This window comes from Xiphophorus hellerii, chromosome 13, assembly GCF_003331165.1.
Source record: "Xiphophorus hellerii strain 12219 chromosome 13, Xiphophorus_hellerii-4.1, whole genome shotgun sequence".
Classification (NCBI taxonomy): Eukaryota; Metazoa; Chordata; class Actinopteri; order Cyprinodontiformes; family Poeciliidae; genus Xiphophorus; species Xiphophorus hellerii.
Window position 1 is genome coordinate 29,619,317 of NC_045684.1, and position 72,089 is coordinate 29,691,405.

Sequence of the window (72,089 nt, forward strand, 5' to 3'; positions counted from 1 at the left end):
CAGGACACCTGAAGGTTCAGTTTGCTAATGGAAAAATAGAAGAAATGCCATATGGGACCTGGAAAGGAGTAGTGTGGGTGAAAGGTCCCTACAATCTCCTCACAGTTAAAGACTTAGACGAACTCAGTAAAAAGAAAGGCACACATCGCCGACTGGAGCGAAGGCTGACAAGCTTGAAAGCAAGATTGGTGAAAGTCGGCCCGACCCAAACAGGATCAGAGAAGCAAGACTGGTACAAACCGGTCGACATACCAACGGTGACAGAACAGAAACTTGAAGAGAGTGACTTCTCCCCGGCTGGGAAAGAGAAGCTGCGTGAGATCATCGTTACGGCGCAGGTGGCACGGTTCAAGAACGATTGCGGAGATTTGGGCCCAAAGTTTGTTCATCACATCGAAGGTGGGGTTCATCCACCTGTTCGGCAGTACCCGTTGAACCCAGGAGCAGTCGAGGAGATGGACAAGATCGTGAAGGAACTGGGTGCCCTAGAGATCATCAGAGAGGAACTCAACCCGATCACCAACAGCCCCATCCAGGCGGTGAAGAAACCGGAATCGGCTGGAGGGGGTTGGAGGCCAGTTATCAACTTCAAGGCCCTAAATCGGAGAACAATAGCAAACCGAGCCAGTCTAATCAATCCACAAGGAGCGCTGAAAACTCTTCGAGTCAAGAAGTTCAAGTCTTGCATCGACCTAGCCAATGGATTTTTCTCCCTACGCCTCGCCAGACAATCGCAAGGTAAAACTGCATTCACCCACAAAGGCAAAAGCTATGTGTGGCAAAGGTTACCCCAGGGCTACAAGAACTCCCCAAATGTGTTCCAGTCAGCAGTGATGGAAGTACTGGGGGACGTAGGTGCTACTGTGTACATTGATGATGTTTTCATTGCTGATGACACAGAAGAAGAACACTTAGAAAGGCTACAAAAAGTAGTTGAAAACCTCACTAAGGCAGGTTTGAAACTAAACCTCAAGAAATGTCAATTTGGACAGTTCCAGGTGAACTATCTGGGTTTCCAAGTCACGTCAGACTTGGGACTCTCGGATGGGTACAGAGAAAAACTGACGAACATTCAACCACCTCAGTCAGAAAATGACTTACAGAAAATATTGGGACTGTGCAACTATGTCAGAGACCATGTGCCCAACTATCAGAAATATGCCAAACCCTTGTACCACTGCCTGAGGAAAAGTGAGGACGACGAGAAAGACGGAAAAAGACCCTGGGTATGGACAGCAGACAATCAACAGAACCTAGAGGAACTAAGAAGGGCCATTCAAGCAGCTGTGAGACTGGAGCCAAGAAGTTTATCAGAAAGACTAGTGGCAGAGATCAGCTGCGAGAATGACGATGCCATGATCAAAGTGAGTAACGAAAATGGAGGCTTGGTTACCCTGTGGAGTTACACCCTAACTTCTGTTGAGAAGAAATACCCGCAGGAAGAGAAAGAGCTAGCGGTGTTAGCCCGCTATTGGGGTGTGCTGAAAGATTTAGCACAAGGACAACCAGTTAAAGTCATCACACAAAGCCAAGTTCACAAGTACCTAAGAAAAGGGACTGTGGAAAGTACTAAAGCAACCAATACTCGGTGGGGAAGATGGGAGGACATCTTGCTGGACCCGGAGCTTGAAATTGGGCCAGCACAACCCACCAGTAAGAAAAAACCACAAGAAATACCTGAGAAGCCAGGACAACCGGAATGGACAATCTACACCGATGGATCCAGAAAGGGGTCCGACCAGTCGGCATACTGGGGATTTATTCTGAAGCAGGACGGCAAAGAGAAATGCCGTCAGAAAGGAAAGGCCCCTGGTAGTGCTCAAGCCGGAGAAGTGACGGCAGTACTGGAAGGATTGCTGGAGCTGGTGAAAAGGAAGATTAAAAGTGCCAGGTTGGTAACCGACAGTTACTACTGCGCTCAAGCCCTTAGAGAAGACTTGGCCATTTGGGAAGAAAATGGTTTCGAGACAGCAAAGGGCAAGCCAGTGGCACACAAAGACTTGTGGAAAAAGATTGCTGAGCTAAAACTGCAGTTGGAAATAGATGTTGAGCATCAAAGAGCACACACGCATGAGGGAGCTCATTGGCGTGGGAATGATGAAGTGGACTGTTATGTCCAACAAAGAAAGATCGTCTTTGTCGGTACCGAGAAGTGGGACAGTACTCCCAGAGGACGGGAGGTCCCAGAAGAATACGTGGTCGAGGTCGTGCGGAGCGTGCATGAGGCCCTTGGACATGCAGGCGTGCGACCTACACGTAAGGAACTGGAGGAGCAAGACCTTTGGATCCCAGTAAAACAAGTCCAACGCGTGCTAAGGGACTGTGAAGTGTGTGGTCAATACAACGCAGGTCGCCGAGGGCAGCGGATGGATGGGTTGTCCATCAAAAGCACGGTCCCCTGGGGCTCAGTCTGCATGGATGTTGCAGGTCCCATGGGGATAACAGGAAGGAGAGGTGAGAAGTACCTCTTAGTGCTGGTGGATTCTATGTCGGGGTTTGTAACTACAAAAGCAGCCAGGAAAGCAAACGGCAATAGCGTTGTCGGCATGCTGGAACAAGTATGCAGTGCCCTGGGAATCCCGAAAGAGCTGCGCACGGACAATGGGACTCATTTCCGTAATTCACAGGTTGACCAGTGGTGTCAGAAGTATGGAGTGATGCGAGTTTACTCGCCACCCTATACCCCACAAGCTAACGGAGTGGTGGAACGAGCCATTGGGTTAATAAAAAGCTGGATAGCTAAAAATGCTAACACCAACAGTTGGAGCACCCAAGCGGTGGAAATAGGGCAGGCCCTGAACGACAGAAGCAGAGCCGAAAGACCCGCCCCTGCGATGGAACTCAACCAACGGCCGTTCACCACGAAGGAAGTGGGGCGGGGCTCCAGCGACAAAAAGGAGAAGCTGACGCCCAGAGTGCCATTCCGAGAGGGACAGCGCGTGTGGGTCAAAGCAAGAGAGCAACCTGTACATGCAGCAGTAAAACCCAAGTTTGAGACAACTGACATCATCAAGCAAGTACTGGACAGGAACACAGTATTGCTGGAAAGAAAAGGGATCCAAGGAGTTGAGCAGCTCAAGCCAGTTCCTGACTAAAGCGAAACAGAAGCCGGTGAAATGGCCAGTGAATCATGTACCATTCCACCCTATCTCGGACTGGCCACCGTGAAAGGGGTGGTTGTAATTAGAAGAACACCTTCAGGGATTTGGGCAGGACGAGCCCTGAAGAAATTGGATTGGGCTAAAAATGGAGTCCTGTCGGAGGAGGGAGAGATGCTGGTTTGGGGGAAAGCTAAAGGCGGCTGTCCGGTTTGTTTAACGGACCACCATCTCCCCATTATCTGGGAAGGACCAGGCCGTGAGAAGCCAAGGCACCAGGGGGCTACCGCAGAGATGCTACAACATCTTCGCGTCTCCCCGGTCACGGTATTGAACAATACAATCTGTGGGAACTGCCGAGTGGGTTACCTGCCCCGGCTTAAGCTGGAAACCCAATGGGGATGGCCAAAGGAAGAACCAAGAACTTGTCATTGCACGTGGGATGGAAATGAGCTACACCACTGTCCTGTGTGCGAGGAACAGCTGAGGAGCGGAGAGGTAACACTGACAGGCGAAGCCGAAGGGTGGCAAGTGACAAGGTTCTACAGCTCGCTGCGATATTACAGAACCTACGGGCGAGTGCAATCGAACTATGGGAGCCCCATACCGATAATATTACCAGGACCTTCCGCTCCTCCGAATACTCCAGAAGAACTGGACCCATGGGTGTGGAGGAGGGAAGAAGGACCGCATGATGTCCTGTGGGATTCTGTTCAAGCCGCCTGGCCGTATGACGCTGCTAGAGCTTCCCTGTCATTTCCACCATTGAATGCCAACCACTCTCCTGTGGTCTTCCGGGTACATCGGCCTCATGCATACCAACCATCAGCTGAGGAGCTAAGTGCACTCCCAGATGACGCCCGAGAGCAAGCCGTTAATGGTGGGTGGACAGGCCCCTGGGAACTGACTACTTGGGCACATCTGATTTTGGAGGTCATCAATGACTGCACAATACCTATAGTAGATCTGCCGGATGCACCGCGGGAAGATGGGGTGCGCAGCTCAGATATGTATTACTACACCACTGAAGTGGACGGGTGGGGCAGCAACGCGATGAGACCAAAAGAGAAGTCTTGCCTGTACTGGGTGACAGCGGAATCCCAGTTTCGGGATGGAGTTTTGCAACACCCGGGAGGCGTGGCTCACAGGGCGGGTACGCCCTCTGATCCTAGCACCTCCTGTCACGTCCAGCTGTCAGTGCGCATGATCACCGTCCCCTATAAAGGGATCTACTCAGTCGGAGCAGCCATCAAAGTGGTACCAGACGAGCAGACCTACGCTACCGTGTCCAGTACGGAGCCGGAGCCTCCCAAGAAGAAACCCAAAACTCACGCCTGGCAGAAGCTCGCCTCAGCATTTCCATGGAGGAAGACAAACCAAGACTAACGGACAAACCGGACGGAGGAAAACGAGTCGTCAAGACTAGAGGTCAGCAAAAGCCCAAAAAACGCAGCGGAAAACTGTTTTTCATGACTAAATTGTTCAAGGTGGGAACAGGAGTCTTATCGGGACTGTCCGACAAAGGCCCTTTTCTGAAACTACCTACTACTTCCATCCTACTAGATAAGCCAAGAGAAGATTTCACGGTCCCCTATCCGCTTACCGAGGCCTACTTTCTCCAATACTTCATATACCTCCGACCCACTGATTTTCAAAACACAAAGGAGGTGAGGGAAAGTGAAGAGTCCACATCACCCCCTGTACATAAGCCATTCTTGTTCGTTCCCACATTGCCGGCCACGTGGCAAGGACGAGGGTCCCCTAACACGGTTAATTATGCGTCGATTTCACCAATGTGTCCGAGACCCCTGCCATGGACTTTTAACACAGTGTACCTGAGAATATGGGGAATCGAAGTGCGGATCAGATGGGGTCCCCATTACCTTGAACCATTGCAAGGACTGTATTGTGAAATTTCGATTAACGGTATGATCATCTGGACTACCTCACCAGGTATGGCGAAAGCTATAGTAAAGACAGAAATGCACCCAGAAGGTTATGTATTTAACAATACCAGACTTCCATTGTTGTTGCAACTAGATAGGGTTTACCCCAATCCACCACACCAGAGGATTTTTACTCCGTCAACCTGGGGGTACCGCACCAGACTGACTTTGCATGGGCAATCATTGTACACCTACATCACAGTACCCGCCCCGATTGGGTACAACCACGAACTCTGGAACGATCCAGCACTGAAAAACGGCACCGCCCAAGGCCCGTTTCCTCGGCCAGACTATTGGAGAGTCTTCCTCTGGAAGTGGGTGTGGAGGGGGCTGGAGCCTGATTTACCCTACCCCTCTCCAATATATAAGACATTGCTGCAGGGACGAGCCACCAGACGGGTTGCGAAGAACCCTACCACACAAAGCCGCCTCAAGGTTTTGAAAAGAATTTGTGCAACACCTGATGCAGCTGATCCCAGAGAATCACTGATCTGGCCCTTGTACTAACCAGGATGGAAGAAATCTACCTGCGGCGCAAGCCTACAGACCCGAGTTTGCTGGATGTCACCTCGGATTCGGACAGCTCTACTGACACTGACGACGACTCGGAAACCTCTAACGAACCCTTGCTACGGAAAACGACTACGATAACCGGAAAATCCCTATGCCTGAAAGGGCTGCTAACGCTTCTTGCCTTGCTGTTTGCTGCTGCTGTTCTTGCTACTATCTTCTACTTCATCGGAGTTGGACCATGGTATCTTACGCATACAAGAGTCACCTATGGACATTCCAAATACGCTAACTTCAATTGTTGGAATACAAGCACCACGGCTATTTTTGTTCCATGGGACAACGAAACTTCTGTCCAGAATCGAACCAACCTATTCAGCAAGGACAACGGGAAAAAGTACGTGGAACGCCGAGCTTTCGGATTGAACGACTCCACACTGGACCACCTTCTGAATCGAACCTGGGAGATCTACAACTATGACTTCCTCGACACCGGAGTGCTCTGCTGGATACGGGTTCTGCAAAACAAAGAGCGACGGACCGTCAGATGCAACTGGATTCACCCGGACCGAGGTATGCCAGAATGGCATTGCAACATGGCTTGTCGATCGCTGCTACTGTTGCCAAATCAAGGGTACTGGGATACAGAAGTAGTATACCCAGCCCCACACAGGTCCTCAGGCTGTCGAGCCTGGCTTCCCCGAGAGGAGTTTTGGGGAGATTATCACCTGAACTGCAGGGTGGATGACACCATCCCAACAGCACCGCCGGGGAACTGGACCTTTCGAAATGCCACCCGAGGTACTGTTCCAGTTAACACAATGACGCCGCCTACACCTGATACTTTGACTAACATGACGGCTTTCCTGATCAGACAAGGACCTAGACGGTTTATATATCAAGCCGACCAACAGCACTGTTATAGACACCACTTTAGTTGGTTAAATCCTTGCCTCTGGAACAAGTTTGTGAAATGTGCGGGACAGAACTATATGGTTTCAGCCATAGAAGAATACTGGGCTGATTTGTGGCACTCTACACGCCCACTCCGTACAGAAATTGAAACCTGGCTGAACAACACATTCCCATGGGCATACATAGCCAAAGACCAAACGTTCTTTATGGGAGATTTCCCAGAGGGGACAGTGCGCTCTCTTACTGGGTTAGATGAGCTACACATTGCCAATTTGCGTACACAACTCCTTCCAACTCCTGATGACCTTCTGAGCGCTCCTAAAACGGACTTTGCAAAAATTGACAAGTGTGTTGCGCACAGAATTTTTGAGAGCCTAAATGACACCTGCTGGAAGAAAACCCTCTCATCGCCACGGTGCGACCTCTGGCAGGTCGGCAACGCTTTGCACTCTACCTGGAGGTATAACTGCCCTGATCCTGATAAAGCTCCTACGGCTAAATGGGCCCTACGAGCCTGGTACGAGGATTACTACCGGAAGTGGGACTATGAATGGTGGGGACTCCAACAACACGAGTTTGAAGCCTGGGTAACACCATGCCTTACAGAATCAACAAACTATTGGGTCAAGTACCAGTACATTGCTACGGTCTACTCTAAGGACCGCATGATTTGGCCTGGGATTTTTTGGAGACCAGACAGTTACGTCAGCCCAAGACCTTGGCGCATGACTTGTAAAAACAACACAAGAAATATCCTTGAATGTGTAATAGGTTTAGCCAGAAGACCCTGCCAACAGCTTCGCGGCTGGGAAAGCTACTGCAAAGACCACTACGCAGATGAGTATGACACTCACTCTTCTGAAGTCACTTGGCGAAAATTCAATGGAACATGGAGAAGGGCAATAGTGAGCGGAGGAACGTGCACCGATGCGATCCTAGGATATCATCTCCAAAAGCGCAAGAACATCCTTGGCCTTCCCGTTCCGTTCATCCCAAATCCCCTTATAGCCATCGCCGAAGGACATGCTTTCCGACAAAGTCTGTGTGATGGCAACATCGACTCAGGGTTCGAATGGGTCGGACCTAACCTGTTGTATTCCAATCTCCCCTGCTCAACCACTACAGAGAATTGGCAAAAATGTGGAGAAGGCTCTGATCAACATGACTGTTACTGGTACGAGACTATGGGGGCAACATTGGTGGCCGCTATTTCTGAGGTTGCGGAAGAAGTTGCTCATGTGGTGGAAGAAGGCCTCAACATTGTTGAACAATGGTTGATGAGTGCTTTGAGTCTGCTGTGGCCATACCTCTTGGGCCTCCTGGGCGTCGCTGTGGCGTTGATCATCGGTAAAATCGTCCTGGAGGCGTGGCTAAAAGCACTGTGTCGTTGTAAAAAGAGGAACTACCAGCCCCTCCCCCCGAAGGAGGAGCCTACTTCTGCATAAGAGAGAGCTGCCGTGTGCCTGCGAGCCATTCAACCTTCACCGCAGCTGCCGAGAAGACCTGATCCAGAGCAACCATCATCGGACATCATGGAAACCAACTCTTCGACTAACTCTTCAACCAACTCGTCGGATCCTAACTCACTTTTTGCACCAATTCAAGTGAGTACCCTTGAGCATTTAGGGATTACCCTGGCCTGGGTAGTCTTCTGCCACACCGGTCCTTGGCCTACGGGACACCCTATGCGGATCTTCGTCGCGCTACAAGGATATGCCAAGCTGATCCTCCGTCCCATCGTACTCCACAAATGGGGGTTGGCTTCATCCCTCTTCGCTTGTTACCTGATGGGCCGTACCCGTGTCAATTGGCGCAGGGGTGTTGTGGTCTGCCTGTGGCTCATCACCGATACCGCAGCCCTGACATTGGAATTGGTCCTTGGGGGCGCACAAGCCACACGAACCGCCCCATTTAAGATCCTCACAGCTATTCTAGAAGGGCTTTTCGCAGTATCCGTCCTCATCTACTTAGCGCGCCAGGCCTTGTCTATCAAGGGTCGGGGACGGCGAATCTGGATGCAAAAGTGGATAATTCTGGCTCTTTGGGCAACGGTTTGGGGGATCCTGGTGGTCCTCTACTGGCTCCATGAGACCTCGGACCTGGCCATTGTTGTATGGCTGATGACCTACGCGGCAATATTCCATGATTCAGCTCACGTCTATGATCGAGGTGAACCAGCTCCAGATCATGACATTCCGGCTCCTGTGATTAACTCACCTTGGCTCGCAAAACAAGCCGGCACACGGGCTTAAACCAGCCTATTCTCTCAGCTTTCGCTTTTGCATTTTCGTCGTTGTAAGTAAATGTAGTTAATCAATAACCACTGATCATGAAGTTACCTGGGTTACTGTTTCTCCTCAGGCATCAACCTGCTGTGTGGGGTGTGGAATAGCTGCAGAATCTTATGGATTCATTTGGGTTGCATCGTCTTCCCGTTGGTGTCACAACTGCGTGAGCAGTCATTTCACCGATGTAACGGCAATTCTCTGCGCCACTGGGCGAGAGGATTTGCCCTACATTGCGGCTTCCACATCTAGATCCCTGGAACGGGTGCACAAAATCGTGTGGACCTCTGCGTTTGGCCAAGAAGACGAAGAGCTTACAACATCTCCGCTGTACAGGGGACTACAGCTGCCCATAATTCAGAAGTTATGGGAACACCAGCTTACTCGGCAATGCCTCCCAACTTTACATCTTCTGGATGGACGAGTTGTGGCAGTGGGCAACTACCTGCCGCCTACATGTCCCATGTCTCCGGATTTGTTTATTGACGTCGGATGCCAAACCTGCAGTGCAACTAACGTGGAAAGTACCCAAACTGAGACTCTCAGTTCATCTCACCAAGCATGCCAGACTGAGGACACCCTTTCCCCATCACCTCCATCACCTAGTGATATGGATTTCCAGGATCTGCTGGCAGAGTTGGACAGCTACTGCAACAACCCATCAACGTTGCCAGACTTCGGGATGGACCTGCCCTCGCCTCTGCAGCCTCCGCCGGAACGAACCACCCTTTCCGTCTCAGGTGGATCTACACTTGACAACGATTTGGGCGCAGAAATCTGGCTATCTCCGCCGTCCAATCTGACAGGGTATGAGGTTGTGGATTCCTGGACACCTTCATCATCTCCGGTTACCTGCTACGAGCGGGACATCCTGACTGCCGACTGTGGTGATGGGCTTGACCTCTTTTGACTTTGGACTGTGTGGTTTCTGCGAAGCACCGTCCGATCTCCAGGAGGGGGTGTCAAGAAAACTGGCATAGGGTGTGAGATCCTTCCGGGTGCATGCAGAAAAGGTGCATAGAGGCCTGAGAGAGAATAAGTAATCTTGTAGTTTGATTAAAAGTTAATTAAGTTAAATATGAATGAATATAATTAGTAAAATGACTACCAATAATCACATAATAATCCTCTGAAATGTATTTTTTTTTCTGAAATATGATCTGTAATGATTTCTGTAATGATTTAACTTGATTTCTGTAATGATTTAACTATGAAACGATTATGGTTGATGAATTATAATAAGTGAGAGATGTGATTAATTATTAACTAAGGATCAAACTTGTGATAATTTGAAGTCAATGTTCAAATGGGTTTAATATAGGTTAAATGTGTTTAATGATTGTAACAGATGGAAAAGTGAGTTAGAGAAAGAAGAGGAATGTATGGGTGAGGTCCTGATAACAGGAAATGTCGCAAGCAGTTCTGAACAGATGGCCAGAGCGCACAGGATGGGTAGTGCGGTGAGTTTGGCTGAGGCAACGGAAAAAGAGGAAGTACGGGAACTTCCACTATGGTCAGCAAAAACAGGTTGGGAAATGTAGGGGCTTTTTCATGAGAGACAGCAGATGTGAGGAAAGTCACGTAGCACAAATCCTCCCATACACACACAGGGTGGAGAAATGTATAAAAAGGGACCGAAAAGAGGAACCAGCTGTTCCCAGTCCGTCGGCGCAGAAGAGGAGACAACTTGCAAGAGCAGATTGAGCTACGGACCACACTTCAGAACCACGGAGGTGCTCAGACTTCACACCGCCAAGAAAGGACTGGGTCCCATCGCCCCATCTCTGGTTCTTCATTCGACCGTTGGTCTCGTCTCAACCCAGCAGCTTTAAACTCTGCAACAAGACTTGGAGGAAGGACAAAGGCCCCTAGGGGATAAAGAACAGGGTTTTGCAAAAAGAGTCGGACCCGTTCTGCTTTGTTTCCTTTCTGAGGAGGATTCTTCCACACAAGGCAAAGACCTCAACCAAGGATGCTAGAAATTCCTGTTGCCAAAAGATCCACCATCGTCTGGGTATGAGTAGAATCTGCTCATTGAAATTCCATCTCAGAACTTGCGACTTAACTCTTAGGGAAAAGAGACAGGGTAGTATGATTGTACATGTAAATTTTATTACACTGTTTTTGATCCATATATGATTGATTATTGATTTGTATGTCGCATATCCCTGCTTAAGCTTGCTTAATAAATTTATACTATAAAATTCTAATGAGGTTGGTGGACATTGGAATTAATAGAGTCATTTAATCTTTGTCCAGTTCTTCTTAAATAAGGTAAAACTAATGTACATGATTCCAGTGAATAGGAGGCTTCATAATTTCCTTTGGTGAGAGTAAATAATGACCCTGGGACTTACCTCTAAGTCACTAAACATAATCTAGCCGGTTCCAAGTGCAAGTTATGATTTAGAAAGTGGGCTACCGTTAACAGAAGTGGTTATTGGAATTATGCAGCTGCGAGGGCTACTCAGCTGATTGTTTCTTAACTGTAAAGGGTCATAACTTCTGGATTGGAGGTAGTTAGAGCTAGACGAATCACTTTCGCCACCAGTTTAAATAGATTATCTCTTATAGAGTACTTTTAGGGTAATACCCAGGTCTCAGAGATTTTCCGGACCTGTTAGACGGAGAACTGGTCAGTAGGCAGCCCTGTGAAGTTGTGAGGAGTGGGCGGGGCTGACTATTGCAGGATAACCTTCAGGTGACAATATCAGATGAACTGAAGTGTTACTGTTACCTAAATCTCCTTTCTGTTGTTTGCCATTGAAATAGGGTTAGTATTGAGAATGACACAAATATTATATTTTCACATGATCTGCTGCCCTCTGGTTTTCATGTGTGTATGTCAGATGTTGTCATCACATACAGAAATACAATTGCAATCATATTATGAGCAACATAAGCTTTTAATGACAGTTAGAATGAGTTAATGCAGCTAGTCAATATTTGCAGTGTTGACCCCTCTTCTTCAGGACCTCTGCATTTCTCCCTGGCATGCTCTCAATCAATTTCTGGACCAAATCCTGACTGATAGCAGTCCATTCTTGCACAATCAATGTTTGCATTTTATCAGAATTCCTAGGTTTTCGTTTGTCCACCCGTCTCTTGATGATTGACCACAAGTTTTCAATGGGATTAAGATCAGGGGAGTTTCCAGGCCATGGACCCAAAATCTCTATGTTTTGTTCCCTGAGCCAGTTAGATATCACCTTTGCTTTATGGCAAGATGCTCCATCATGCTGGAAAAGGCATTGTTCATTACCAAACTGCTCTTGGACGGTTGGGAGAAGTTGCTCTCGGAGGACATTCTGGTACCATTCTTTATTCATGGCTGTGTTTTTAGGTAAGACTGTGAGAGAGCCGACTCCCTTGGCTGAGAAGCAACCCCACACATGAATGGTTTCAGGATGCTTTACAGTTGGCATGAGACAAGACTGGTGGTAGCGCTCACCTCGTCTTCTCCGAACAAGCTGTTTTCCAGATGTCCCAAACAATCGGAAAGGGGATTCATCAGAGAAAATGACTTTACCCCAGTCCTCAGCAGTCCACTCCCTGTACCTTTTGCAGAATATCAGTCTGTCCCTGATGTTTTTCCAGGAGAGAAGTGGCTTCTTTGCTGCCCTCCTTGAGACCAGGCCTTGCTCCAAGAGTCTCCGCCTCACAGTGCGTGCAGATGCACTCACACCTGCCTGCTGCCATTCCTGAGCAAGCTCTGCACTGCTGGTAGCCCGATCCCGCAGCTGAAACACTTTTAAGAGACGGTCCTGGCACTTGCTGGTCTTTCTTGGGCGCCCTGGAGCCTTTTTGGCAACAATGGAACCTCTCTCCTTGAAGTTCTTGATGATGTGATAGATTGTTGACTGAGGTGCAATCTTTCTAGCTGCGATTCTCTTTCCTGTTAGGCCATTTTTGTGCAGTGCAATGATGACTGCACGTGTTTCTTTCAAGATAACCATGGTTCACAGAAGAGAAACAATGATGCCAAGCACCAGCCTCTTTTTAAAGTGTCCAGTGGTGTCATTCTGACAGATTGATCTCCAGCCCTGTCCTCATCACCACCCACACCTGTGTTAATGGAGCAATCACTGAAACGATGTTAGCTGGTCCTTTTAAGGCAGGGCTGCAATGAAGTTGAAATGTGTTTTGGGGGATAAAGTTCATTTTCTAGGCAAATATTGACTTTGCAATTAATTGCTGTTACGCTGATCACTCTTTATAACATTCTGGAGTATATGCAAATTGCCGTTATAAAAACTGAAGCAGTAGACTTTGTAAATATTAACATTTGAATCATTCTCAAAACATTTGGCCATGACTGTACTTGGAAGAAGAATTCACAAAAAACAAATAATGCACTCAATTTGCTCCATAACTGACCCACAGACAGGAATAGTAGAAAACAGTTTGGATGGTATTGACAAAGCTTTTCAAACATATTATAAAGAATTGTACGCACAAGAACAAAGCAAAATAGAAGATGTTAAAACATTTCTCAATTCATTGGACTTGCCAACAATTGGAGAATGTCAGAACAAAAGTTTTACTGAGAAAATCATGGAAAAGGAACTGATAATGGCGATAAAAAAATTAAAAAATAATAAATCACCCGGTACTGACGGTCTTCCAGGTGAATGGTATAAGATATTTGAAGAAGAACTATCCCCTGTTTTATTAAAATCATTAAATTGGACATTAGGGAAAATGACAACACCGCCATCATGGTCTGAAGCAATTATAACGGTAATACCAAAAGAAGGAAAAAAGAAAATATTATGCAGTTCATACAGACCGATCTCGATCCTTAACCAAGATTATAAACTATATGCATCTATCTTGTCCAATAGGTTGAACGCGTTTGTCCCAGATCTGATTGACGGGGACCAAACCGGGTTTGTCTCTGGCCGACAAACTCAGGATAATATAAGACGCTCACTTCACATAATTCAGAATATTCAGACAAACAATCACACAGCAGTATTGGCGAGCTTAGATGGGGAAAATGCTTTTGATCGTGTCAGTTGGGAGTACTTATTCCTAGTTTTGGAACGGTTTGGTTTTTCACAAACCACAATCAACATTATTAAAACATTATACGCATCACCCACAGCTAGGATCAAGATAAATGGCCGATTGACAGACACAATAAAGCTGGAGAGATCCACACGACAAGGCTGCCCGCTCTCCCCAACTCTTTTTGCACTTTATATAGAGCCTCTTGCCCAGGCAATTAGGGAGAACAATGATATTCATGGTATAGTAACGAATTCAGGAGAACATAAAATAGCACTATATGCTGATGACATCCTTCTATATCTCTCGAGCCCGGAGCAATCCATCCTGGCCGTCCTAAAGTTACTAGGCACATTTGGCACCTACTCAGGATACAGACTTAATATGGATAAAACACAGATTATGTGTTTTAACTATTACCCATCGGTTGAGCTTAAAGATTAAATCCCTATTGACTGGTCTAAGAAAACAATCAAATATTTGGGTATATGGTTGACTTACCTTCCGATTGATCTGTACAAAAAAAATTTTGAATCTGTAAATAGGAGAATTAAACAAGACCTCACACAGTGGTCGGGATCTATAATTGACTTTAATTCAAGAATTGAGGTAATTAAGATGTCAGTATTACCTAGGTTATTATACCTATTTATTTCTTTGCCTATTAAAATCCCTCATTCTCAGTTTTGTGAGTGGGACAAATTGATATCTCGTTTTATTTGGAAGGGACAGAAACCCAGAATTAGATACAGTACTCTTACAATTAGGAAAGAAAAAGGGGGGCTGTCACTCCCAAATCTTCATGGCTATTACCTTGCAGCTCAACTCAAAACAGTAGTACAGTGGTGTGATCATACTTATGAGGCTGGATGGAAAGAATTAGAAACCAAGTGTGGAAACATTTCAATACAAGCTCTGATTGGAGATCAGAAACTTGCAGCAGCATGCCAAAAAAAATTAGATCCCCTAGTGTCATTTACCCTTTTGACCTGGTTTGAAGTGGTTAAGGAATTAAACTTGGAAAACCAAATACGAATTCTCAGATGGGTCGCCTTTGACTCAGATTTCACCCCTAACCAATTAGATTCCAGTTTTAAAAACTGGTCACAGAAAGGAATAACTGCTTATTGCAGGATACTGGACAAAAATACACTACCAAGTTTTCACACACTACAACAAAAATATGATCTAGAAAAAGGGGACTTCTTTAGATATTTGCAATTTAGACAATTTTATTTTTCAAACATATTAAAAGCCTGCATCTCAGAGTCTAACGAGATAATTCAATTGGTGTCACAAGCTTACTCCACGCCTGGCAAGATCACCATCTCCAAACTTTATCGGGGATTGTTGAGATCCAAAGGAATGTCAACAGATTATGTTAGGAAAAGATGGGAGGAAGAGATGAATACTGAAATATCACAAGAACAATGGGACAATATGTGTGAATCCGCTGCTTCAACCTCCTCCTCAAACTATTGGCGTGAGTTCAGTTGGAAAAACTTGTTACGTTTTTTAGAACACCAAAGCAGCAGTATTATAGAAACCCGAATGCTTCTAAATGCTGGAGAGGATGTGGGGACGCGGAGCCAAATCACTCCCATATTTTCTGGTCCTGCATAAAGATCAAGTCTTGTTGGAAAGAAGTTTTGGAGAAAATTGAAATAATTTTGGATCTCAAACTCCAACAACCTACCATGTTATTGTTGCTCGGAGCCGTTCCTGAGAGTTGGAACATGAGTGACAAATATTTATTAAAAATCTTCAGTTCTACAGCCAAAAAATCGATCACTCGGAAATGGCTTCAACCCGACCCACCAACGCTAAAGAACTGGCTGGAACTGGTGGACAAAACCCACAAACTGGAAAAGTTAACGTTCATGTTGAGACTACAATTGGACCTTTACAAAAAGAGATGGAGCAAATGGACTAGATTTCTAGAAAACAATAACTGAATCAGGTCACTTATACTGTCACTTTAATTGCTGCTCAAAAAACCCAAAGATTGGGATGTAAATTTGTATGCTGTTTTTCATCCTGTATCTGTTTCATTTTTGACAGAATGTAAGTAATTCTTCTTGTCGACAGTTGCTTCCGTTCTGTGTTCTGTATGTGATTGATAAATGAAACACAACCAATAAACATAAAGTAAAAAAAAAAAAATGCATTATATATCATAACAGTCTTAGTTGTGCTTCTTTTTAAAAGCAAAAAGTTGTGTCTTTTAGGTAAAATAAATTAAAAAGTTTTTGTTGTTTAGGAGTTGTGGCCCAGTTTGAACCCTATAAGTGAATTCCAACATGTAAGGCTCCATGTTTTAATTGGATAGTCCACAGCAGGATTCCAGCAGTGTTTGCCTTACATAAATAACATGAACTAGTAAAGAAAAACAACAAATACATTGCCCCTGCAAAGGTGTAGGTACAAAAAATAACCTGATAACATTTCCATCTCATCAGCGTGTTTACCTATCAGTTTTTGCCCCTATGAGAACACAGACGGACATTTATGCCATCGAAGCAATGCTTAGCATTGATAATGCTATGCTGCTCGGCAAATGCACTTTGACTCGGCTCACCGTGAGGTGGAGGTTAAAACACACCTACAGCCCCGAATCTGTCAGCGGCCGTGACCCGAGTCCCGACTCGACCTGCAGATGAAGTTAAGCTGAACCCGCGAGTGAACTGTGAGAGGAGCAGCTTCAGAGGCACACTTTGCATTTAGACAATTAGCGGAGCGCTGCTCAGCGGGGATGGGACCGCTGTGCGGTGTTTGCAGAGCTCTGTCTCCTTCGCAGCAGCTCCCGCTGGATTGCAGGGGTGAAGTGGAGGGCAGCGCTAATGCAGGCAGGCTCCAGCTAAAACACCTGACAGATACCCTGTTTGCAGATGCGACGAGCCCTGCGACGGCTCCTTTGATTTCACTGCTAATGCAGGGTGCATGTTCTCGGTCATTATGGCAGCATGAGAGAGCTGGGGAGAAAAGGGTTTCACTCATTTGCCACTCTTATACAGAAGATCTACTTTTTACTTTTACTTTTCCGCTTGTTACAAACAAGCGGAAACGTTCGATTAGAGATTATGCTGGGGGGATTTTAGAAATGGTCCTAGACAGAAACTTTAACATATATGGCCATGAAAATTGATTCTGTGATTATTGAAGAGGGGACAGATTTTTACAAGATTTTTTTCTTCTTCCTTCTCCCTTTTCACACATGCATTAGTAAGAGTTGCAAGAGAATGTGTTTGTGAATTGATGTAATTTGTTAAATTGACTGAATCAGTCAAGTTTATTTGTACAGCACATTACAGCAGCAAGGCACTTCTGAGTGCTTCACATCATAAAAACGCAAAAATACAAAGTTATGAAAGAAACCAGTCAACAACTGAGGCCTCATAACATGGACCAGGTTCAGCGACGGTGCATTTGGTGCGCCCAGTTAAGTGCCTTAACTATAAACCTAGCTTCATCCGTCTTTACTGTCACTATTACTGCTGTATAAAAAACTCAATTGATAATAAATAAACAACACTTAGCCTGGTTGGGGGACAAGTAAAGCCTGGTGGCCCGCCAGGCTTATTATGCACTGAGGAAAACCCTGTAAACCTAAAAATAAACATTTTGTTTGGTCATAGGCATAAATCCATGTAATATTTGTAAACTAATCAGTATTGCCCCAAATGAAACACATTTAGCCAATAGATGGATAAAACATTACTGTTTTATAATAGTCTGGTCTTCTGAGCTCAAAGTTAAGGCCCCAGTAGCCAAGGGTTCTGGAAATAATCTGTTCATGTGATGGAGGACTGGACAGGTCATGTAGGGGGTGTGGCTGTAATATTACTGCAGTAAGCAGTGGGTTCTGTTCATGTTATTTAGGCATTGTAAATATATATTTTTGTTAATTCATATAAATTCCAGGAAATCGATGGGATAACTTTGAGATTGAGGATTCCCAGAATTTTGCAACCTTACCTGTAGCTAAACTAACATACGGGTTATCAACAAGGTGCTTTAATCTGACGATATCTGACTGTGAACAAACCTTGAATTCTAAGTTCACCCAGATAATAACTGTTGAAATCCAAAAATGTAATGATCTGACAGATCTTCTTTTACACAGCTCTTCCTTTTTCTCTTACATCCTTAAATAATCTTTCTAGATTATTTTTTCTTCTCTTATGAATTCCATCTGACAGTTATTTCATTCCTACCATTTCACCCTCACACATCTGTCATTTCAGGTTTTTACTGAAATTGATATCAGAAGTCAGTCTGACAGATAAACGTATTAAATCAGTGTGGTACCTCATAGGTTTTTAAATGTGCTACATTTTAAAAAAATAACTTTCTTTGGAAACTAATCCTCACAAAACTGTGAGTGAAGCAGCAAATGCAGCTTGTTAAGTCAGCAGAAGTCAACAGAAAACCATGAATGTTATAGTTCTCATTTCCTGAGACTCAAAATCCAATCAGAAAACTTTGAGAGGCCTTATGCGTGTCATAGAGCTGCTTTATAACTAGTTCCTATGTAATTTTGATCTTTTTTGAGAAAGCAACTTAGAAAGATGACTTTGACATTTATATGTGGTAATTTACCCAACAAAGAACAGAGAAGGATACATCTTTGTTACACAGTGTCTTGGCAAAGTATTTATACTGCTTGAACTTCATACATTTTGCTACGTTATGTCTAATAGACTAACCCAAAGAGGTGCGTAGTTTGGAACATGAATAGATTTTCTTTGTGTAACGAAACATTGTGACAAAAAGTGAATACTTTTGCAAGCCAAACAGGTTCATAGCCTATCAAAGATTGCTGTTCCACTATGGTATTGAGCTCGACACCGCTGAGTGACTGTATTTTATTTCCATAAATAAACATTCTTCAAAGAAAATTTGTTATCTCCATTGACTGTTGTTGGCGTGTGTGAATCTGATGCAAAATGGCACTCTGCATGTCTCTGAGACGCCGCAGGCTCTGAGAGATTGGCAGTTTCTTATGCCCCGGGAAGAAAAACTGGTAGCTCATCTTGTTTGATCCCCTTTCCCCAGTGTAGAGTCCAGTTATTATTTATTTTTTTCTGATTACCATCAAAGTACGCATAGCTGGAGTTTTTTGGCTCAGTAGTTCACTTTTAAAGTGCCTGATTGGGTGGAAACAATACAGGGAAAAAGTAAATTATGTGTTTAAATTTATTTCAAGTGGAAAAACAGAAATGCTAATTTTGCCTCACTTCTGAATTTTTAGATTTGATATTGTAGTGTGTATACTTGAGAACAAATATTTCAGATAGCAGTTCTGCCTGCATGCTTGTGTTGCGAAAACTGAATCATAGTAAAAGTTAGCATTAAAGACCAAGTTATTCTTTAGTTCCACATCATGAAAACACAGCTACTTCACACAACACTAAAGCACCAGGTCAAGCAAGAAGGACTGACCCAGTTTGGGCATAGTTTAGTACACTAACAAACCAGTGATGGGTATGTAAATAATTCACTTCGTAAAGACATAGCATGTTTAGAACCTGGAGAAAATAAATATAGCAATGCATTACAGGCACTCCACCAAAGTGTCTGAGTTGTGTATACTGGATTTACTCTTGTGGAAATTGTTGCACAGCGGGTGGTTACCCTCTTACACCAAGAGGTTCCAACACTGAGCCACTGGGACATCTGTAGACCAAACGTGGTGAGCTGTTGCTCTACACTAAGACTTTGCCATGTTTCTATGAAGCGATGTACCTGGTGACTTTCTGTCACTGTCTTGACTGATTAAATTGATCATGACTAAAGCCATGAGCAAAATTTCACTCAATAGACGTAGAAACGACACTCATATCAGGTTAAAATATAAACATAAAACAAAAGAACAAAAATCCATACATTAGGTTGTGGTTGATCAAATAGGTCCATGGAGTTTGACTTTCAGTATCTTGGTTAAGGCTGAGTAATAGGCTATGAAATGAAGTTGTTCTATCAGGCTCCATTTCATTGGAGTGGTTAATCTCCTAGCTTTCTGGCATAGCATTTAGCTTTTCTGTAAATCAGATAATGTCAGAATCCAAGAACCTGCTGTGTGGGGTACCTCAGGGCTCAGTATTATGGCCTATACTCTTTATTTTATATCTTTTCCTCCTTGGCTAAATAGTAAGTCAGTTTTCACAAGTCTTGTCATTTCTATGCTGATGATATTCATCTATATTGCTTCTTTACCTTCTAAATACCGCAAGTTGTCCGTTTTGATAAACTGCATTAGCAATATCAAACAGTGGCTCAGTGACAACTTACTGCAGGTTAATTGTGATGAAACTGAAATGTTAATTATTTCTCCTGACAGTCAAATAACTCAAATCAAGCAGCAACTTTATGTTAGCGTTGTCTTGATTCTCTACTTTTAAAAGAAAGCTGAAGGCACATTTGTTCATTTGGCTTCCAATTAATTTTATTTTGTTTTTGTCTCTTGTATGCTGTTTTATCTCTCCTTCTGTTTTATCTTCTGTGTTTTGATGTTTTGTATTTTGTACAGCAATCTGTAGTTTCTGATCTGTGAAAGGGGATTACTTACTTATGTGTTTGGTTGCTTACTTAGGTATGGACTCTAGGCTCAAAAAATCCAACAATCTATGTGTTTATTTGGTAAATAAAGACTAAAACTGCCCGATAAAGGTGTCAGTAGACATGTAGGGTTTGGAGGGATCCTTCCGATTCAAATACAGCTGGAGTGATTTTTTCCAGATCCTTGTAAATTGAATCATTTACATAAGCAACACTGGTCTGCCTGAGGACCAAGAACAGCTAAACTGAACTATTCTTGCTGGGTGCCTAATTTTTGTTGTTGTCATTGTCTAAACATGCTGAACAGAAGATCATAGGAACTTAAAATGTATATTTTTACTCTAAAAGTATTACTAATGAGTTCCTATAAAACGTTTGGTACAATTGAACCATATATTTAGATTCTCTGTCTAAAATGATATATTAAATTCGATTAAACATTTCTTGTTTTAAGTTGTGGAGGACTACCAGAGTAATTTCTATTTGCTAAAAATCAGAATAATAATAGAACTATGCCTTAAAACAATTTGCCTTTTGTCATTTTCTAATTCACAACAGTTGAGCCAACTGGAGTCACATCTATTGATATATTTTAAGGCGACACCTCAAAACACTGCTTCCTTGTGTCACATTATGGGAAAATCATAAATCAAAAGATCAGGAAGAGAATTGTGGACTTTCATTAGCCTAATTCATCATGCGGTACAATTTTTCAGATAACTAAAAGTGAGCATTCATCTGCTCGAACAATTATACTCTGGTATAAACACCATGGGGAGGTTCAGGCATCATACAGTTCAGGAAGAACAGGAGTTCTGCTCTCCGTCAACATTAGACCAAACATAAAACGTCATGTTGTTCTTACTACAGTGTACTATTTGCTTTATGGTGCTATTTGCTGTCATCATGGGCTGATGGTCAATCAGTAAGAGAGAAGCCATTACTCCTAAAGCAACATTAAAAACTCAGTTTCTATTGGTCGTAGGACGTCATATAGCATCTAAAGACATCAGCCCAGACGTAAAGCTTGGGCACAAATGATTGTTCCAAATGGACAATGACTTTAATGATACAACCAAGTAAGTTATGGACTATAAAGTCAATGTTTTGAATCCGAGGTCTCACCACAGGAAATGGGTGGACAGAGCTAAACAGCTGCCTGACTCAGTCACACCAGTTCTGTCAGGGATAATGGGCCACACAGTTTAAAAGGCAATTCTCCCAAAAACTAAGAAAATGTAGTCTCTTTCTTTATTCTGGAATTTAGCAAGTAGAAATAATTTTGGTAACCCTAACCAACCTAAAACATGTAAAGTTTAGAATCATTATTGTGTTAGATAATAGCTGCGTTTCCACTGACCTTAAAATTGGGCAAATTGGAATTACAAAAATTAATTTGCTCAATGGAAACATGCCAATTTTGGAAAATCTCATGTTTTTCGAGAAAAGTTTTGCAAGCATGCTTCCACCTCATCGTCCGGTTTCGATCAATAACGGAATGTTGGTTCTTGCAGAAAGGATGAAGAAGATGACAGGAAGGGATAGGAGGAGGATGGTGCAGCGTGTTTTCTTATTCTTATTCTTATTATTTCTTATTCCAGCAGGGACGTAATTTCCCTGCTGGGATGAATAAAGTACTTCTATTCTATTCTATTCTTATGGCTTGTCGTGTGAACAAAGTTATTTGCATGTGATTTTAGTTACGTTTCGTATTTAATAGAAACACCACAATTGTGAATTTATGTCTTTTGGACATTGACAATATACTGACAAAGTTTTGCGCACATTTGTAATGGAGTGAGGAGAAAGAATGTCTTTTTTTAATAGTTTATTTGAAAATCCAGTTGCAGCCGCTATCTGCAACCTGAGCTGTTTGCTCCAGCATGTTTTCTTCTATTGATCAGTGCTTCCTCACACCTCTGCCAGTCCTTCTAGCCTGAACCTAAAGCAAAGTGTGCTCTGGGCTCGGCTGCCAAATTTCCGTGTTGAGCGTACAGCTCACTACAAGTGCTGCATTCATATTTCAACGCCATGAAGATGTAGGTTTCCTCCTCCTCCTCTTCCTGCATTTAGACACTGCCGACGGCCTGCTTGCTCACACCCTTCTGCTAAGACGACCATCCATGAGGAGACTCAATTAAAGCGTCCAGCCAGAGCTGCTTTAATAATGCAAACTGCACTTGTTAAGGCAGCAGAATGCTGAAAGCTGATATCCTGCCTCTCCGGTAAAGAGATCATTTAGAGATGTGGTCCATGACAGCTCTTTGATCCACGGTTTACATTTTTAGATTCTGGTGCTGATATGTATATTTTCTTTTTTTCAAGAAAAATGTTGCATTTTATGATTCCTTGTAGGGCCATCGTAGATAGAGGAAAAAAAAGGAATAAACTTTCACCAAAAAATTCTAAAAAAGCTTGAAAATGTCTCAGTTTCAAAAGTTGAAAAGGACCAACTTTTGGAAATGTTCTCAGTTTTAACTCTTGAAACTTATAAAATTTCTCAAAGGTTTCTGAGATTGTTCTCAAAATTAATTTTTTTTTTTTTTTTTTTAGTAGCAATTTGTTTGGACTTTTAAAACTTAGAAATTCCCATGTGATTTTCTAGAAAATTTCTGAGATTAAGGCTAATTTATGCTGGGTTTTATTCTATCTACAATGGTCCCAAGAAACACAACGACACAAACCGTTCTCGTCTGTAGAAGATGATGGATCAGATGACAGAGGAGGCCTCGACAGCACCGTCCGCCGAGATGACTTCATCGTTTTACCGGATGACGATGCGATCTGCCGCGCTGCCCAAGATGAGACGCGGACAGACCGGGATTACACCAGATTAGTTTGAGAAGCTGTGAAAAACACCCAACCGTGTTCTGTGATCTGTCTGTTTGCTGTGGCAGAGAGACAAAGGGAGGGAGGCGTAAAAAAAAAAAAAAAGGATAGGAGATGGTTGGTAAGAGAGTCTTTCCCTGGGGAAAGGTTATCTTTAAGGGGATTGCACCAAAGTCAGTAACAAAAGAGGAAGATTCAACCTTGGGGGGTTGGTGGAGGTAGACTGGAAGTCTTTTTTTCTATGCATTTGAAACATGTTTAATTTTCTTCTGATAAATGGCTTTATGGAAATTCATTTTAGACAAAGCTTTACACAATAATTCCTACGAGCCACACACGTACACTAACGACTTTTTATGATCATTTTTTAAAATGACCGTCCGACCCAGTTCCTTTTTTCATTCCGCACAACACTCCTCATCCGGATTTGACTTTGGAGCCCGTTTCTTTATCGACGGGGTCCTTCCCTTGTCCCCCTGCCTCAACTCCATCTGATCCCCCGCCTCTCCTCTCCACCTTCTCCATTTATGTGATTTTGTGTGTCTGGCGGCTCTACAGAGAGGATTGCACTGGATTAGCTTCTCCGCCTTCTCAACTGATCCGATCCATTCTATGTAATCCAACTCAATTTAATTATGTTTATCGTTCCACCTCGCCAGTGCCGAGGAGCAGCGGCACACCTCTTCCCAGATAAGCCCGGGGACCTTGTGCCTCTTTGCTGGCAGAGCGTCTGCCGGCGCCTGTTGCTCTCCAAACAGATGGTGTAAGTCAGCTGCGCTCTCAGTAAATAAGGCGTTAGGTACAATATTATGCTTTGGCGCACCCCTTAAACATCAGTGTAACATGATAGAAATATCCGAGGTTGAAATTTTTTTTATATATTTTTGTTGCTGGTAGGATTTGTACACTTTAGCAAACTCTCTGTCCCTCGCATTCCTCTAATCTTGGAAGTATTAAAGCGCCCACTTTCTAAACAGTCTTCTTTCTTACTTCTGTAAGTCTAATCCTAAAAGCATGAGATATCGAACGCTTCCAATAAGAGCCTGACATGCTGTGGAGTTGACTGTGTCTGAAAATCCTTTTCTTCTTGAATGCAGTATTAAATATTGCAAGATTAAAGTGGCTGCATTATGTGTTCTCCAGCCATATAGAATCATTATATAGCACAATCAAGTGACTATGTTAACTTTAAGTTATTCTATAAATTCTGTGTATTCTGTATGTGTGTAGATATGTCTGTATGTATACACACACATATATATATATATATATATATATATATATATATATATATATATGTATATATATATATATATATAAATGTGACTTCGTAATTTAACACCTTGAAATTGGGTCTTTGTCTCCGTCGGAGTTTCTCTTCCTGGAACTGCACCTTCCGAAAATCATCACAACATGGCTCCTCTATTAACCCTTTAACAACGGTTTTACCAGCGTTATATTGAGAAGTAGGTTGACTAATGAGCTCGGTTTTTCACAGTTCCCCAGGTGTTTGCTGGTTGCTGCTGGCTACTCTGAAGGAGCTGAGTGGAGGAATCAGACACCTCCCTGCGAACAAAACGATGCAATCAGATTACCATTCGATCTGACAGTTTAGACTATTGAGCAAAGGAAAAATTGGTAAAAAATGTGACTCTCTAGACATACCTCAAAGGGCTTACAGTTGTAACTGCAGCAAAATGAGACCGAACAAATTATTGATACAGGCGGACTGAGTAATTATGAACATCAATTACTCTGATCAATTTGGATCCTGTCTACCCTTATCATCCCACCATCTCCTTTCTTCTGCAAGCCTTGGCACTGGATGTCAGTCTCTTCCAGAAAAAAACTAAAACACTTAATGATTTGGGGGCTCGCAGATGTCCTTTTCTAAAAAAAATATATTATTTTTCTTCTTCCTGAACATAACATTGAATGCAACATGATTAAATGAATTCACACTCCTTTGGTTGCTGATGGCAGGAATGTGGATTAGAGTCGCTCCCGGTCCAGCCTCCCGACACTCTGTGGTGTCGGTGCAGTTGACCATACTGAAGCAGCAGATGTTCCAGTCAAACCAGTTGAAAGCCTTCCGTCTGGATTGTACTGTGACTAAAAACATATCCTTGTCACTTTAGCTATTTTATGCCCAATTAAATAAATTTCTTTCAAAATATTCAGTCTTCTCCAAAAGAACCTTGTTATTAGAGGATAACGGGTGCCAAATCTTGTTTTTTATTTCTCTCCGCATTCCTCCACCTTCGTTTGAAGTATTATTTTGATGTAACGCGAGGAGGCAAAAATGTTCCCAAATGTCATCATTCTTTCATCAGTGCCTGTTAACAGCTTTAATCGTCTCCAGTGGGTTGAGTATTAAATGTCCTGCTCACCTTTTGAAAACACAGCCAGAGAGAGAGGGAGAGACGTTGCCTCGGTGACGTCGGCCATGAATGTTTAATGAGCGAGGGCGCTGGGATATCAGTAGATGAAAGTTGAGTGCATTTTCTGGGTTTTTGGAGCAGGGAAGAGTTATCCTGAGAGTCGGATGCTCATTCCCGCCGTCTTGTTGCGAACCGCTCTTTTAAAGCCCCGTTTTGTAGTTTTTACAGGATATCTCCCTCATGTTTCTTGTCCTCGTTTCTTCTCCTGCCAAAAGCATTGCTGAAAATCACATAAGCTTCATTAGCAATTTACGCCGTCTATTAAAAGGCAGGTCTTGAACCCCTCGGTTTTTTGATGATTACACACTGTATTTGTCGGTAAAGATCCAGCTGGTTGTTAAAGCATTCGTTAAGTCTCATAGCGAAGACTTAAACACGAGGTCGCACAACAAGCCCCATTATCCTCCCTCTCCTCCGGTAATGAAATCTTTTTCTTTCTCTCTTTTTCCCCAACACTCACTTATGTCTCCTTTGCCGTGTCATTTGGCAGCATTCCTTGTTAGAGGTTGACCTAGGATTTTGCTGAATGAGAGGCTTGTTAAAGCTTGACCTGGAAGTGGATCTCTCGTTTCCCCAGCTTGTTAAATTTCTGTCACTCTCAGCAGCCATCATTAGTCCATAGGAGAGGTTTTATTATACTTTTTCAGTAAATACATCTAGCAACAAGAAAACAAAGACTTTCTGGCTCGCTGTGAGGGATGTGAAGCTTCAATAAAAGTAACAGTCTGGGGTTTTTAATTATACAAATCATTAATGAAAAAGGAACAGCTTGTGTGCCAGCAGACATCCCACAACGGTTTCTATTTGTTTGGGACATAATCCAAAAAAAAAAAAGAAACAAAATCTTTAATATCGGAACATAATACTTGGGAAAAAATATAATTACACTAGTTACAGCTAAGTCCCCAAACTGCTTCTTTGTTCCAAGTCTTTTCTAAAAATAATGTATTTCTCAGCAGTCAGTTGACAGATTTACAATGTGATCGCGTTTTAATATCTCCGGTTTGGTCTTTTACAATTTGTTTCTAGGCACACAGCAGTCACACTAACTGCAGAAGAAGATATCAGTGCAAACACTGACATCTTTTTTTTATGACTAATGAACATTGGCCAGGACTAGAGTTTATTTAACCCAGAAAAATCTTTTAATAATTGCTTTTATTTTTTAGCCCAGAGATGCTGCTTAAACCGCCTAAAAACTGTTAACAGCAGCAACATCACCCTTTGACTCTTTTTAGCCAATTTTTCCCTTGAGGAATAATTTGGAATAGTTATTTTATCAGCTTTAAAAACATATTTGTTCCTCCTTCGCAACTGGTTCCAAGTCTTCTTTTCCATCATTTGATGTTGAAATAAAAAAAAAAGAATCAAGAAGATAGGCATGTGGACGTATGACGTTCCGGCACAGTGATAAACTTCAGCTAAATACCAAAGTTTAACTGCATTATATAATTTTCTCGTAAAACAACTCAGCTAATTACTACTTGTGACTAATTTCTGCTAATGATTAATCAAGATAAAGACTCTCATTAGGTCTCAAGTAGGAGTTTAAACTAACTGCGAAAACACTACAGAGTCAGCAGATGTGTTTACAAAGGACTTATTTGAATAGATCTACAGCGCCTCACAGATCCATTGATAAACCTGAACGAACCGAATCTCTGTTTTTTTATTCCACATTTAAATAGATTAACAAAAAGTGGCATATGGTTGTGAAGCAAAAGTAAGATGTTCAAATTTACAAGACAAGCTGGATAAACTTATGTCAACTTGCAATTTTTTTCCTGTCCTTCCTGATGGAGAATATTCCATTTGTCCAGCAGAAATTCTGGGGAGTAGAAGATCAACTGATGTCCAAAAGGCAAATTGAATTTAACTTCTTTTTTTATTCAATGGAAAGTGAGAAAAAAAAAAATCTTCCGGCTAGTGCTTTTAGGACGAAACAACCTAACATCCAAAGAAAAACTCACACTTTCTAAAAAATGTGGCAACGCTGAAGGTTTGGTCAGGACCCTATCCATCCTGTAACCCAAATAAATTGGAAAATCTGCACACAGACCTCAGAAACGTAGGCTGCCTTTCAGAACTGTAAGCCTTTTGATTGGGGGGAAAAAAGCATAAAGCCAGATATGAAAGCTTTCAGCAAAAAAAAAAAAATCAATTTGAAGAGTCGAAAGATGCATTTTGATGCATCTCAATGTCTCCCATCCTCAAATTACTTCATGACCACGGTAATGAATACAAGCAGTTATTCAATATGAATGTCCTTTTTACAGTATTTAGTGGTTTCAGAATCAGACAACTGTTTCAGGCATAAGGAGCTGCATGCCGTCTGTATCAGTTTCTGAGGGATACTTCGATATTTTCTGAGTCTTGCAATTGGAAATGAATACATTACATGAAATAATTACCTAATTAGACATTTTTTATTGACTTCCTGTTGAGTTTGGCTGTAGCGGACCAGTCCTGCTGGCTCTGCAAAGTGACTTTCAGACTGAAAGTACAAACTATCGACAGCCAACTCAGTCCAAAGCTGTAACAGTTGTCAAAATGTTGGTAATTATTTCCACTTTCTTCAAAATGGAGAGCAAAGTTGATGTTGCTGCACCATTTTTTGGCTAAACTGCCAGAATGGATGAGCTGCTTGAAACATAACAAGCTAGGTCAGGGTGAAAACAGACAGTTATGCAGCCATTAGATGGATTTTAAGCCTTTTCTAAGATTCCCCAGGAATAATCTGTTCACAAACTGAACTTTTTAACTTTCTTAGGAATTCAACTGAAGGATTTCATTTATCTGCTGCAGCCTGCAAAATGGGATTGTTGTTCTTACTTATCTGTTCACAGCAGCAAAAATGTTGCCAAAGAAGTTTCTAAACTTTTGCCAATGTTTACTGAAGACTGGGGAGCTTGAGCTTAATTAGTTCCTGCTTTAATTGAAAGGAACAGGGAAATGCACCTTGCTAATGAATGGTATTGGCTCACCTATGTTTTGAATGCATTTTATTTGATACTAGTGGCCAATATTCTTGGATTGTTGTAGTCAATGGTGTAAGTAAATCTTCATATTGTTCACTGTTTAGCCTTGTTGCTGTTTTACCAGTATTATCATATAACAATGATCAGGTCTGTGAAGTTGGACTTGTTTTGTATTTATTACATGATTTACAGCCACACATTAGTATGTTGAAGTTTTATTTGGGGGTGTCACATTCGTGTCGTATTTTATCCAACATTTTTGTCATCGAAGGTGAGTGTTCTGTCAAGATGGTCTAAAGGAGAAGCGCTGACATATTAAGTCAAAGGACTTCCTCTGTATTCTGATTTTATGAAAGAAGTCTGTGTCAGTGACCCATGTCACATCACAGTCCCACCACTCTTGGTTTCGACTACGCGTCCACACACACTTCTGTGCAGAAGTTGCAGAAAATGCTCCATAAAAATCCATTGCAAAGTGGTATGAAATTTTTTTCTAAAATTCCAATGCTTCTTCTTCTTTATAAATGTTTATCTTGCTACTAACCATTGTCTGGTATCAAGATAAATGTGCGACAGTTTCATGTTATTGACACAAATTAACTAAAAGCAACAAAGTGTGGTCTAAAGTGAAGCAATATAAAACAAATACAATGTAAGATGTTGATTATTATAGGCAAAGTATTCATATATGTAACTTTTATTTTATATCTAAACCTTGTTTAAATACATAAGTTTAAGCTAGAATTTAAAGTAAATGCCCACCAAATTTATAAATGTACTTGCTTATTGTGGAAAATATGAAACTTCCTAATTTATAGAGTGACAAAGAGAAACGGCTGAGCCAAAAAGCAAGTTCTAGTTGAGTTGTAGGAAGCTAATTCGTTTTGGAAGATTTTCCAGTATTTGATGTGCTGGTGAGTATTTAGAGCTTGTGGATATTGCATTTGGGACCAACTCCAAAAAAAAAAGGAAAAAAGAAGCTAATCCTGAAATGGCACATGTCTCCAAGTGTTGATACTTCTATCTTGTGTAGGGATTAAAAACTTACTGATATATGCATAGCGTGATACACGGATATTTTTTATCGCCATAATATTTGGTTTGGCTCAATCCTGCAAACACATAGCTTGTAGATGATTTGCAGTGTTCTGCCACGGAGGCATCTGTGAGCTAGATCTGCTGTCTGCACAGCTGCGGCTCCTTCATTAGCAACTGGATCACAACCATCACAGCTCAATTCCTCTCTGTCATATTCAATGCGCCTCTGACAAAGACGACTGTAATTACAGCGAGCCGGCAGTCCACACAGGAGCCGGCGTGTCGATACTAGGCTGAAAGAGGTGAATGGATAGAAATCAAGTTTATAGATCTGTGGTTCATGTTTGGCCCGTCCCCTCCTCAGAGGGATTTGGTGGGTTGGGGGACACGGGGGGATTTAATTGCCATCTGACTGGTGCTGGTACAGCGTGAAGATGTCGGGTGCAGATACGAGGAGCGAGGGAGGAGAAAAGGCTGGTTTTCTTTCTCTGTGGTTCTTGTATTGACAGCTCCTCATCCTGGAGGAGCTGATAAGAGCGCCACATCCAGGGAGACACGAGGAAGACTGGATTGCGTTTCAGAGCCAGGAATTGAAGAATTTTCTTTTTTTTTCAACCCTTTCTCTGTCTGGGTGAAGGTGGGTAAGATCCGTTTGCGGTGACAGTCATATCTGACATTTGAAGGGCACTAAAGTGGGCTAAAACATCACAGCAGAGTCAGAAAATGCTGGCCCAGTGCGTGAATCCTTGCAGCATAAATGAAACACCTGCATGCTGGAGGAGCGTCGGATTCAGGATCAATGGAGGGAGAGTGCATTGATTTACGAAACAAAACACAAACAAAGGGGACATCGCTGCATTCTTTGTATTAGGTCACTGTCTCCGATTCGCTTTATTTACCCAACTTCTGTTCAGACACATCTGTGGAAATAAAGGAGGATTTATAGCACCTGCTTGGCGTTCTTTATCATAATTTGCTGTACAGCTCTGAATTGCTGAAATGATTTAGGATGTGTGTACAGAGCCTTACACAATATGGAGTCGGATGATAATTTCATTATCGTCCATAAATCTTCATAACAAAACAAGCTTTATATTCAGACTTGATGGTTTTAGTCCCAGATGCTGCCTTTGTAGCTAATCCTCTAATGCATACACAGTGCTGTTTGTAGTCCATTTTGGAATTCATGTCATGTTTATCTTGACGGGCCCTGACCAGTGAATGCGGACATTCACCCCCTTATCTGGTTTCCAGTTAGTAAACACCTCAGACCGTCGTGCACAGACGTTGCAGGCACAACACTCCTCAGTGTGGAAGTTCCTATTGTGAGAAAAACACAAAGCTAGCTATTTTCACCATCAGTGGAATGTTTAAAATTTAAACCAGTCCATCTTTACATATGGTAAGATGCTAAAGACTGTACAAATTATAAATGGTAAAGTTGATGACTGTTTGGACATGATTAGTTGTGTCAGTGAAATGCTTCCCTCTCAGTGATGATGCTTTGTCATGGTAGGGTAGCCATGTTATGCTAATGTTGCCTAGAAGTGAATTTCAGTTTGATTCATTTTCTTCAAGGAGGGTTACAGCGAACTTTTTAAAACCTTTTTTTTTACACACATTTGGAAGTGACTTTTACAGTCATTAATAAAAATGAGAAGGATGTTTAGTAAATCAAATTTTGTTGAACGTAACGACTACTTGAAAGTGTTAAATATCTCTGCCAGTCCTATGGAAACACATTTCCTTAGTTGTGTTTGAGGCAGAAGGATCTATGCAGGGCATATTGCGATATATGTGTCGAGGATTTCACTGTTGGTGTCACATCACCCCCACTGAGCTCCACAGGTCACCCACCGAGAAATAATTGTGACCCCCACTGAGAGGGAAGTGTCTAACTCCGATGAGCCACTCAGCTTTTGCTCCTCTTCGTTCTTCACAACACGCTCCGTTCAAGCTCTTTCCTTCAGAGATAAAGTCATAATCCTGAGCTCCTTCCTGTGATGTTTCTCTACCATGTTCTTGTCCTTTATGGCGGCTGTTACAGGAAGCAGCGGGGGCCCTCGGCGGATTTCCACTTCACTTTTAACGGAAGGTGTTCAATATGCAGAAAAGTGCCACTTATGTAACAATCAAAACCTACGGAAAGTTTTCTGCTATTCAGATATAACCACGTCTCACCTGCTGGCTTTGGAGCAGCAGTTCTTTTTCACTGAAGGGAAGAAAAGCGGTTGACTTTTTGAACATGATCTTATGTGGCGATTTTGAAATCCTCTTAAAAAATGTGCATCAGTTTGATCTAGGAGACAAACATGCAATATTTTAATATTTGGTTAAAATTAGACTACTGAAAGCATTTTTTCCACATATTTCATTTATTCCATTGTGCCATGTAATAGACCAAATACAAAGAAAATGTGCTTTTTAAAATGTTTTCCAAATGAAAATCTAAAAATAGAATTCAACTTTATTGTCATTGCACTGTCACAAGTACAAGCAACGAGATGTAGTTTGCATCTATCCAGAAGTGCTCTACCAGATATAAATATTTATTTACAGATGTACAAGACTATGTATGTATGGACTATAAGGGGTTATAGTATTCAATATTTATATGCTCCCACTAGCTCAGGTTATAACAGGAAATATTAGCTACCATAACTATGCAGATGACACACAGCTCTACATTACGATGTCACCAGGTGACTCAGAGCCCATCCAATCACTGAACAGATGCTTAGAACAGATAAATGTGTGGATGTGCCAAAACTTTCTCCAGTTGAACAGAAACAAAACTGAAGTTATTATTTTTGGACCTAAAGAGGAACGATCTAGAGTCAATGCACAGCTTCAGTTATTACAACTGAAAACCAGCGATCAGCCCGAAACCTGGGAGTAGTGATGGACTCTGACCTGAACCTCCAGAGCCACATAAAGACAGTTACAAAGTCGGCCTTCTATCACCTGAAGAACATTTCCAGGATTAAAGGACTAATGTCTCAGCCAGATCTAGAGAAACTCATCCATGCCTTCATCTTCAGTCGTATTGATTATTGCAACAGCGTCTTCACAGGTCTGTCCAACAAATCAATCAAACAGCTGCAGCTGATCCAGAACGCTGCTGCTGGCGTTCTCACTAAAACCAGGAAGATAGAGCACATAACACCAGTTTTAAAGTCCCTCCACTGGCTCCCTGTAGCTCAAAGAATAGACTTTAAAATACTGTTGTTAGTTTATAAATCACTGAATGGCTTAGCACCACAATACATTAAAGATCTGCTGTTGTTGTATCAACCTTCCAGACCTCTCAGGTCTTCCGGTTCTGGTCTGCTCTGCATCCCCAGAACCAGAACCAAACGAGGAGAAGCAGCTTTCAGCATCTATGCACCACAAATTTGGAACAAACTTCCAGAAAACTGTAAAACAGCTGAAACACTGACTTCTTTTAAATCTCAACTAAAAATCCACCTGTTTAGAATTGTATTTGAAATGTAATCAATTACAAATTTATGGATGGAACTTGATTTAATGCTTTGTTTTGATTATTGATTCTATATTGCATTGTGTTTCTGTGTTTGTAATGATGTAAAGCACTTTGACATGTCTTGCTGCTGAAATGTGCTATACAAATAAAATTTGATTGATTGATTGATTGATAGCAAGGAGATATACTGTAGATATTGTGTATAAATATAAATATGGGAGCTATATGCACAGATTATACAGATTATACAGAATATACAAGAATGTTAGGGAATGGATTATATATGTATATAATATAATACAAGATAAATAATGGCAGATAAAATTTACAGGTTGTATGTGTGTGTGAAGAAAACAGTCCGCAATGCATTTGCAATGACCCTATGATGTTCACAGGAGGTAATGATCACAACCACTAGTAAATTGCTGAAATCTCTAAATACCAAATGCTGCCATGTTGATTATGTGACTCGTGTGATATGAAAAAAAAGTACTTCTATTGCAGTTTTGCCAAATAAACCAATTTTGATTAATCCAATAAAACCACTTCATTCTAGTGGCAAAGCTTTTTATCAAAAAACGAGTTTTTTTTCCCAAAATTGGCACGTTTCCATTGAAAAAAATTGTCAAATTGTGCAATTACATGGTCAATGGAAATGCAGCTCCGTGGCTTTAAACTGCCTTTTGCTGAAATTACAATTGCAAGTCCTTTGGTGTATATCTTAAGCAGCTTTCCACACAAAGCAACTGGACCCAACCCTGACCAGTTTTCCTGCGGTCCAATTTATGTGTGTTCTCCCCCTATTTCAGGAAAACTTTAAACTGGACTTTTTATGGCTTTCTTTCAACAGTCGCTTTAGTCATCCTACATTTCCCCAACTTCCAAACTTGCAGCATATGTCCTTTCAGCTGATCCTTTTGCTTCATTATATTGAGCCTCCATAAAATACAAGTTTAGGATGAAACGAGACGGCACCATAAGACAGTTAGATTATTACATAGACAATGTTTTCTTTTGTCCATTTTCTGTCAGACTACATTTAGCCAATCGCAAGTCGGTAAACTCATTCCAAGCTTTGCTGCCGGTAGACCACTTTCCACTCTCCCCACCCAACCCCTTAAGTAGTACCATTCGGTTCCAGTCCACCTAATGTTCTCTTCTCACAACGCAAGTAACCCCCTGGCTATCGGTAGTGTCTACCTCATTATCATATTTATTTAAAGTATCGTATGACCCATTTCATTTCAACATTGGTTCCTCTCGTCATGATTGAGTAGCTCCATATTTGAGGTTCGTCTCCGGAGATGCTGCTGTGCATAATGGGAACATTACTATTAAGCATAATAATAAAGCCCGTCCTTGTCATTAAAAGAAAACGAGTGGCCCTCCTTTTTGTCTCTAACTAAGAATAGTTTTAGTTCACAATTACCGGAATATTATGATATGCAAAAACACTTCAAGCTGTGAAAGAAGGGAGCTCTCAATCTTCCCGTGGAGGGAGTGTCGGAAATTCAGCTCAGGCGATCAATGCGATGTCATGTAAGCAATATGAGATGAATTACTGCATATGTTTCCCTGTTGCTGTTGAAATGTGCAAATTGATGTTGGAGAAAGGAATGCAGCACTGCCTTTTTTGTAAAGTTACCACTCTAATGGACAACATCTGATACCCGGCCATGATTGCACCAATTATACTCCAAGGAATCAGTCTGATTACTAGGTATTAACGTCAGCGCAAGCTCTAATGGTAGAATCTGTCACTAAATGTCTCGAGATTGTTCGCATTGGCCCCTGGCCTGTGGCTGCTTTTCGGAGGATTAATAGCAGGGCTGCCTCTCCGTCTCTGAGCGGAGTTATCGAATGGTTTCCCTTGGATATGTTTCTCGGGACTTGGCCGCTCCTGGGCCGCATCGATCTGCCGCTTGCAAATTTATGGTTATGTTTCTTCAATTTGCACAAAGGCAAAAACATTGTAGTCTCTGCTGGCAGATGTGGCCGGCACAGTGGCTCTCAACGTCCCCTCTGTCCCAGTGGGACGGGCCCTCTCCCTCCTCTCCTTCTGTGACAAGTTGAATGTCACCGCTGTTACTTTATACATCTAATTGACCATAACCTTCTTATTGCTTTGCATTGAGGAGTTTTTATTGATAACATTTGCTCTCTGGTTTCTTTAAATACCACACATGCTGACATTATATACTTCTGTTTTCATTTTTAGCAATTCAGCTGATTCAAGTATTTACTGTCTCGGCTGTCATCTCTTGGGTTAGGGTCATGACTTCCTTGAAAGGATGTCTTACAGGCTTAAAACGTTAAAAAAAAGCTACCTTCCCTATTAGTGTGTGCCATCAAACTTTAGTTTCAAACCACTGAAACCTGATAACAGACTTCACTTTCACATGCAGGCCCTAGCCTGACATAGCATCACCCTCCCTGCCCTACGTCCCTGCTCCCTCTGGTTTAGCTTCAGTGCACAGGGTTTCATTACGTCTGCCTTAGTCAAATGGCTCGAAGCTCCGGACTGATATTCCAACTGAGACATAATTAATGAGATGTGAACGTCTGGTTCTCTCTCCTCGGAGCAAAGCACTAGTAGATGTCTGCTGGGACCAAGCACAGAAACTAAGAGCAGAAAGAAAGAACAAAGTGTATGTAGAAGCAGGATAATAAGACATTTTGCATGTTTGACAAGAGAAAAAAATTCATGCCAAGTGCCCTCACTTTCAATTTGCTGTTCAGGTACAACTTAGTTTAGATTTAGACACCCATATAAAAATACTGAGAATGGCCTTAAGCACTGGAATCAAATTAAAGGAGTAAGCTGTAAGTAACAGTAAATATCCTATTTAACCAATAGGATGCAACCCTGAAGTGTGTTTAGCTTGGATCAATGACTAAGCCAGGAGGTCACAAGAGAACCTGTAGCAATATCTGAAGCACCTTAAGGTCATTGTTCTTGTTTCAACAATAAGAAAGGAAGAGGGCCAAAATAACTCCATTTTGTTCCAAGGTAAAACCATTTACTTGAAAAATTCATGCTTGAAAAGGCGACCTGTAAGACACGTTTAATCTCTGACCAAGAACAAAGATTAAAAGGGAAGTGAGTTTGGAAATCAAATATGCACAGTTGCTTTTACAGATTTAGATACGTAAAAAATGAGGAAGAACTAAAGAATGAACAAAAGGCCAACGTTAAAAATAAACTTACAGCACAGAAGAAAAGAAACAGCACTAAAGTAACTTTACTAAAACACCTCAACAGCAGCACTACACTCTGGACTTGGAGACATGAGCAGAATGACACATAATTTCAAAAAGGAAGCAACAGACAAAAACCTGACCGAAACCCCAAAAATATTTAAAACCCCACCTCTGTCTCTCAGAACATTTCAGCCAAGGTTTATTTAATCTGTCATCAAAATCGCCTTTCAAGGAGCTGACAATTAAAATATTCTCAGTAGCATCCTTAATCTCTTCTCCGTTTAATTGGCTGATGGAGGTCGATAGCGGCTAAAACAATTATGGCTGCCTATAGTAAGCCCCGCTTTTCACCCAGAGAGGATTTCCTCCTTCTTTCCTGGAGCGCATGTTCTTTTATCTCCAGAAGGATTCACTTTGCGAGCGACTGATTGAGCCGTTGATCTCCATGTCGATTCAGAGAAAAAGGCCTTACCCTTCTCATAACACGTGAAATACTTTAGTCTCACAAGGCAGATTTAAAAAAAATGAAAGTAAAGACTTTCTTTAAGTCGCCACAGGCGTTCACATTCAGCAAGGAATGTAGTGAAACATCCTGAAAGATTTGGTGGAGATGGAGAACATGTTTTTTTTTATTTCTTTTTTTTTTTAAATTATGCAATGATACTTTATTTTTATGTGGGTGGCCTGCACAAGTGTCGAAGTTCTGGAAAAAATAGTTGTAAGCACAACAATTACAAGAATGTTTAATGAAGTAAGTCCTGAGGCAATGCGGTGCTCTCTTTCGAACGACGACTGCTGTTTTGGCCTCGCAAATTAATTTTCTACCACTTAAGATTCCTCAGTATTGTATGGAGTCTTAAAGACGTTGAGGGTGTCGGATATGTTTGCTATACGTTCAGATAGTGATGCAGCTGCATGGTTAACAACGTGAAACATGTGCATGACCTTTCGCTGCCGAGATTACATCCTATTATCACCTGCCCACAGTTGTCATGTCTGTTCTTCAACACTCAGGCTTTCACAGTCGTCATTTAATGGAGGTTTTTCGCCTGCCAGCTCTCCTTCAGTCACACTCCGCTTTGCTATCTGGAAGCTGTCCAGATGTTTTTCTTTTTTCTCTTTTATTGTGTGTATTTAAGTAAGCCATTAAAACACCAACATATTTCATGTTTGCTTCCTTGGTGAGATCCGAACTGGGTGAACCTCGTTGACTGCGACGGACAGATGCCTCCTATATTCTTCAACCGCGGTGCTAATGATGTGACGTGGGTGGCGATGCGCCGAGGCATTACTCCATGCCTGTGGCGGCGTGTGAGAACGGATTCCCACTTTGGGATTGTGTTTTCTGCATGCTACGTCGAGAAACAGTCACCCTAAAAGAGTACGCATCCCCCCACCTCACCCCTCTTTCACACTCTCCTTGTTTTTCTCATTTTCACAGCTTATTTGCTGGCACGTCTCACGGCACAGGGGCTGACATTGACAGCACTGTCAAAGATTACCGTCAGACAATATACCCAGAGCTACATCTCTCAAGATAAAGGACGCAGTGTGGAGAGATGCCTTTAACAGGAATGTCTTACCTGGCGTTTTACATGCTCTGCCGCTGGGAAACAATCCGTCTTATTCCAGCGTTTACAGTTCTGTGGAGTACGTATTTTTGTTGCAAGGAAAACTATACGTCGTTTTTACCGTCTTAAATAAACGTTACTTGGATTTTTAATCTCAACCTCTTTTGGTCCTTTTGCTGCAGCATCTGCTGCAATGTCTGTTGCTGTATCTTTACCAGCTTTGCTCATAGAGACACAAAAACTGTCTTTAGTTCAACTTCAATTAGTTTGGTTAGAAAGCATCTTACACTCTTGCTTGATTAGCAGTTGGATGAACTTTGGACTTCCGCCGAGTCACGGTTCAGCTGTGAAAGAAAACTTTGAATTATTTGCAGAAAATTTGCTTCTTCGCAAATTTTACCATTTGGGATATGTAAAATATTTGAAAAAAAATGCAGAAAATTAAAAACCAATGCGTAGTGCTACTAGACATGCTATTTGCTGATGCTATTCCTTGGCAGTCATTGGCTATAGTCCCCAAGAGTAAAGATAAAAAAGATGGTGGTTGCGAGCTTCTGCAGTAGCTCCAAGACAGCTTCCACTGTGCGTATTAATGCATATTAAGGTATATTTGGTGTTTGACCTATTGAATCAGTCAGTTTTAAAACATTTTAGAGGAGGCCTCAAGCAGCTGTGGTTCATAAACCCTGGAAATACCTGTGTATGTGAAGTTTGACTAGGCCATTTTAACATGTAAATCTGCATTGTTCAGGGTGATGTGGAGTTTTTTTGTGTTTGTTTGCTTTTTGTGTTCACAATAGTTTGCACTCAGGTCAAAAAGTTCAATTTTTGCCACATCTGACCAAATTTTTGCAAATTTGCCTGTGCCTCTTTATTAACCACACACAATGAATGAGAAATTAACAGATTTCTGCAAGGTATATCACTGAGGTAATGCAATCATTTGAGCCAAAACGTTTTTATCACATTGAAGCTTCTGGTTTTAATTAGGGCTGTGACCTTAATGCCTTAATTTCAATTAATTACACCAATATTATTACATGAAAAACTTTAATCTAATGAATGAGATTTTTTTTCTTTTTTTACATACAAAGGTTCCGACCGGAAACTTTGTATTTGCGTGTTTCTGGTACGGCAGTAAATTTGACGCACAAGCTACATCCACTAACAGCTGCAATGGGCGACAAAGCTGCTTCTCTGGGCCCACTAGGGATTCATTTTTTGCTTCATAAATGTTCAAACAGTGCTAAAAGGAGTTACCCTATCATCAAAGCTATTCATGCATAAAATAGCATCTCAATGCTAAACATGTCGCAGCACAAATGTTCCGTTGTATTTCTGAAGGAGTAATTTGTCAGTAAATAGTCAGAGCTTCCTAAAATATTTGAAAACTGAATAGGTAGAATAACACTTTGTACCAATCTGATGTTGTTTAATTTAAAAACAATAAATGTCTTTGTTGCTGAACTCATATGTCTAGTCAATGAATTGAAGATGTTGCTTATTTTCTCAATAAATATTGTTTCAGGTTAAAATTACATTAATTGTGATTAATTACATATTCTGCAGCTAACTCGATTAGAAATTTTAATCTAGTCCCAACACAAGTTTAATGTAAGAAGCTCTGTCTATACTTTTGCACCAATTTTTACAGCAGCTTGTTTTTTTTTTTGTTGTTTTTGTTTCTTCCAGTTCCAAGTCTCATGCCTGAATCATGGTGCCAGTGGGTAACAAACATACAGCCAAATATGCTTAGCATGTTACAAGTGGCAGTTTAATTTCCTCTCTGTCAATCTGCGGAGCTGTTGTTCGGGTCTCACTTGCTCTGGAGGACTGCCAGCTCGTGATAGATCAGCTTCTGCTTAGAGGCAGAGACGTGTGATTACAAAACAGAGAAAAACCAGTGAAACCCACAGGCAACCTTTACGAACTGCACGTGTATTAAACCCGAAGTCATTCAGATCAGTTTGCACTCTCACTTCCCCTTCCTTGAATTTCAGATTTGAATTGAATTTTTAAAAAGGACAAACGGTTTCGAATTCTTGCAATGACAACAACAAAGAGGCTCCATGGTGCAGCATCAACAATTCATGCTAAAAAGGAAATTCCCCGAAAATTGATTTGTTTACAGTAAATCCTGCATCACCCGGCCGCCGCCGTGGCGACGCCTCCTCTGTTTCCATCCCCCCCTGCCAGCCCCTCATACCCCTGCCGTTGCCTCTGAGAAATTGTCATAAAAACGGTGCGAGCTGCAGAGACAGCCGGCGGCGTTGCTGAGTCGACAGACCCGCTGCGTCCTGGAGTAGTCCATTAGCTCTACCTGTTCCCTTTCTCCACAGGATCCCCACAGCACTAAATGAAGCTAGGCATATTTTCATCTTCCTGACAGGCTGCTGCTGCTGCTGCTGCTGCCTCTGGGAGATGGAGGTCTGTGTCAGGGTTGCGAATTCTGCCGCCTCTCTGTTGCCAGGGCCGGCCCAGATGCTGATGCATGGACAAATAAATCCCTCACACCCGAAGCATTTCCTCCCCCACCCCTCCTTTCAAGCGTCAGTAGGACAAAGGAGCTGCACATTTAGTGAAATGAAATGTTTGCAAGTGCACATTCGTAAATACCTGAAGTATTTTGTAGAACCGGGGTCAACCCGCAGGGCGAACTGTTATGTCATTTGTCAAAATAAAATTCAAAAAGAGGGGCCAGAGAGTCACTGCTTTCATGATAGAGTGCGAGCGCAAATGGCTGTTTTTTAAAATAAAGCAAGTCATGTACGTATAAGCCTTCTGCGAATGGAAGAAAAAAAACAAAAAACTGTGCGACTCAGCCAAGTTGTCCAAGTTAGATGGTTAACCTCCGAGTTCAAATAAGCTGTAGCAGCCTGGAGCTGCCGTATCCAGGCAACATCAGAAACAGAGCAATGGCAGCTGAAGTCCTTCCACTGAAGTAAGTCTTACTCCAGGATGCGCCACAGAGGCTCTCAGAGCGGACCCATTGACTGCTCCTCTTTGTGGTTTTCAGGGATTTCAAGTGATACTTGTTTTCAATTACTTGACATAATTTTTCAGAAATGTGAAGATGGAGGAATTATTTTGAGAGCACTCGACGTGGAACTAAAAGACCCATTGATTTTCTTTTTTGTTGTCGTTTTTGTGTGTGTGGCGAAAGTAGGAGCACCTGTTGTACCATTCTGTTTTAAGTAACCTCGGTGGCTTGGTTACATAAAGGTTTCAATTTGTAGTTCTCATTTTCTGTAGAGTTTTTGGCCAAAGGTGGCAAAACACACGCTTGAATGATATCACAGTTTTAGAAAACGATTTTCACAATATTGCTAATCTGTTTCGAGGCGGAACATAAGCACTATATGATTCATTTTAGGTTATGTCAAGTATACACATTTTTCAAACTAATTTAGTAGAATAAAATAGAATTTTTTTTTCTTCAGTGGGGAAATTCAGGTACACCAAAAGAAAAGTGATGCTCAAGTCAAAGCATCCATCCATCCATCCATCCATCCATCCATCCATCCATCCATCCATCCATCCATCTTCTTCCGCTTATCCGAGGTCGGGTCGTGGGGGTAGCAGCTTCAGAAGGGAGGCCCAGACTTCCCTCTCCCCGGCCACTTCTTCCAGCTCTTCCAGGGGAATCCCGAGGCGTTCCCAGGCCAGCCGAGAGACATAGTCCCTCCAGCGTGTCCTGGGTCTTCCCCGGGGCCTCCTCCTGGTGGGACGTGCACGGAACCCCTCACCAGGGAGGCGTCCAGGAGGCATCCTGACCAGATGCCCGAGCCACCTCAACTGGCTCCTCTCGATGTGAAGGAGCAGCGGCTCTACTCTGAGTCCCTCCCGGATGACTGAGCTTCTCACCCTATCTCTAAGGGAGAGCCCAGCCACCCTACGGAGAAAACCCATTTCGGCCGCTTGTATCCGCGATCTCGTTTTTCGGTCATGACCCAAAGCTCATGACCATAGATGAGGGTGGGAACGTAGATCGACCGGTAAATCGAGAGCTTCGCTTTATGGCTCAGCTCTCTCTTCACCACGACGGACCGGTACAGCGCCCGCTTGACGGCAGATGCTGCGCCAATCCGCCTGTCGATCTCCCGCTCCCTTCTTCCCCCATTTGTGAACAAGATCCCGAGATACTTGAACTCCTCCACCTGGGGCAGGACACCCCCCCTTGACCCGGAGAAGGCACTCTACCCTTTCCTGGCTCAAGATCATGATGGCCTCGGATTTGGAGGCACTGATCCTCATCCCGGCCGCTTCACACTCGGCTGCGAACCGCTCCAGCGAGAGCTGCAGATCACGACCCGATGAAGCCAGAAGGACCACATCGTCTGCAAAAAGCAGAGATGAGATCCTAAGGCCACCAAATCGGATCCCCTCAACACCTTGGCTGCGCCTAGAAATTCTGTCCATGAAAGTGATGAACAGAATCGGTGACAAAGGGCAGCCCTGGCGGAGTCCAACTCTCACCGGAAACGAGCCCCACTTACTGCCGGCAATGCGGACCAGACTCTGACACCGGTCATACAGGGACCTGACAGCCCGTATCAAAGGGCCCGGTACCCCATACTCCCGGAGAACCCCCCACAGTCAAAACATGTAGTTTAAAAATAAAATAAAATAAATAAATAAAAATGAGACACTATTGTGAGGGCACGTTTTCAGCATAACAAAATACCATGCCATTATTAAAAATAGCATACTTATATTCAAAGTAGTGTGCAACTGAGTGGGATTAAAATAGACATGTGGATGTATATTTGTACACACACATGCACACGCAAAGAAAAAGTCAGTTTTCAAAAAGAGAGATACACTTTTGAATACATTTCTCTGTCTGACTGCATATGGCTTTTTTAGGAAGTATGTCTGTCCACAAGAGCTGCATCAAAATGATTTTAGTGAACAAGAGTGAATTAAAATCACATTATCCAAGTAGATCTTATGATTCTCCCGGGCCAAACCTGATAAAGGTGTAAATAAAAATCACAATTTTTAAAGCAAAACCTGCCTCTTTAGGAAAACAAATGAATATTGTGCATAAATCTATGAAGAAAATGAATCACATCCGCTTTGTGTGAACCGTATCCAATTCCAGCTGAAGTTACTATAGCTAATATTTTCAGGACATATTCCCATTCATCCCCTAAACAATAACAATAGTTTGAAGAAGGGCAGGCGATTGGAAAAACACAATCAATCTCAGTGAAATCATGATCAGGACTTTATCACATTTTCCCTACATAAAAGCTTAGCTCTTCATAAACAAAACACTGCACCATAACTTGGGGCAGAGATCATATCTAGCTATATCCTAAATTAGTTTCCACAATTTTGACTTTGAAGAAATGCATTGCTGTTTTTAAGAAGAAATATTCACATTTGAATACAAATATTCACAGCCCACTGTGAGACCAGGGAGGTAGATCAGATTATTTTCACTTCCAACAGCTGCTTCATGACTCGGTGTCAGTTTGAAAGGCTGTGAGCCATCCAGAAAAGCTGGATGGAAGACAAAATATCCCACATAAAAACCATAGATGGTTGTCTGAATGTGAGTTTCAGCTTTCCTGTTTTATTTTTTATTCACCACATGTAATTAGATCTGTTGTTGGAGCTATGACCTCCGCTATCCTTGCTTATTTCACACTGCAAGGAAAAACTGCACAATCAGCACACTCAGTAATGCGTATTCATGTGATGACAACGAGTCAGTAGGGCATTTTTAATACTTCACTCAAAACCCACAGCGTTACAATGCATTGCATATGGAAACAGCCTCCATGAAGCTAATGTTCATCCAGCTGTCGTCTTTCTAGTTCTATATCTCTGAGCGCCATTTAAGTTTTCTACAGACGCCCCTTTCCCCAGCAGTAGTTTTTTTTTCTCCTCTTTTCTTATCCGCACACATTCAGAGTTACCAAGCCGTCTGCCTCCGGAATTGCTTTGCCTCTGACAAATGTTTGCGGAACAAAAACTGCAATCATCACAACGGATGCCGCCCCATAACACAGCACACACAGGAGTATTTATGTGTAAGCTACAGATGCGGCGGGAGAAGACTTTCTGTCGTGTGGGGGAGTAGACGCAGCAGCTCAATCTTAAACCAAGCCAGCCTACGCAAAGACATCTCAAGATTTCTGCTTGCTGAAATGATGGAGCAGAAGGTGCTCGGTCAAAGGTCATTTTGCTGTGCTGTATGTAAACAAACCCACTAAAACAATGCTTTTATACTTGTTATAAAAAATACTCAGTGCAGTTAAAGTCTACATACAATTCCTTTCTAAATGTATTCATACTTCTTGAACTTCATTACATTTTGTCTACAAACTCTCGTGTATGTTTGAAGTTTTGGTTGGTTGTACAGATTTGGGGCGTTTCCAAGGGTTACAGTCAGACCTGTCACGATAACAAATTTTACTGAACTATAAATTGTCCCAAAAATTATTGCAATAAATTATAATATGGTTGATTTAAGACAATTTTCAAGCAACATAATGACAGTAGCATAATAATGCAACTTTAATCTCTGAAAGATCAACAAAGTTTAATTTTGTAAAGAACATTTAACATTGGAACTTGAAGATATTCCGAATATCACAAAAACCAAGGACCAGAAACAAAAAATAAAACTGAAATAAAAAACACACATAACTAAAAGGATAAATAGAATGGTTTGTCGAGTGTCTAAACAAGATTGGCCTCCAAAAATTATTTTAATCAGAATGGGAATTATCAATCACCTTTTAATTTATCTTGCGATTAGTTGATTGATTATTGCCTGTATTGTGACAGATTAAGGTACAGACGCCACCAAACACCAAATCTCTCACCTCATCTCTGTGTACTAGAACTGAAGATACTCTCACACAAAGTAGCACAGGTGTTGGTCATTTTGCTCCATTGTCATTTTTTTGTATTGTTTCATGCCTACCTTTCTCCAGGTGTTGAAATGGTGCCATAATTTCTGCCATCATTATGAGTCCTGCTTTATCAAAACCAAACCTCACAAACATGTTTGGTTCTTGAAACAGTGGAAGTGTGCTCAGTGTAATACAGAACAAACCAGGAAGAAATCATATTGGAGACTGAAAAAGACTGTAAGCATAAAACCAATGCTACAGTGGAATAGGGTTAGGGTTATCTTGGTTTAGATCAAATCAAATCAATGTGTCAAAAATGTGTCCTAATCAAATCCTACAGTATTTTTCAGTGAGGAATGTGCAAAAAAGCAGAATTGACGACCTCTAAAATCATTTGAAAACCATGTATCATTTTTCTTCCACCTCACAACGTCTGCTAGTTATTTTTCTGTCACAAAGAATCCCAATAAGACACACCGATGTCTGCAATGTGACTGTGAAAAGCGAAGCCACTGTGCAGCAACATGCTTCAACATCCTCTGTGGACGTGCACTCGGCATTCAAGCAGTCAGTCAATTGAGCTCAGACTTGTTCCGAGCACCTCTGTTATGGCTTTTCCCTCCTGCCGCCACCACCCCCTGCCTCTTTCAGTTACAGCTTTAATTTTCTCCATCCTGACGTTGTTTGGGAGCCGAGGCAAAGCTTGCTACAGCGGCTGTGAGGACGCAGGTGCTGAGAGCTGAAGTGTCATCCCCTCTGGTGTGTGGTCGATAATGAGACTGGGAGAGAGGCATGAATAACTCCGTGAACTCTTTTTCATTTCCTTAATCTCTGCCCAAAGGCCAGTCCGGCAACACTAAGTCATTATTTTCCATCAGTTTACTCGCTACTTGATCACACATATCGCCTCCTATGGGGTAGGATAAAGAGGGAGGGTGGGGGTTGGAAATCCATGGCAGAAATGAAAATCTCTCTGTAATTCAATATCTTTAATAAAGACGGTGAAGGGATCTCCTTGTTAAGCTGCTACTTGGATGATTAAATGTAGAATCCTTTCTAGTACAAGCCCAGAGGCCACTCGTGACCCCGGGGTGAACGAGACCTTCAGGAACTTCAGGCTAGCACAATGAGACTCACAGAGGCAGATTTTCTCGCCGATTCTTTTTCTCATTTACTTCCCGTTGCTCTCGTCACAAAGCTGCCCTTGCTTTGTGGTTCTCAATGTATCCTCTTTCAGGTCGCTGGATGTGCTTCTCGGGAATCTGGTGAGTGCTTGGCACCACAGGGCCAGGTGACTCAACGGACATGCAATCAACCAGCCAACACTATCTCTCCGACAGCGAGAGATAGCCAGGCCAAGCTCTCCATTGATTGAATCTCTTAGAATAGGAGCGGGATGTAGGGAGGCTTTACTCATGTCTTAATCTGCCTTTGAAAGACCTGGCTACTGTACCTACAGTGGCTTGAAATGTTTCAAACATTTTCACAATACAACTAAGCATTTAATATATTTTGGGAGTAACACAAAAAGAAGAATCTAAAAAGCATTACTTGCATTTGTATCCCTCCCTCTTTTATTGCTGCTATTCCTTAATAAAATCAAGTCAACCAATTACTTTTAAACATGGTTGCAGAAACACTTTCCCAAGAGTCCAAGTGTGAATTGCTTTAGGAACTTAAGTGTGAATTAGATAATTTACAAAAGCAATGTTTACGCTGAAACATTTTGATTATATTTAAGAAAAAGATGCAAAATTATGAATATGTGGCAAATAAATGCAATTTTGTGAGGAATGCTACCAGAAGTTGGTCTGGCTATAATTCAATTCAGCAAAAGGTTAGTCTGGTAAGCAGTAAAGGGGCTTCTCATGAAGGGAATGAACAATTTTGAGACCATGGTACTCATTTCTAGTGAAATTTGCGGCATTGCCCTTTACCAGGTTGTATATTTTGCCAATAAACCTAATATAAAATCAAAATATTATGGCCCACTGTAGCTGTTAGGTAAATGATCTACTTCCACTGCTCCTTTTACTTCTAAAAAACCCTTATTGAACATCTAGTCTCTAATTAAAGTATTAGGATTCCAGTGTTGGGTGGGGGATGAACAAAGTTGCTGTTTGTGTTGATTGCATCTCAGCAGCTCAGCACAGGCAAACGCTCTGACAGAAGCATGTCTGGGGGGATTACCTGGCTTCAAAGCTTGATGAAGTAGTTCAGAAAATGTCAAGGGCTTTTTCTGGGGACTCGGTTTGTACCTGCGAAACACGAGGACATCTCCTCGACATCCACCCTGTTGAGAGGAAATGTGAAAGTGCATGCCAGTGTGTTTAGTAGGTGAAGGGGCTTAATTTGCACTGCTTTGCTCTTGTACATTCCCAGTCCTCATTATTTATTTAGCAAGAGTACACTCTTAAGCAGCATGACCTTTTTAAACACAGTCCTGGTTGAGGGGGCTTCGGTCTCCGAGAGAAATGCATCGGTCAGAAGCAGAGAGAGAGGAAGCAGCGGCGATCTCTGATGTCACAACCTGACAAACCACATGCCAGGCCATTGGCCCGGGAGTCACGGCGCTGCCAGCAGCACCGCTAACGACAACAAAAGGATCTCTATGAAAACAATATGGCCTCTTTTCCTGGCAATTAGTCTTGACTGAATCAATGAACAACTGGATAGTCTTGTTTTTCCGTCTTCGGCTTAAAGGCGATAGCGGCGCTTTGCAGGCAAGTCGTTTCAAACGGAAAAGATATCTGACTCAGTCAGGAAAGGGGAGGGATCTGTTGCGGTGGTCTCTGGAATAATCCGCCCGCTCGTGGGAGAAATGTAGCCCCTGCAGATTAAGTGGCTCAGCTTCGTGTTCACCTCCATCTTTGGAGACGTTTCAATGACGATACAGGCCGAGACGTTGTTAAGAGGGGAGGGGTGGTGGTGTCCGTTTACCCAAGAGAGGGCCAGTGTAATCCATCAGGCCTGGCTGCTGCCCGTTCAGCACAGCCAGGGCCCCAGCTGCATCCTGCTAGCCACTCCTTCACCTCCCTCTCTCCATCCCTCCATCAGCATCCCTCCCTCTGCGTCTGCAGACTCGCTGTCCGGCTAAAAGCTTCCCTGGATTTTATCACTTATCAGAGCTGATCATCTCCGCAGCCGACCTCGCCACTAACAAAACATTAAAAGTCATGCATTATAAAACACCATATGATTTCTTTGGTAGGCAAAAGGCAACTGAATCAGAGAATAGTGGTATATGTATTTATAATGCATAATTTGGGGTTTCCCTGGACTTTTTTTGCTTTTATGCTAACCCTGATGATTTGCGAAAGCTTAAAGGTTTCACAAACCTTTGTTGGAAAAAAAAACAACTCAGAATGTGTGTTTGTGTTTGGAGGTTTTTGAGCGAGTGCTGGATAAATTCTAAACATGTCAAGCTTTAGTCTGTAATTAAAAGCTTAAAATTCAATAAAGACGCTTTTTCTGAGACTTAAACTGAAGATAAATGCTGAGTGTCATGCTACTGCCAACTTCCTGCCAACTAAGAGAAAAGAGTCAAATCTGCATTTTGCTTGCAGCAGCTACATTCACATAAGTTTGACTTCTACGTCTAAACTGGTGTGAAAATGTGCAGACACTATGAGCATAAGGCAATTAAGCTAAACACCACTGCTGTGGGTAGTTATGGGTAAAGCACCCAGGGAACAACTGGGTGGGATTTGTGTATTGCTCAAGGGCACCTTACCTCACACTAAGAATAGAGCAGGACAGTACTAATCAATCATTAGCCCCATAGCGCCCTCTTTACTCTCCATTTTCCTGGTCAGGAAATCAAACCAGTGACCTACAGCTTTTAGTTTGTTTGTGTTTGGCCCCACCATTATCCAGCTAACCTGGAAATACAATAATTATCATAATTCCAAACTCTGTATGATAACAGAGTTTGCTGAATGTTAAATCGTCCCAGAAGTTATTCTAATAATATTGTTGATTTGAGACAGTTTTCAAGTAATGTAACGGTAATAATAATGCAAGAACACATTCTCAAATATCAATAAACTTTAAATTCTAATGACCATTTAACGCTGGAGGTGGAATACATTTCACATATCCAAAATAAATAAGCAAAATAACAGAAATGACAAATAAAATGAATTATGAAGTCTCTGTAAACAAAATTGTCCTTCAAAATAAAGTCTAGCTGAACCCAAAGCCAGAGAGAAAAGACAACAACACTAAATCATGCAAATGGAAATCATTGAGCTTTATGAGGCAATAAATTGATTTATTGTTGAATTTGACAGGCCTGCACTGTACATCACTGAAAGCTGATGTTTTCAGTAAACTGAACTAATTAATTTAATTCAGTTCAGTTTAAGTGAAGTCAATCGAATGCAGTCCAGTTTAATTCAGTCCAGACTTTTTTTCAATCCAGTTCTTTTCAATAGAAATATGTTTAATTCAGTTTGGCTCATTTTGATAATTCAGTATAGTTTACTTTAATTCAAGGCAATTAATTTTTATTCTGTTCAGTAATGAAGAAAACTACACACAGCCCTCTCCACAAGACTGTTATACAGCAACAGTGTCTTCACTCAGAGAGTTCTGAAGGGGCCACTGTAACACAGACTGCTACAGGAGACCATCACAGCCAGCAGCATCTGCAGCAACTCTTTGAAGATAACATGAGTTACATTTAATTTGCCTCTGGAAATCATAAAGTAATTTTGAATTTGAATTGAATGAAATTTAGTTAAGTTTAGTGTGAATTTTGACTCAATTTAGCAATGCGTTCACCAGACTGAAGACAACTGCTATGTTTGCTCTGTTCCTTTTAATGTAGCAGTTTAATATAACTCAGTTCAGTTCATTTTAATTCAGTTCAGTTGAATCATTTTGTTTAGTTCCTGTCATTTCAACAATGAAATTCACAGTAATGTCATTCAATATGACATGAACCCCTTAACTGGCGGCGAAAAGGCAGAGTATTCAAACAAACTAGATTTGTCCCATGGATGGGATTATCGCCAGTTGAAGAGTTAAAAACTCAACTCAATTCTATTCAAATCAATTTTGTTTATTTGTGTAGTAATAATTCATAGCAAAGATTGACTTAGGGTGCTTTATGAGACATATAGGCCCAGATAATTTCCTACTTTGTACAATCCAGTCCCTGTCTATCCAAACGGTTCATGTCGTAGTTATGAGGTTTGACTTAGACTTTATTTGATACTGGACAAAACATTTGGTAGATCCAGAACAGGTGAATAGTGCATCACATGTAACATCTACATAAATCAGTGGGGAGGAAAAAAATCCTGCTTTAAATGGCAAATCTTTCATTCCATAAACATAGACCTTTTGTATTTATTTAGCTCGACAGAAGTGCATGAAAATCCTTCAAAGTAATGCTATGGCATAATAATACTCACAGCACTTTAATTTCACAACTGTTGTACTTTTGTTAAATAAAAAGCCTGAATAGAATAGGAATCTAATCCTCCACTTTTTGCAAATAAAACAACTTAGGGTCATATTAATGAAGCTACTTAACTTCTTACAGTGCATAATTAGCATGAATGTAATTCCACCCTTGAATTAATGAATCATGGGCTAATGTTTAGCATCTTAATTTGCTGCTACTGAGTCTCCCCTCCTCCCCTCAACTCTCCCCCCGTCTCTCCTCACCTCCATAGTTTCCTGCCCCAGTAATGGCCTGACACCTTGGCTCTTCCTGCTAAATTTAGCACCTGTGTGCCATTCTTAGTACTTAATTTCCCAGAGCCGGGTGCACGGAGAAGTAAAAGTGAACAACCCTCGCTCTCTCTCTCTCTGTGTGTGTGTGGGGGTGTGCGTGTGCATGTGCACTCCCGGATATACGAGATCACCTGTGTATCGGTTTCAGGCCTGCTCAACAATATCACTAACTGTAATTGTATATGTTGTCATGGGATACGGCATAAGCACTGGAGGACTTTCCACTGCTGTCCAAACTGTGTCCAAGTCAGCAATGATGCAACTATTGTTGTACCTTCTTATACTTATCTAGCTTCAGTTCAGAACTTTACCAATTTGCCTGTTTTTTATGTATTTATTTTGAGCCCAACTTTCCTCTAGACCAGTGGTTCTCAAACTTTTTTCAGTGATGTACCCCCTTAAAAATATATTTTTAGTCAAGTACCCCCTGACACGGGCAAAACATTTTTGGAATAAAAAAGAGGTACAGTGCTGCTGTAAAATCACTGTCTGATTTATTAAAGCCAAACAACTTATATCAGTGAACCTGACAAATACATCCCTATTGCAAACATTGCATGGTTAAACAAAAAAGAAAAACAGAAGACGGTGACCACCAGGAAGGTATAAAACCAGTCAAAACTGAAATATGCAAAACGCTGCTAATTTATATTGGTCTCTGTAATGGTACAAAATTAAATATATACATAAATAACTAAGATGTGTTCACAGAAATAAATCTATAACTTAATTATAAATAAATTATATTTTGTTTACAAAATAAATTAACTTAATAAATAAAGATTTGCTCACAAAAAAAATAAACGTTACCTCTTTTAAAAAAAGAAGATTGCACTTTAATCACTTTGCATTGAACATTTGGTTTGATTTGAACAGTATGTAACAGGCAGTGATTTATGAACAGGAAAAAAATTACTCAGTACATTTTAGTGAGAAATATGGGCTTGCACCTCACTGAGGATCTTTGTCATTCTTGGTGGCAGGGAGGCAACTGCAGTGATCAAGCTCTTCTCCAGGCACAGTCTGTTTCTTTGCTTTGTTTTGATCAGCATCATTGCTGAGAAGGAGGCCTCACATAAATATGTGGATGCAAAGGGTAGCAGCTGCTCCAAGACTTATTATGAGGAGCCTACTGATTTTTTTAAAGATATTTTGAAAAGCTTCACGTACCCCCTGCAGTACTTCCACGTACCCCCAGGGGTACGCGTACCCCCATTTGAGAACCACTGCTCTAGACAAACGGCACATGACTAAAAACATCTCCCAGAAGTTAAGTTATTATTAGGAAATATTAGGGCCAAGAGAAATGGTCACACTGGCTGCTTTAATATTTGATAATCCAGGAAATCAGTTAAATCTCCTTCTCATAATTAAACTCTTGACAGTCATATAATGAAGGCTCCAGCAAAAAGAAATGTGGAATACACATATCACATAACCATTTAATTAGTTCCTGGAGTCATTAGTGAGTTTTTTTTTTTGTTGTTTTTTTTACATATACATTGCCTATAAATGCAATCATTCATAAAGGTCATTCCTGGTCGTTTTAAAACTTAGAAAAGACAATTTTCCAGATCATAAACTGTCAAACTTAAAGGAGAAGGAGAAAAAATTAATTGCACACACACACTGCCTTGCGATGGTATTCTCACTACTTCAGATTTTCCCTTTTTTTATGCATCCATGTGGTTCACCTCTATAATCAGGAAATAGAAAGAAAATTGTGGCATACATATAAATTCAGTCCGTCTTTACTTACTTAAACTTTGAGAACTCTGATGAAGAAATCTGAAAAGCATGATGCTGCCACTACCCTAAACATACACTGCCTGGTCAAAAAAAAAGTCGCCACCTGGATTTAACTAAGCAAATAGGTACAAGCCTCCTATTGGATAAGTACTGCATAGGCGATTATCTTTCAGCTGGCAACAAGTTATTTAACCCCAGCTGATGCAATGAGTAACTCCTCATTTCTTAACCAACCATGGCAAAAGACACATCCTGTGGTCGTGGAAAAGACGTTAGTCTGTTTAAGAAGGGTCAAATCATTGGCATGCATCAAGCAGAGAAAACATCTAAGGAGATTGCAGAAACTACTAGAATTGGGTTAAGAACTGTCCAACGCATCATTAAAAACTGGAAGGATGGTGGGGAACCATCGTCTTCCAGGAAGAAATGTGGTCGGAAAAAAATCCTGAATGATCGTGATCGGCGATTACTTAAACGTTTGGTCAAATCAAATCGAAGAAAAGCAACAGCAGAACTCAGGAGTATGTTTAATTGTGAACGCAAAAGCATTTCCACACGCACAATGCGAAGGGAACTCAAGGGGTTGGGATTGAACAGCTGTGTAGCCGTAAGAAAACCTCTAATCAGTAAGGCTAACCAGAAAAAAAGGCTTCAGTTTGCTAGGGAGCATAAAGATTGGACTCTGGAGGAATGGAAGAGGGTCATGTGGTCTGATGAGTCCAGATTTACCCTGTTCCAGAGTGATGGGCGCATCAGGGTAAGAAGAGAGGCAGGTGAAGTGATGCACCCATCATGCCTAGTGCCTACTGTACAAGCCTGTGGGGGCAGTGCTATGATCTGGGGTTGCTGCAGTTGGTCAGGTCTAGGTTCAGCAACATTGTGTGCCCAAAGAATGAGGTCAGCTGACTACCTGAATATACTGAATGACCAGGTTATTCCATCAATGGATTTTGTCTTCCCAAATGGAACGGGCATATTCCAAGATGACAATGCCAGGATTCATGTTGCTCACATTGTGAAAGAGTGGTTCAGGGAGCATGAGACATCTTTTTCACACATGGATTGGCCACCACAGAGTCCAGACCTTAACCCCATTGAGAATCTTTGGGATGTGCTGGAGAAGGCTTTGCGCAGTGGTCAGACTCTCCCATCATCAATACAAGATCTTGGTGAAAGATTAATGCAACACTGGATGGAAATAAATCTTGTGACACTGCAGAAGCTTATTGAAACAATGCCACAGCGAATGCAGGCTGTAATCAAAGCTAAAGGCGGTCCAACAAAATATTAGAGAGTGTGACCATTTTTTGGTGGCGACTTTTTTTTTGGCCAGGCAGTGTATGTCACCTACAGGATGCTGTATTAACTGATCATTTCAGTTAAAAATGAATCAAAGATTGAAGAATTACTCATGGATCTAATGAAGTCAAGATGGCCTTCCACAGGTCAGCAGAAAAATAACATATTTTTGTAAGTTTGCAAAGTAAAGTTGATGGGCAATTAAATAATTAAATGCTTAAAAAAAAAAAACAGGCGCCACAAAAGGGGTTTTAGATTTTTAATGGCCTTAAAGTGTTCTCGCACTTTATACAAAGTTCACTTAAGAGCAAAGCAAAGTAGGTCCTAAAAGAAGAGAAAATGAGCAAGTTTGGAAATCTTCCCACTCACAGGAGGCGTATCATCTGTGCAAGGAGCTCTTTCAAGGAATTATGGAACAAGCCTTCCTTCTTCCGAGCCCTCGGAGACTCATTAGGTTTTCCCTCATAACTGTAAAACTCGTCATGGTCTGCTCCCCGAGCGGCAGCAGGAAGAGGAATCTTTCCAGGCATCTGGCTGGGCTTCTGAATGTCTAACCTCAGCTTAATGGAGACATTTTCCTTTTGATCCATTGTCTTATTTAACTTTGCACATATGCTGCTTGTATCGCAGCAGCACATCCGCTGCAGTGCAGCAGGTCAGCGGTATATTCACACCCCATTACAGGAATAGATACTCCCATCAGCAGAGTATTAGCAACTCGCCACTAATGTTTGCAAGGTGAGCGTGAGATTATACATTTACGTTCATAGCCGTGCTTGTAGCTGACAACTGGAATTAAGAGTTAAGTACGTTGTAGGTTTATTTTTCTGATGTTATATTTTAAGTAAGGGTACCTGCTGTCTAATATTCCAAAAGAAGATGGAAAAAACAAGCACTTTTTATCTCTACCTATAAATGAATGAGTCTGAAAAAACATTTTCTCTGCTTCCTGCTGAGTCACTAAAAGGTTGATGACAGTACTACATGCTGCTTGGCAGATTGTTCATATAACACTGAGGCTCATTGTTTTATTACTTCAAAACAAGGTGTTTATGCAAGCAGCTCATGTATTTTTATTCAGATCTCTGGCAGTGTGCTAAGCTATCAGCACACATAACCAGTTCTAGTTTCTCTGGCAGAACTTATGACACATGTCCCTACTATGAACTGAAACAAGTTGAATTATTACTTATCATGTGAAACAACAGAATAACACTGAAAAAGGTGGAAAAAATTAGAAAATAAAAGCAAAGAAATAGACCAACTTCAGTACTTCAGGTTGTCCGATTTGCTTTGAGGTGTTGTTTATGTTTATTAAATGCTATTATGATAAGCAAAAAAAAAAAAAAAAATCTAACAAAACAAAACTGCAATTTCAATAAGGGTTTATGTCCTTAAACAGATTTTCAATAAAAATCTACCCCTGGCTAAAACTATTATGACTGTTTTAAAAGCATTAAATTAAACTTTTTCTTGGTTTTGTTAATTATATTATTTTCCCTTTTTGAAAAACCTTGTAATATTTTTACACCATTATTATTATAAATGATAACAGAAGAGCTTCAAGGCTTATAGTGAATAATCACTTTTGGATTTTATAAATTCTGCCACCAGGAGGCGCATTGGGATTTAAAATGCAACTAACCCCCAAATCAACTGTAGTTTTTATTATTATTATTATTATTTGCTGATAAGCTGTCTATATAAGTGATTTAGGGTTCTGTCTTTATGTTTCTGTGCAAATTTTGACATTTTTTTGTAAATTTATTTATTTAGAAAAAAAATTCTCACAGCATGATGCTGCCAACACCATGTCTTACCCTATAAATGCTCTGTGTAGTGTGATATACTTTGTTAGTTCATCTATAAGTCACTCAGTGTAGGTTATTGTTTTTCCTCTGTTCTACTGCAGTTAGCATTCTTACCACTTTTAACAGCTCAACAAAACTCCCCTCTGAAGTAATTTTGTCAGCAAAACTGCTGCTGCTCCATCAGCCTGTAAAAGTGCATGAAGGAATTAACAGAACATAGTGAACAAAAAAAATCTAATGTGTGACAGTGCACTCAGTGACTGCCTGTTAATCCCTGCTACAAAACTGTCAAATGATCTGTGGCTGTAAAACAACAGAGGGTGAGTCTGAGCCGATCCCTCACAGACGATGCTAGTTTCTGTAAAAAACAAACAAAAAACAAACACTTTGCTGATGGAGAACATCAAGCATCTCATTTCATTTGCAATATTGATCTTTTTTTTCCCTTCAAAGGTTGACCGAGCTCGTTGCAATCAAAGGACATGTGTTGCTAAACGCTAACACGCTCCCTTCACACCACGTTGAAAAGTCCTAGCAAACATCATGCACGCGATAGCATCATAAACTCTTACTCTCCCTTTTCATGCTTTCCCTAATGCTCCCTGACTTAGTGTGGAAATTAATTTCTCTGTTTGCCAGAAAAAAAAAGACACACAATGTGCGTATGGCGTTTCCAACTCTTAGAAGTGGAACTTGCACACATTTCTATAATTTGCCTCCCAACGTGAACCGACATGCAGAGAGTAATTGAAAAGAAGAAAAAAACCGTATGAAGCTGGTTTCGACGTTCCGTGTTGTGATGATTCGGTGTCTTTTGATAATGCAGACTGAGATGAGTTCCAGATAATGGTGTACATTAAGATGTGCAGTTTTCATTTTCCTCCGCAGATCCCTCCTGCCCTGCTTCCTGTCCTCTTTGCAGTGTAACATTTCCAAATGAGACTTCATTAGGAGAAGGGATGGAGACGCCTTTTTTTTTTTAATCGTGGGGAAAAAAGTGTGTTTATTGTGTTCCCGTTCTTTGATTAGACCCTCAACAAAACAAAAAGCAATCTTTGTTATGAAGCTTGTGGTATGACAGTACATTTGATTCATTGTTAACAGGCAGATGTTTTTTGTTGGTATGATAGTTTTCTCCCGGTTCATTCTGCCACCAAAATGTATTGCTTTATTTTTCAAAGCAAAGAAATGACAGTGATTGATCTAGATCTGAATCTGAATGAACAATTGGCACTAAATAGGTTTCATAAGAATGATAAACATTCTAAAATCACACAGGGTTCTTATTAAAAATCAGACGGCAGTGACCAACAAGTGCAATAAAGCTGTGTTATTACAAGCAGACACATGAATTCATTGGAGCAGTGAGTGTATACTGGTGTAGGCTACATATATTTTGACAATCAAAGATAAGATTTTAATTCATTTTATCTTATCGTCAGTAGAGAGTAGGTAACTCTCTTTTCCCTTTCCTTATAAAATAGATCAAGATTAGTTGGGGTTTTACTAACAGCTAGGGGCCCTGTGAAAGCAACCCAATTCTCAAACACAGAGCGGTTTATTGTGTTATTTTCACAAACCTATAAAAATAACCCTTCCTCACATTTGTTCACGGAAAAGGGAGGTAGGAAGCTTCCTAAAACAGTTTAAATGAATGCTAATTTCTTTATTTTTACACTGCACTGTTTGTTTTTCTGTTGAGAAAGTAGAATTTGGTCTTGGCTGTTTTTGAACTATCTGGTAACTTCAAACTCCAGGACCAACCAGTTGGGATTTAAATGGAGAGAAAAAGAAAATTATAAGAGTTTGACTGCTTGAAACCATTCAACACAATGCCACTTCAAAAATCCTGAACAATTCCTCCTAAGTATGTCACCTGCCTCAATAATAGTGTACTGGAGATAATGTGATAGATGGTACAAACTCCAAAAACTGATGGTACGATAGATTATGTTTTGCAAATGATAGAACAAATAAATGTTGAATTTGCATTTCAAAATGTTTCTGGACACAATAGTGTAGCTTAGCCATTGCACTACTTAATGTAAATGCTGTAGTGCTAAATGTCTTGGATATTGGTTATGACTACATGCAATGATCCACTGTTGAGATATTGTTTTGGAAATACTTTTTATCACCACCATTTCATCTTGATACAAATTTTAAGTCTGCTTTGCCTCTATGTGGAAAAACCTTGACTTTCTATTGATGAAGAAAGTCAAAGGAAAGGTTTGGGTAAAAACTCTCTCTTCATCTAACTGACTGATAACTCAGCAACAGGTTGAGGAAGCTAGCATAAGTTATAGTGGATCCTTGGTATTTGCAGGAGTTGTGGACCACAGCCACCCGCAAATAGCTGAAATCCGCTAAAAACTTGAGACGCCTTCTAAAAATCATAATACCTGTATATTTTAACAGATCAAACACCAAATATACGATTAGTGGAAACCGTCTTAGTACTACCACAGAAGCTAACACACTTTGTTCCTTATCTCCGATATTGGGTTACAGACAGCCAACTGGCGCAAAAGAAGATGATTTGCGCTCCTGGATTGGATGCTTTGCAAACACTAGCAAATAGTGCATCAAGTAGCATTGCCTAGGTACTTCAGTTTTTTAAACTACATATTCCTTTTTTCTCTCTATGAGAAAGTCTGCAAATAGGCTAATTTTCTGCAAATAATTAGGAGTTTTGTTCCACAGTGAAATCTGCTAATAGGTGAATCCACTGGACTTCCATCTCAGATAAATGATATTTAAACCATCGGAGTGGCATGGTGGAAAATGTCTGAAAATGTATCTTTTTAAAGTCTTGCTTTGCCTTTTTTTTAATGAGAAACCGACTCATGACCGATTTACAGATGTTCAGACAGAACATCTCTGCAGTTTAAAGTACATGACAGTTTGGATATATTACTATGGTATTATAATTTTGGAGTTGGTTTAAAGTGGCTATAGCACATTTTTTCTTGACTCCGGTCTTTGACTGTGAGCTAAAAGAACTGTCTACTGGAGGCAAGACATTGAGAGCTCATTCAGTCTGAATAGATCTCCTACTTTAAACAAATCTAAACTTTTAAGCAGCAAACTAAATGGAAAATTTCGTTTTGTGACATTTTAGATAGCACTTAAATGGATTTTCTTCTAAAACATGTTTCTCACATAAAAAAACTGTACCTTGAAATCTTTTGTGCTCCAACCGTGTCAGCTTATAGCCTAATTTAGTATGGAAGCCTGGAAGGAGTGTGCTAGAAATTTGACAGAACCAAGCCAAACCAAAAATCTGACAACTAAATGAAGTGAATTTTTCACCACAGTTTTCCAGCCATGTACTCAGCTAACGGCTCGTCGTTGCTTTTATTTGAGTGATAGTTGCTGCATCCTTTCGGTTCCTCCAGCATCTTCAGCGAATAATCTGCAATTCACAAACATTCTTCCAGAAATAGAGTCCTGCTGCTTTTAGGAAACTTCTTAGCAGCTTCACCCTTTTTTATCTATTGTGCAAAAACAGAATGTTTTATAATGAGAGATAAACTGAATTATGTATGGCAGAATATTATTGACCTACATAGACCTCATTCCATATTCAGCATCTTTATACAACTTTGACTGTTATAGAAATTTGCAGTGCTTACATCCACTGTATATAGCTGTACAGTATGGCGTTCGAGGATATTCACAAACACATTTAACATTTATTAAGGTACGATGGCGCAGGAGTTGCTCATTTTTTCATTCAAAATGCTCAACGAACACAAGTGTTTCTTTAGAAGAGGAAAAGTTTGGTCTTATTAGACCATTTTTATATGCTTTCAGCAAAAGGATAACTCCTGCTTTTTAGTTTCAAAATAATAAACCACACATTCCCTGAGATAAACATAAATTCTACTGTAGTTCGACTTTGTTTCCAGTTAGGGCAACTGCTAATTGAACCAAACAACGACTGCAGTTTTTGCCACTCTCTGGTACGACTAAACAGCCAGATTCATTTCCCACCAAGCTGTCTCATTTGCATTTCCTTTCTTGCTGCTCTTCAAAACATCATTTCACATTCGCTTAACTAATGAATTAAAACTAGGTAACATACAATTTTAGTTTTCTTTATTGTTGTATTCTGCTAACATTCATAATTGAAAATATTCCTGTTAAATTTTGAGGGCTTCTATGTCGGTATTTTCAGTGGTTGCAAATTGTTTCTTCTCTTTTCTCAGGTTTTCAGCCGGAATTGCGACGCACTGTAAAAGTATTACCACGGTTCCTGAATCTTTTTCACATTTTATCACATTGCAGCCGAAAACGTTTTGCATTTCACTGTGATTTTATGTGGTAGACCAACACAAAAGCATAATTGTGAGGTAAAAGTAAAGTGGTACATGAATTTCAAATGCTTTATAAATAAAACAGGCAAAGTGTGGTGTGCATTTTCATTCTCTCCTTTCTCTCCAGTTACACCTGCAGGTTGTTTGGGGTGTACGTCTCTACCCGATTGGCAGATCTAGAGATTAGAGCTTTGGTTCTTTCAGTTCTGCAAAAAAGCTAAACTCCAGTTAGTTTGGATTGAGACTTGTTTTTAAGCACCAATTTTCAAGTCTTGCTACAGAGTCTCTGTTGGATTTATGTCTGGACTTCGACTGGGCCATTCTAAATATATTTTTTGCCAAAATCTGATTCCTGGGGCTATTCATTCCATCGCAGTTCGAATACATACGGCAAGTGGATGGGAGACCGCTCCAAAAGCAGAGAGTGGACGATAGCGCAGGGCTTTCTGGGTTGGGAAAACACTCTTAGTTGTTGTGATGATAGATTCATAAATCCAACCTCTGAATCTACAGTTTCTCAACCATAATCAATTAATTACCATATTTCTGCCCGGACATAGCTTCTGGAGATGTTCAAAGCTAATCATGTCCTCTTCTAAACCTAACCCTACAAATATCTCCACAACTTACATTCTGTTTACTAAGAATTGGACTGTGTGCACTTCACTTATTAGTGAAAGCAAGCAGCGCTCATGTTGTTCCAAGACAAAACTAACAGATATGTTTAATGAGTCAGAACCTAAAAGGTTAAAGGGGTTTAAACACTTTTCTGAGGACAATAAGATTAAGAAAATATTTTTTTTAAGTTCTCTGTAACGTCTCTGGTGTTGCTGCTGGTTAATGAAGCTGCTTCTGATACCACAGATAAGGAGGGGATGAATTCAGATAGTAAATCCTGCTGCATGTTGGGAACCCTGTGTCTAAGAGAATCCTTAATTAAACCGTCTCCCGCTGATAAATGCGCCCCGATGATGAGCAAATAACACCGGATAGAGGATTTCACGCCAGGCAGGAGACTGCGGCGGCCCCGGCATCTTTACAGTTTGAAAAGGTTTCCCTAAGATACTAAAAGTCTAACTTAAAATTCCAGCTTATGAACTTTGAAGAACCCAGCCACCCAGGGGGGTCTATAGGGAAACCTTAATGTTCTTATCCCACCGCTTGAATGAGGTGTTTCACTCTGAGTCTGAAAAGAACATTTTAAAAGTCCCTGAGATTTTTACATTTTTTTTGCTGGGGAAAAAAACAACCCGTTTTGTGATTTTTTTTCGTACTGTAGCCATTACCAATGCGTTTGGTGGATCTGGATCATAAGATCCACTTTCATAAGCAGAAGGACTTGCACCGAGAGAGTAGAGACTGAGAGCGACTGGGTGTATTTATGACGCTTCACAGGCCAGATACTGGAATGAAAAAGGCACCACTCAAGGGGCTCTCTGTCTTAATCCGTGGACATTATCTCTACACTGTAAGCAGGTCTTGGCTCGTTACCTCGCAGTGGAGCGCCAAGCTGCCAGGGTTGAAGGCAGAGAGGCAGAAAGAGAGAAGGGGCTGCGGAGGGAGGGGAGAGAGGGAGGGCTTTGCCCGGCCGCTGAGAATGTAATCTCCAGATTAGGGGGCGAGACGAATTCCTGCTGCCAGGCTGACCTTGTCAAGGCAGTGGAAGAGCCAGAGTGCAATTGAGATTTCAGGACAGGGGCGAGTTGAGACGTTTTTCTTTTTCTTTTATTTATTTATTACTTCCTCTTCTTTTGTAGGCTTTTCCTTTCAAACCAGGAGTTACAGTAAATGCATGTAGTCATTTACATATAGGATGTGTGTGTGCGTGTGTGTGTGTGTGTGTGTGAGGCAAACTGTTTCTGGCACTCACTATGCCGTTTGGAAGCCTCATCACTCACTCCATCCATCGGTCTAAATGAACATTTCTCTAGGAGGAAACCGGCCAAATCATCATGTTTTCTTCTTACATATTTTGACAGAACGCTTTCAAAAATGTTTGTAAAGCTGCAACAGATTTAGATCTAATCATTTAAATGCAGCTTTGTGACACTGAAACAGTTTAGTTGACCTTTTGATGACGGAGTAAGCGTGGGTCTCACTGTATTAACACAAGAAGTGAAAACCAAACTGTGTAGCTTAATCTAATTGCTTTTATTCAAAACAGAAAAGCAAAGAAAATGTTCTTCTCCTGAAAATACACCATAAGATACTGATTATTATGGTTACAATGATTTTATGTATTCTTAGACATAAAAAAGAACATTTTCCATGGACACAACCCACCTACTGAACTTTTTTGTTCAATTCACAATGGTGTTTCTTTACCACTGAGGTATCATTTAAAGGGAAAACACAGCCTTCCCAGTCATACAATATTCATTGGCAAGATTTTTTTTTGTTGCGACATTTAAAAACCTCTGGCATGTAACAGTTTTGTTATTTTGATTTTAAGATATAAAGCAAAGCAAAGCAAAATGTGAATGTGAGTAAATGTACTCATTGCACCAAATATAGATATATTTTTTTATCACTCTGCTCAGTGAATGACATTGGGGGTCTTTCAAGATAATAGTAACTGTTTAATTAGTTGTTTACAGGGTCACAAGTATTATCTGTGAAGACATGCTCACAGCTTGCTAATTGTTTCATTTGGAAACAACAGTTTCAGGCTGACCTCCTTTTATCCAGGTAAAAAAAAAATGTAGTTGAGCATCAAGAACCTCTTAGTTAAAAGCACTTTCTGTATTTAGCTAAGTTTAACTCTCCCGCAGGCTTAGCGCAATTAAAAGAGAAGCGTGGCAGATGTCACAGTCAGACAACTGACAGTCCTGTCAGACCAAACACACAAAAAACAAAAAGCTCAACCTCGCCGGACCACGCACAGGGTGAAATGCTCAGAGTCCTTTGGTCCCTGTCTCTTAAGACTGCAAGAGGGTTAATGAATAGGTGCTCTTAAGTATGTTTTTGTAAAAGCTGCTGAATTTTTAAGTCATAAACTATCTTAAAACTTTCCCATTTCTAAAAGATTTTAATTAGTCTGCTAAAGTCTTGGCCTAAAACCTTTTTAAAAAGTTAACTGCATCGACCACCTTTATTGGCGGGCCAAACCTTTGTCATTCTTGAACAGTCATTTTACACAGGCTCTGTGCTTTTGGTTTTTTTCCCTTTAAAACAAAAGCAATTCGATTATTAAACTTTTGCTTTGAAAGTTTTGTTTAAATTTGTTCATTTTTGGTGCTTTTACCTAACTCTACCAACATCCTAGCTGTGAAAAAAGGGGCTGCAAAAGCAAATGAAAGAAATACTTTTCTTTTATGTTTTTATCTTTTAATATTAATGCATTGAAATCTCAGTAATTCACTTCAGTGACTTCAAATCCTCGTTTTGTTTACATCAGCATATATGCTCTGAGATGGAGAGCACAAAATGAGAAAAACAACATGGCTTTCCTACTAGAGTATTTTGTTTATTTGATGTGCAGCACAAAAATACTGTAGTCTTCAGCAGAATCTGGTACCCAGTATCCAGTTGGATTAAAACGGTGACAAAAGCCTGTCCTCCATTTTCCTCTTAAAACTAAATATTTCTCTATATGCAGAGAAAAACAGACATCCTGGAAAGTAAGTGGTGCAAGTTATATCGAAGCAGCACTCATCAAATTCAAGTGAATATAGAAAACAAGTTTTTAGCACTTTATTAATCATAAAGAATCTGAGCTGCCTTCCTCTGGAGAACGTAACCTAAATGAATGTATAATGTTATATTATACAGCAGTGCATTAAATGATGTCAGTGTCGCTGAATTGAATATTCGAATGTTTCTCTTTCAATTTGAAACCGAGCGCTTTCGGTTGTTTTATGCTGTCTTCTCCAGTTACTGCTGTTGTGAGGTTTTTCAAAGATGTAAAGAAAACAAGGGAAGTAGCATCATGCATTTGTAATGTGGTTGAGGGAATACATGTAGGTTGAGCCATCGCCATGAAACCGAATTGTAAAACATGTCTGAAGCATGTTTTATGTACACGGACTGCACAGAGCCATTTAGTTCCACTAAATTGGATCTAAATGTCAGGTCATAAAAAGGAGCTCTGTTCACTCTCTGAAGGAAAACACTGGTTCCAGTCATGTCAATATCACCTTAGCCTTATCCACAGCTTTTACTCACAGAAGAAAATAATGTAATAGGTTAACCATTTAAAGTCTGTGTTGTGTTTATGCAGGGTTTTAAGTCATAGATTGCACAAAAGACAAACAGGGTTACATCAAAATTCATGGCTGATAGATTAGCAGCTTAGGTTTTCTCAAGTCTTACACTTAAATAACAAAGCAGTAACAAATATAAGAATCCAAATGTGTCACTCAAAGATAGAACTTTTACCCTCCTTTGTCGCAGGTTTTCGTATTTATTTTGGACAGCATATCCTTTTTTTGAGCAGATAACGTTCAATTTTGACCATTAAAACAGTTTTTTTTTCTTCATATAGCCTACTCAAGAATCTGTCTAGAATTTATGTATGTTATTTATTGATTAAGCCAACTTTGTAGGAAATTTATTTAGCTTTTCCATTTCTTCACAACTGATGTCAGGAGACAACTAGCCTAGCTTAACATTAGCCGAGCACAGGGGTCTGAATCCTGCGCCTCCACATGTGGCTCTTTGGCAGCCAGATTATGAAGAGCCATTGTGGAAATGTCGGAAGTGCAGAAATAACACATTTTTGAAAATATAGGTATAGCAAATGCAGATTTTAGCAGGCTCTTTTCTTTTGGCAAGAAATGAATCATGGATGAAAGCTCCACAACAAAATGAAAGAAGTATCAGTAATATATTATTTATATGTCTCATTATTACATTGGAAATTACAAAGTGCTTTTTCAGTTTACATCTGCAAATTGGAAACTGTATCAATGCTGTTTCAACATTTCATGTTTTTCTTCATTTTAAAACATAAAAACAAAAATAGAATTGTTTTTATAGAAATGATCACAGATTTTCTACAATGGATATTTTGAACATCTTAAAGTCATCTTTTTTCACAAGGTTATGTAATGTTAGATTTTTTTTTTCAAGATTTATGTATCTGGACAGAGGGCACAAGCAACTCTTTGGTTTCTAAAGGTTGCAGATCCCTAGCCTAGCTTAACGTTCCAAATAGATTACAATTAGATTAAACCTCATACATTAGCCAAACATTTTCAATGAGAAAACAAAGTTCTTAAAATTTGGTCTGATCTTAAATCTAAAATTCAACTTGGTTTAAAATGTATAACTCCTAAATACTTTAGATGCTTCTCAAGAATTCAAAGCTTACGTCCTGTGCTAAAAGCTGTACTGATGGAAAAAAACAAAACAAATGAAGATAGACAGGAGTACCCACAATGCAAAAAACTAATAATAATAACATAGGTGTATTTTTGCAAGCAGAAATCCTAAACACTAAGGAAAATTGGGGGGGGGTGGTACTATATGCTTAAATATTGTGCTATGTTTCTTCGTCAACTAACATATTACTATTCAGTTTTTTGTTCTTGTCCTGATGCAAGAAAAAAACAAAACAATGTCTACATAGCATTTATGTGTAGCTCCCCCCTCAGCATGGACTTGCTGGACTTAATGATCCTGTGGGCTCCGTCCCTAGCTCCACTCTGCAGCAGGCAGCCGAAGTCATGCATAATCCCACGAAATCTCCCCAGCTTATGAATTTTAAATGGCAAGGCCTAATCACAGGGCAGCTTTAAAGTGATTCCATTTCTAATAGGAAGGCAGACAGCTGGGATGGCCTCCCGTTGTGGCCTGCCATCAACCAGGAAGGTGGATTTTTAGAATATTCAGAAATGAGTGCCGAGTTTATTGAAATATTTCTTTCCATCTTCATTATGGATGATCACTTTTTAGAAGGAAAAATCTGACTTTTACTTTTATCTTTGCAGTTTAGTTCTTCCTGAATTAATTGAAAATTTAACAAAAGACAATACAGTTCCAGCCTTGACTTTCTAAGTTAGTGGAAAAATATTCCATACCTTCAGGGGAATTTTTTTTTTTGTGCACAGAACTAAATGGAAATTAATGAAAAAAACTTTTAATCTTTGAACATTTGCAAGTTCTGCTTCACGACTGTGGGTTATGGGTTCTAAAAGAGACGAGTGTGTTTCCTGTTCCATCAGTAAGTCATGAGGAACCCAGCAGGTTGTTGTGCTGTGGGCTCCAGCTTGTTTACTTTTGCTCTTAGTGCCATTAGGGCTTAAGAACCAACAGGGTTCCTATGGAGTCTTGGAAAGTCTGGAAATGTATGGAATTGAATTGTATCATTTTCCAATAATGGATCATTTCAAAAAAGGAAACAAAGCATTTGTTTTTCCAATATATTACAGCTAAAATTCTAAATTCTGAATTAGTTATGGGAGTTTTCCATTCATTCCAGTTAATACCATTAACACTGAAGCTAGACCCTCCTAGATGGATGCAAACTGCATTTTGTTGTTTTGTGCAATGATAATAAAGTTGAATTCTATTCTATTCTAACTCATTGATCATGTTGGTTTTTGAATTACTGACAAAACCAAGAGAAATGCTCACTTAGTCAAATAAAAAATATATTTGGTTTCATTTTTGGCCTCTGTCCAATCAGAGTTTTGAACTCAGTCTGGTTCACATTTCGAACAAACCTACTGACACCTAACCAAAGTCCTTGTTTTTAATATTTACATGTTTTTGCACCACACAACAGAAATTGAATCTTAACGAATCTGTATTTAGCACAGTGAGTATAGATCGTGGAAGGGAGCTAATCTAAAAAAAACAAAAACAAATACAGTGAAGGTTCCCTTTACCAGACTTCCAAATTAGAAGCCAACCATAGCATCCTAAATTTCCCCATTGCAAACAATGAATGCTTGTTGTATTCTATTCATAAGGCTATTTTCTAGAAGATATATTTAATATCTATCCAATTTTTGATTCAGATGTCCAGAATAATAAAAAAGCTGCCGGAAACCCTGAATACAAGTCTTACAGAATTGTCATGTTCCGTGTTTTTCTGTGTGTTTATTTTGAGTTTCCTGTGTCTCTGAGTCTCCGTGTTGTCCTGTCTCCCTTTGATTACTCCCAGGTGTTTCTCGTTTCCTAATTACCTCCTGTGTATTTAGTGTCACCTGTGTGTCTGTGTCTTTGTCGGGTCCTCGTCTCATTTGGCGTCTAGTCTCTGTCATCTGTGTGCCCAGTCCGTCGTCTTATCCTTTGTGTAACCGGTTGCTACCGGCGTCGAGCCCTGGCTTCTGCTTGGCCATGCTGCCCGGTATTCTGGACATTATTGGACTGTGTAATTCTTGATATTCATTATTAAAACCATCTTACTTGTGTTATCCTGGGTCTGCTGCGTTTCCCTCACCATCTTCCACCACCGTTTCATGACAAGAATAAAGTTTAAGGCGTTCTTAAAGGCTATTTTGAGTTTGCTTTGAAGAAGTGTTCTTTAAAAATCTTATGTCAGCGAGCTAACAACCAATTAGAAAGGAAGTCTGTATCAAACTGGATCCAACCATTGTAAAAGAAACCCATTGTGAAATAAATAAATGCCTCAACAGTTCATACACCCATAAATCTCAAAACCAGTTTTGCATGAAATGGCTGTTTACACTGAAGAAGCCATTGAAGGGCTGTGGGATTATTGCTGAGTGACTCATCAATAACAGGGTTGTGCATCTGGGGTCTGTGGTAGGTACAACATGTGTCCCAGGACTCTCACAGGGATCCATGCAATAATGTTACATGAGGTGTTACAGAAGGTTTCACAAACGGGGCTTGCTTCATATTTCCACTCAACTTCAATAACACCTAACTCACAAGTAATAAATCGATGGAGGCCAGTGGGCATTATTAAAACGTGCCGGGCAGCAGATGTGCTTAGCAGTCTGTCACTAATTTAGTACTAAGCAGAAAAATATTGTCTACACTGTGAGCAATAAAGTAAAACTAAGGATTATTTTATCTATTTAAAAAAGTCAAATGCCGCAGTAAGGATGAGCAGTCTCACTATTATTGTAGTTAATCAAGAGAACTGAATCTGTTGGATTTGGTGAGAATTTCAACACAATAATCAGATATTACCTTGAGGTAAATCATAATAGTTCCACATTAGACCATCTGTTCAGCCATCCTAGTTCCTGGTGAGGATAGTTTTACAATTTCTTGAGGAAAAACTTTGACCTGTTCTTTGCAGAATTACTTTCATCCAACCACATTTGTTGGTTTTTGAGTAACATTTGCCTCTTAAAGCTGTTGCTACATCTCAAGCTTTTCTTTGACTAGGTCATTCCAAAACCTTTGCTTTGAACCAATCAGAGAGAAACTTGCTGGTGTGCTTTGCATTATTGTCCTGATGTCTAGTCCAAGTGTGACTGACCTTGAGGTCTCCAACCGATGGTCGGACATTCTTCTTCAAGATTTTCTTATTGTCACATAGTATTGTTTACTGAATAGATGGGACACACCTTCTGAAAACTTCCACTTTCGTCTCGTCAGTCAACACAGCATTTTCCTAAAAGTTTCGGATTGTTAGGATTATTATTAGGTCTTATTTTGCCCAAGATGTGACGTGCCTTTTGCCTTGCTCAGTAGCAAAAGGGAGCAAAAGGTATCCCTTTTACAAAGGAAGAAATTAATTCTGGCATGGAGGCCAGATTGCCCAGGTCCTTTCTCAATGTTGAATGATGAACATCGATGAACTTTAGAAACCTGTAAGAGGAAAGTCCTCTTTATCTGCATTTTCTATGGATTTGAAGGTGTTCGAATCGGAGGTTTGGCCTTCATACTCTTGCATGTGTCTGATCTCATTCGATTTTTTAGCCTCGTGTCTGTTTTATGCTAATTAAATCAGCTGTATTTAATTGCATAATGGCATAATGAATTAAACTTCTTGAGTCAACATATTTTAGCAGCTACTCATCAGACTAAAAAAAGTGTCTACTTACACTTCATACTAAGCATTATAAAAGCTGAGTGGCTATAGAGTGAAACCGTCCTGTCTCTCCAGGAAATATCCAGGATACTACATTGTCTTTATGCTTCCATTTGCATTTGAGCAACAGACGGATATTGGCACTAAAAGCTTCCTCGCTCTCCTGGATTTGTTTCATTCTTCCCATTTCCTCCCGTGTCAGCGTTGCTTTGGAACGGAGGAGTTGCAATGAGAAACGGGACCATTACACGAAAAGAAATGGTCAAGAAATAACATATTTTTCAAAGAGATCAGAGTTTCTGGGAAGCCAATGTAATAGAAGTCTGTTCTTTTTTTTTTGCCTCTGAAACAGACAAATGTTGCCGGAGCGGAGGAGTCTGTAGGAACCCGTAGGAGAAAGAAAAGAAACAGCAAGCGCATTGTGCTTGTGTCAGGGATGTATGTCTAATCGCCTTTGTTTGAGCACATGGTAATGACTGTAAGGTGGAGGTGGCTGCCACTTTGGATCGTCACACTTTCTCCCTCATAAACCGCCGAGCAATAATCCTCCAGAAAGATCAGACTGATTCCGTGCACCGTCGGAATGTTTTTAGAAACTTTAAGGCTGAAAAATGCGCCGCGAGCCAGACGAGACAAGAAGCGTTCCCAGCTAAACCGTAATCTCAGTCACAATCTCTCAGCACATCAGAGCCCTGACTGTTTTTGAGGACAACGCCCGGTGGAGGGAAAGAAGCTCCGTCTTGGCATGTTGCTAGGCGATGCATTAATATTAATGCTGTCTTTTTCCAGAATGTGTTCTTGTCTCTGCCCCCCCTTGGGAGAAACTGAGGCTTAAAGATATCTCCATCTCACTGATACTTCTTTTATCCTGCTTAAAACTCATATCAAAGGTTTTAATTACATTCTGCTAATGTAGCGCTGCCGAGCTTTGTTGGGGGAGTCGCAATTGCCCTCTGAGTTTCCGGTTGGCTCTGTCGATAAGCTCAACTTTGTTTAATTGAAAAATGTGGACTATTTTCTCGTGTTGTTTGAACCTGCGTGCAGGTTGAGCCTAATCTACTCAACTTCATATCTGATTCTGAGTCCGGCGTCAAAAGCCTGAACGAAGGAAGGAAGAAACAGTGCAATGGCTCTTTTTTTCTTACTTTCTTCACCTTTTTGAAAATCATTTTACCCAGAGGAAGTAAATCTGTGCTGTTGTCTGCCCTCTGCCTCACCCTTTCCCTCTGCCAGGCTTTTAGCCTGGAGTCTTTGTCTGGGACCTCAATGCTCCTCCCTGCTGCCCTCTCTGCAAAACCATTTTCCTGCCGCTGAAACACAGATGTTATCCATCTGATTAAACGTTCAAGGTTACGTCTCCCAATACATCAAAGTCCCACCTTTGCTGAAAGAAGCAGCGTGACAGCCAGTAGTTTTGGTAGCCTGGAGGTGCAAGCGCCGGTGTCCTCCCATTCATTTTGTTTTTTCACTGACACCCTATGTGTGCTTTGAATTAAAATTTGTCTTCATGCAATGTTTTTGCTTGTGTACCTTCTTTTATGCAACCAGATTTGCCAATGACAATATAGTAGAGGCAGTTCCAAAATACCCAGATCACTTTATCATCCTACAACCACAACCTTCAATGACTTCACTGGAATTTTGAACACTAACTAGCACATAATTGGGACGTGGAATGAAAGAGAGTCATGGCTTACAAAGGTTTTTACAAAAAATATCAACCAACTGCTCTAAGAAGTTAGTTAATAAGTGGAATCCACATCCAACTGTTCTGGGAAGGTGAACGAAAAGTCGAATGAAGACCAGGGATCACAGCAGGGTCAACAAGAGTATGGCACAATGTCAAACCTACCAAAACATGACTGTCCATCTAAACTGACCAATCAATGAGAGCATTATTCAGATAAGTAGCTAAGATGCTGAAGGTACATCTGGAAAAAGTGTTGGAAAAACTGCTGAAAGGGCATCTAACCTTTGTGGAAGAAGAAATTTATTTTCAACTCCTGTCTGTAGTTTGCTACAAGACAAGTAGGTTGACAAAACAGACATGGAAAGATGTTTTCTAGTCAGATGAAAACACAATTAAACTTTCCGATCTAGATTCTCAAGATATTGGGTAGCCAAAAACAAAACCTTTTGCAGTACCGTGGGAATCATTTTGTTTCTCAGGTACAGAGAAGCTGGTCACAGTTAACAGGATGATGGATGGAGCTAAATATAGAGAAGACCTATCAGATGTTTCTCAATAGCTCAGAGTTCTAGTTGGCATGTTTCCCTTAACTTCCAAATAAAATCCAGTAAATTCAATAAAATACTTTGAAGACTCAGACCATAGAGTACACCAGTATCTCAATCACTGACAGAGGATTACTAGGTAACTTGTTTTGCAAGATAATGTGCAAACACCTAAACTTCTACATAAAGGAGCTACTGATCTGAGTCACTTTTCCACACTGCTGTGTGTGGGCGTGGTGTCAACACTTCCTTTAAAGTTTTAAGAAGCTATGGAAAGTTATCTTATTGACTCTTGGTTATTTTGTCAAGGTTTCCGTAATAAAGTTAGTCTATTCACTGTGCTTAAGGAAAGCTGTGGTTTCAATTGTGGGCATGACAAAAAATATGCAGCCAATTGAGATATAGTAAAAACTATTTCCAACCTTATGTGGGTTTAGACTGTTATTGGCTTTTTTACTGTTTACAATTAAGACATAAAAATGCATTCTCTTGATTGGCTAATGTCTTACAGTGATGGACATTAGTAGCAAATAAATTATTAGAACTGATTCACATTAAGTTGCCAGATTGAATGTTAAACAGCTGTCACCAACTCCTAATAGACACCTACAGTCCGTAAGGTGTCTATTAGGAGTCCCAGCAAACTACTGCCCTGCTCTTAGACAGGGGACAAGTTTCTTGTGCTCGTCAGTTTCTTTGGAGACTGCAGATCACCCACAGTGATCACCCACAGCGATCTGCAGTCTGTAGGTGATCATGTCTTAAATCAGATGGCTAAAGGGGCAACATTAAGAGTATCAAAAAGGTACTCTTAATGTACCTACTGTAGTTGAACACTAGTCCGCTAGCTAGTGTTCAACATGCTAGCGGACTCATTCAAAACAGTCATTAGAGGGTGTAAGTTTTAGTGTCAGAAGTTGCGTTTTTGTTGGTAACATGAAGTGGAAATTAAAGTCTCGCCTCTCGAGTGATGATTGTTCTTTCCTTTTTTCTTACTTCCAGAGATCGAAAAAATCCAGAGAGATGAGGGGAAGGAGGAGGAGAAGTTCATTGACGTTGTCATCAACAAGAACATGAAACTGGGCCAGAAAGTTTTAATACCAGTCAAGCAGTTTCCTAAGGTAAGTGACACAGCAGCGCTACCAAAGACGACTCCGACAAAGTGTACAGATGGAGAATTTCGGATTGTGTTATATTTAGATAATGAAGCCAGCTCGAGCAGGTCTGCTTTTGATTCCACCT

General features: G+C 40.8%; 1 long non-coding RNA gene across 1 annotated transcript; it reads right to left on the bottom strand.

Annotated features, from left to right (window-relative positions):
• Positions 1 to 2,455: 2,455 nt before the first annotated feature.
• On the bottom strand, positions 2,456 to 24,704 carry LOC116731810 (uncharacterized). Its single transcript, XR_004341635.1, has 3 exons — positions 24,648 to 24,704; positions 3,145 to 3,149; positions 2,456 to 2,467 (listed from the first exon to the last, which is right to left on the bottom strand). It is a non-coding gene; the product is annotated as an uncharacterized LOC116731810 (long non-coding RNA).
• Between the last annotated feature and the right edge of the window lie 47,385 nt (positions 24,705 to 72,089).